The sequence below is a fragment of the Hylobates moloch genome, unplaced genomic scaffold, assembly GCF_009828535.3.
Source record: "Hylobates moloch isolate HMO894 unplaced genomic scaffold, HMol_V3 SCAFFOLD_5, whole genome shotgun sequence".
In the NCBI taxonomy this organism is placed as follows: domain Eukaryota; kingdom Metazoa; phylum Chordata; class Mammalia; order Primates; family Hylobatidae; genus Hylobates; species Hylobates moloch.
The window spans coordinates 142,000,050-142,072,138 of NW_026652280.1; the positions used below are offsets into that span (position 1 = coordinate 142,000,050).

Consider the following 72,089-nt stretch of genomic DNA (forward strand, 5'->3'; position numbering starts at 1 on the left):
TCTTTCTTCTCCCCACTGGTTGGAATTCAAATGATGATGGCAAAGAAGCAGCATCTATTTATGAAATGATTCTGGGAATGGATGTCATGCATGATGGAAAAAAACATAGGTGGAAACTGTGTACCTACCATCACGTAGGGCCACACCACCTCTGGCCCCCCTATCTGGACATTTACATGAGAGGGAAGTAGGTGTCTATCTAGTTTATTAATTGGTGGGGGTGGGAGAGACAATTTCCATCGCTCACAACCAAACCTATTCCAAACGACTACAGAAGGTATCAGGTGGGTGCACAAAAGTAGGGCTCAGAAATACCTCATACTATCCCTTTGAGGTAGAGACGGGTCAAACATCATCAGATTTTACAGCAGGACACTCCTTCACAGAGGTTTTCATCAAGATCCTCATTCCATCTTCCTTCTGCTTGATCCAGGAATCCCTTCTTTCCTACCCAGGTCTCCAGCAGCTGCAGTCGTCACCTTTTGTCTCCATCACTCCTCACAACACTTAACTATATATTTTGCCTTTTACTTGTGTTTTCTGTCTTAGGTAGACTGTGGGAACTTGGAGATTAAAAAAAGTGTCTCTTTTGTAACCACTTTTCCCACTTACAGTGAAAACAAAGCATTACTTAAATTTCAGATACTCCGTACGCTCTATAATTGAATTAATTTGGAATGCATTTTTAAACCCACCTACTATCTATACCACTTCCTGTGTTTTTTTCACTGTCATCTTCAGACTTTCTGTTCTTTCAAGAAATTATCTCCACAGGGGACTGAATTATGATATTCTCTAAAATAGGAACTCTTAACTTGAGGAGGAGGAAGAGGGAAATTATGAGTCCACCAACTCTCTGCAAGTTTTGTATGTGGAAATGTGAGCTTTTGTCTGCAGAGAAAGTCAGTAGCTTTTATTAGAATTTCAAAAAAATCATGACCCCCACTGGCCTACAGCAAACAAAAAAATCTTTGGATAAAATAATACCTAAAATTGGGGACGAGAGAAGAAACGAGATCTACTTGAATGATTCACTTTAAAAAGAAGATAAATCCACACATAGATTTGTATAATTTCTACCTCTAAAGTTTTTTCCCCAAAAAATGCTTAATTTTCTTTCCCTGGTTTCCAGGAGATCTTAATCCTTAATCCCAGCTGAAGAAGCAACCAAACAGAAAAGATCAAAGATACACTGGCAATAAACTGAAGCAATGCTTTATTGCAACCACAAAGCACCAATTCGACAAGGCGTTGACACACAGAGATTGAACAAATGTCTCTTTGAACAGAGATGTAGCAAGCCCACTTTTTCCAAGCTCTTAAAAACAAGTACTTAACCCAGGAACTGAACAAAGCATAGGACAATTTAAAAAAATTACACCATCATGAAGGAATATATATAAAAATATTCTGTACTAGTAACAAGGCTTTTTGACCTGTAACTCTCGGCAAATTTCTTCAAAAACAAATTATTATAAATAAAACCATGAAGTTAAAAAAAATCCTTTCTTCAGAAACAAAGAACCAATTTAAAAGAAAATCTATGCAGAAAATATCATTACCCCATTTGAAAGCTAGCTGAATATGGATGGGTATCCTCAGTACACAATGGCGCTTCTCTTTTCAGAGCTATGATTCTGCTCCTGAAGGGGCCATGATGCATGTTCATTTCAAACACTGCAGCATATCCCAATAAAACCTTAATAAGGTCAAGTGGAGAACCCTCTATAAAAAAGGGTGTCGGCAATTCCATCCAAGTAACACAAGCTCTAAGGAGCAGAGGAATTCAAGGGAGACAGCAATCCCTTTCTTCTTTCTCCCCCTCCCCAAATTTTCTTGTTTTTACTCATCTTAAGTCTGTAACCAAAAGACTGTCATTCAATTAAATTCTTTTTTAAAAGATTTTGGGAAAGCAATCTATAAAGAGATGAGGAAAATCCTTATGATTTCAAAGCCTTTGTGGGGAGGAGTGTCTAATCATGTCAAAGATCATTCTATTTGGCAAAATCCATGAGGAAAACCACCCTGTGCGCATCTTGTCCTTGCTCCTCCTGGCTGATTTCAGGTGAGCTGATGAATTGCCTAGTCTATCCAATAGGATAACGTTTCATTTGATTGAAATTCTTTACATATACACATGTATGTATTCTGTTTACAAAGTTTCATTACATGAAACTAAATTATGTCATTATGTATTTTTTGAGGTCGAACACCTCAATTTGACTGTACTATGAAGAGTTGTTCTTTAAATGCTTTGTCTGCAGAGGTTTTACATGATATTCGTAGATTTTCAGAGCAGGCCCCAATTTTAACTGAAGTCCTGTCAACACATCATTTCTTGTCATCAATAGCAGGGATTTTCCATCAATTTCCTATAATGGAAGCAGAAGGTAAAGCCAACATGTGAGTCCAAAAGCTTAAGGATAATGAAGAAAAAAGGAAGTTCAGATGTAAAAGTCACACCAATTGTGCCCAAGCTGAAAACATTACATTTGTAGTAGTGCCAAAATGGAAAAAATGCAATCCTCTATTTTTATCTTACATCTTTTAGCTACATTTTGGCATTAAATACAATCCATAGCTGATCTTGCTTTCAAGATCCTATCACAAACATCACATCTTAAAAAACAGGTAGCAAGCTTACTGCATGTACCTTAAGGATCAAAGATGTTGCTTCTGAAAAGCATAATGACACTTTCCATTTATAAAGTCTATTAAAGTTTATGCAGAATTTTCCACGAACTTAATTTCTAAAACAACTCTGTAAATTAGAATGGGCAGAAATGCTCATCTCTATTTTACAGGCAAGCCAAGGATCAAACAAGAAGTTGACCCTCTAAGATCAAGAAGTTAGGAAAGGGGTGCATAGAATTTGAACTCTCGTATACCTGCAGCCAAAGCCAATGTTCTTTTTATAATCCCCCTCTGCTTCTCTTGATACTTAAATATATGTTTTTTAGAGGTCCTATGGGACTAGAGTCGTAGGTTTCCTGGAGTCTTCACAATTGCAACATTCGGCATTAGAAAAATGACTCATCCTCTGGGAGACTTTCCTGCCCTTTAAAGGGGGAACCATCCTGCCTCAACCCAAAAATCAACCTCTCCAAGATGAGTTCCCCTACCACACTCCCTCTCAATGGATCCTCAAACTTCCAAATAAGGTAGTGAGGGGTAGGGCCTTGCCAGCTGAAAATCCCTTCCCTGTTCTGCTCAGAGTCCATTCCCTGCACCCTTAGGCACAGAGTCAGGTACACTGCACTCCAGGTATTCTGGAGAGACTACAAAGCTTTGGGGTGAAATAAAAACAGACTTCTCACAAAAGAGATGGGGATCCCAAATATACAAAGTGGTTTGAAACTTTTGGAAAGGAAGCACTGAGAAGAACACTGAATGCCACATTATTTTTGTAATTGTTTGCTATGGGGACCCTACGTCTCTTAAGAACCTGAGCTGGTTCCTAGGTGACTTGGATTCAAGAGTTAAACCAGCTGTGCATGGTCGGTGAGTCACGACATTTCTGTTCATGGTTATACCCACATACTTCTGTACCTACCTCCTCCACTGACCGACAGACATGGGGACACCGTGTGTAGCTGCAACTACGTAAAACGGACTCCCTCCCACACCATCCCCAGTGCGGCTCCTCCAACTCTCATGTGCCTTGCTTGCCAGGCTGGGAAGAAAATGTGCTTTGAGTTCCTGAGAGTGTGGGAGAAATAGCAGCAGGCTAGGCGGCTGAAGAAACACCCACTTTGTGACCTTAGGCAAGTCCCCTCTCTTCTCTTCCCTCCTTGGCGGGGTTTCTGACAAGATTCTATGAGAAACCGCTCTCGCAGATGCTCCCTGAGCTATGAGTTATACAATCACTTGTCATTATTATGCCTTCCATCATTCTCGACAGGACCAGGTCCTCATTTTACTTGTCAACCACCTAATATGAACCAGAGCAGAACAAGGAATTACTTCTACCTGGTCTATGGTGGTTTTGAGTTTGGGAAATCTTTATTCTGTCAGCTACCAGAACACAAAATGTCTCGCATTAATTTGTGAGAGACTATAACATTAAAAAGCAGCTGATTCATAGTACAAAGAGCAGAAATTCCTTAAGGACACAGGAATTGACTCAATAATCCTACAGTACTTTGCTTCCTATTTAGGCAAGTAGTAATCCTAGAGATTGCTGATGAGTGAAACCTGCATGTCTGAGAGTTGGGAGAGGAGCCTCTGGCCCCTGGAAACCACAGTAGCCGTGCTGAAGACACTGTGAGGTCAGAGACCAAATTAGATGTGACCTTAAAGCTCATGCTGTGTCTTGCACACTGGCTCGGAATGTTTTACTGAACGGTAAAGCCCTCCTACCCTCCATCTTTCCTCGGCTGTTGTGTGCTCACACTTCACTTACTACATGTTTTAAACAGGCATCAGGAAGAGATGACACTGCTTTCATTTCTATACACCAAGAAAACTTCCTCGACTAACTCAAAGTGAATTTTTAAAAAATCTTTGCTGGCAAAAAGTCCTTTGACAACTCAGCATTTCTGTCAAAAGCCAAGTATGCCTGTGAAAAATGCTGAAATTTGGATTTTACTTAAGACATAATAGAAAAATCATGTTTCATGCTTCAATCTGATTTTCCCTTTGTTCAGTAGACACACTGCAGTTCACCTCAGACCAGGGTTGGTAAAAGAAAGCTCCATCTGGAAATCCTCATTTTAGAAATGTTGAAATAAATATAGTTAATTCATACATACAACCAAACATTCCTCTTCAACCCTGACTAGAGCAGCTCAAAGGAATGAGAGTGGAATAGAGAATAATGGAAATGAAGCTTACGGTCAGGCAAACCGCAATCTGAATCCTGTCTCCACAGACTGCTATGTGACCCTGGGTAGGGGACTTAACTGCCCTGAGCCTCAGTTTCCTCACCTTAAGATGGAAATAAACCAGTAAAGGACTTTAGAGATTAGAAATGATGGATGCAAAGCACCGCACACGGTGCCTGACATGTAGGAGGTTCTCAATGACTACTAAGTGGAAATGGATAGGCTTTGAAAGAAATGGGATGTGTTCTGATTCCAAATCCACCTTCTGCTTCCTTTCTGCCAGTGTGCTCCCCTTTGCCAGGAAGATGTAGGCATATTCCTATTTAGGCTCAGAAAATTTACTGAGATTAAAAAGTTCAAAGACTACATAAAACATTTGTTTCATAAAAATTGTATACACAGGAAAGTTCCTTGATTAAGAAAGCTAATAATTTGATACATAATGTCCATGGGATGCAAGTGAAATCCAAATTCTACCAATAGTATGCTGTACTACAATGAGCTTGGGACTGGAAACTGGAAGACAGGTTCTAATGCAGACTTTATCAGTAACTTTCTGTAAGGAACAACTCCTCTGGATCCCAGTCTGTGGATTAATATAAATGAAGTGGTGGAGCATGACCAATTCCAGCCAAACAAAACCAAACCAAGATTTTGCATGTACATCATGATGAAGTCCAAAACAAAAAGATATTTCACATCTTGGGAATTGTGTGTTAACTGATAATCATTTGTTAGTGTCAGTAAAACTTTTACATTGATTGTGTCTTTATGTGAAAGTAACCTTCAAGTTCCCGTTGGGAAATAAAAAATGTTTACACACTTATTAAGTTCCAGCAAGTACTCATGCATGGAAGTAAAGTTCCAAGATGATAGGTTTAAACGTCCAATGAGGGCAAGAATCTAGATTTAAAAATAAATGAGTAGGATTCATAGATATTATAGCTCACTAGCTAAGACACTACTTTATTGCTTATTAGTGGGGCCTGGGGCACATTACTGAATTTTTCTAAGCCTCATTTTCTTATCTATGTGATGGGGGAAAGTAACTACTATGTTTCACTGCTGAAAGTATTATCGAGATAACTTTTGTGAAGTAGAATTCCTGACATGCACTGATCACTCAATAAATGCTAGTTATTGAAAAAAACATATAAAAGCTGGGTGTGGTGGTACATGCCTGTAGTCTCAGCTACTTCAGCGGCTGAGGTGGGAGGATTGCTTGAGCCCAGGAATTCAAGGCCAACCTGGGCAACATAGTGAGACCCTATCTCTAAAAAATTAAAATTAAAAAGTATGTATAAATTTTAAAAGCATATAAAGATCTCAACTCATTTACTTTTCACTCATTCTCTCTGCCAGCATTAATCTATACCTAGGTAACTCTGAATTGAAGCTATTTGTGATATGGTCCATGGGAAATGTATAGGAAGAAAGAATAGGTGGGAATAGAAGCAGCAAAGAGAAAAGAGCCTGGGAAGAGAAAAAGAGTAGCCATCAAGACAGGCAACTAGGCAATTGCAAGGTAGGGCAGGAAAAAAATATTGAAGAGAAGTCAATGGAATTTATGAAGGTAGGGCTCTGTGCTGACTGGGAAGGCCATATTTGTGGTGGTGGCCTCTACTGTTCCAGATGGTGCATAAGGGAAACGAGGCTTAATTTAGAATCAGAAGACGGGATGGATGCTCTAGTCTGCTACTTACTAGGTTCTTATGCAACATCTGGCACATTATTCCCCTCCTCTGTGAAATGAGAGGTTTGAACTAAGCTGACCTCTGTCCTTCCTAGTTGAACACATTCTAAATACCAATTCAGTCTTTCATAAGCATCAAAACACCGCAGCCTCATATGAAAATCTCCCTGTTAAAGAACACAGCGGCTGGCAACTTCTTACCAATGATGTGAAAGAATCTCATGAAACAGTCTTTCTTTTTCTGCTTCATTCTTCCCCCTCACATCTTACAGCACTTTCTTTGTAACAACTCTCTCGCCATTTACTGTCTGGCTACAAGTGGTGACCAGTCTGAAGTTTCTCATTCTGCTGCTTACAAAGGGTTCAAATATCTCAGAGGTAGAGGTACTTGCTCTGGAGCCCAGAGATACAAAAGTGGAAAATCCTGTATCCAACATGGGAGTCACATCAAAGATGGAGGAGTGCAATCTCCTGGCTTTACCCACAGGCCAATGGAAAAATCATCTCCTGAGAATCCCGAGAATGCATAGTTCCTCCTCCAAGTGTTTTTTGTCTCTGCCATCTCCTCTGTTTCCCTTTTGGTTTGGTTCCTTCTGGACTTGTCATACTCATTTCATTTCTCGGCATCAGACAAGACCTCACAGGCCTCTTGCTACTTGTTTGAATTTCTCCTCAGATGCCTCTTTGCTCCCTGGGTTCTTGTCTGGGTGTACCTGCAGAGCCAACTGGTGATAAGCCTTCTTACTGTCAGGGGAGGAAGCATTTTGAGGCGCACCTAGTACTTTGTAGTGATTCACGTTTCTTTAAACAGCCTTTCCCCACCAAGACAGGGTTTATTTTCGGAAGACTTTCCATGTAAGGTTGGAAAGGAAGATGGTGAACTATTCAAGTTTACACCAAGGCCTTTTGAATACTATCACAAGGCTCTTGGGATGAAGTGTCTTCTGGAGAGAAGTTCCTCTTTGTTGTATGGATCCTTCACATGCCTCCACCCCCGCCCCACCCCCTGTCAGCCGCTCCTTGTGGGTGGAGTGACTATGAGCTCAACATTCTCAGCCAATGACTCTCAGCTGATGGCTGTGCTTGCCTTGCCTTTCTATCGGTGGGAAATTTAGAGTGGATAATATACACTTTGGGGAGGCTTCACCTTATTTAAAAATCAACATTGAGCAGCTTATTCAGAGAGAAACTATTTGTGTGGCTCAAAAGTCTTTATTTCATTTGTTGAAGTAACAGTCACAAGCAAAATGGCTTTTGCACTTACATCGGACACAAAATCCATTTTGGCTCACTGTAAGGGCTAATGCTTTCAGTGACTTCATGAGTATTTCCTAGTGTTATTTAATATTTTCTGCTGGTACAAGGTAGGTGATAAAGGGTCTGTATTACAAAAAAAAAAAAAAAAAACAACAACAACAACAAAAAAACCTGAAACACACTTCTGATGAAGGAAAATAAGTAAGACCCATTTTATCAAATGAGAAAACTGGGTCATAGAGATGAAACTAGGCAGCCTTTTTAAAATAATAGATTTACAAAATATAACTAGAATTGAAGACTTCCCATATATTGTCAAATAAGTCTTCTTCAGTTGATTAAAATTTTTTTTAATTTAAATTTAAATTTTATTTTAAGTACGTGTGCAGGATGTACAGGTTTGTTACATAGGTAAATGTGTGCCATGGTGGTTTGTTGCACTATCAACCTATCACCTAGGTATTAAGCCCAGCATGCATTAGCTATTTTTCCTAATGCTCTCCCTCTCCCCCACCCCACCCCTGACAGGCCCCAGTGTGTGTTGTTCCCCTCCCTGTGTCCATGTGTTCTCATTCTTCAGCTCCCACTTACAAGTGAGAACATGCAGTGTTTGGTTTTCTATTCTTGCATTAGTTTGCTGAGGATAATGGCTTCCAGCTCCATCCATGTCCCTGCAAATGACATGGTCTCATTCCTTTTCAGGGCTTCACAGCATTCCATGATGTCTATGTACCACATTTTCTTTATCCAGTCTATCATTGATGGGCATTTGGGTTAATTCCATGTCTTTGCTACTGTGAATAGTGCTGCAATGAACAGATATGTGCATGTATCTTCGTGATAGAATGATTTATATTCCTTTGGGTATATACCCAGTAATGGGATTGCTGGATCAAATGGTATTTCTGACTCTAGATCTTTGAGGAATTGCCACACTGTCTTCCAAAATGGTTGAACTAATTTACATTCACACCAACAGTGTAAAAGCATTCTTATTTCTCCACAACCTTGCCAGCATCTGTTGTTTCTTGACTTTTTAATAATTGCCATTCTGTCTGGTATAAGATGGTATCTCATTGTGGTTTTGATTTGCATTTCTCTAATCATCTGTGATGTTGAGTTTTTTTTGTGTTTGTTGGCTGCACTAATGTCTTCTTTTGAGAAGTGTCTTTTCATGTCCTTTGCCCACTTTTTAATGGGGTTGTTTGTTTTCTTCTTGTAAATTTGTTTAAATTCCTTGTAGATTCTGGATATTAGACCTTTGTCAGATGGATAGATTGCAAAATTTTTCTCCCACTCTATAGGTTACCTGTTCACTCTGGTGATAGTTTCTTTTGCTGTGCAGAAGCTCTTTTGTTTAATTAGGTCCCACTTGTCAATTTTGGCTTTTGTTGCAATTGCTTTTGATGTTTTTGTCATGAAATGTTTGCCCATGCCTATGTCCTGAATAGTATTGCCTAGATTTTCTTCTAGGGTTTTTATAGTTTGGGGTTTTACATTTAAGGTTTTAATCCATCTTGAGTTAAGTTTGTATAAGGTGTAAGGAAGGGGTCTAGTTTCAGTTTTCTGCATGTGGCTAGCCAGTTCTCCCAGCACCATTTATTAACTGGAGAATCCTTTCCCCATTGCTTGTTTTTGTCAGGTTTGTCAAAGATCAGATGATTGTAGATGTGTGGTCTTATTTATGAGTTCTCCATTCTGTTTCATTGGTCTAGGTGTCTGTTTTTATACCAATACCACACTGTTTTGGTTACTGTGGCCTTATAGTATAGTTTTAAGTCTGGTAGCATGATGCCTCCAGCTTTGTTCTTTTTGCTTAGGATTGTCTTGGCTATATGAGCTTTTTTTGATGTTGTTGTTCCATCTGAATTTTAAAATAGTTTCTTGTAATTCTGTGAAGGATCTTTCAATGTTAGCCTTTTCAAAATTTATCTCTGGACTTAAGAACTAAACTGAGCAGCAGCATCAAAACAACAAATGCTTTTAAAAAGGGAGCTGCTGGTTGCCCTTTTTGCAGGACACACAACTACAGATTTCCCAGGCTTCTTTGAAACTTAGTGTGGTCATGTGACTAAGCTCTGGCCAATGAGATGGGAAGGGATGATGCATGCCTCTTTCAGGCCCATAAAACTACCTGTACAGGCTTCTTGCTCTTTTTCCTTATGCTAACTTACGTCAATGCCCAGATGATCTTGAAAGCTATTTAACTGATAACAAGGCCTCCTTCACCTGGGTCTTTGAATGACAGTGAAGCAGAAAATCCCCACCAGCTACCTTGGACTATCTGTATGAGCAAGAAATAAAATTCTACTATAATTAAGCCATTATATACTACTTGTCATATCTGTTGGTCTACTTTAATACACCAACCATTTCTACAATTTCCCCTTCACTTTTACAACCTCTTCTTATCACGTCATCAACCAAAAGAGTCCTATCTCTGCAACACTGAAAGCCCAATATCCTGTTCTGTCTCTCACTCCTCACTCTCATTAAACCCACTTTTTCATGTCAATTCACTTTCTCCAGGGTTATCAGTCCCTTTCTGACTCCTCTTTCGTACCAAGTCTGAACCCAATCATTGACCAGAGAGCCATTCTTTTATTAGCCCTCTAAAGTAGCCCTCTTAAGCCATTAGCTTTTTGCAGTGTCCATCCCACAAACCCCCCATCCAGGATGAGTCCAGCAATCCAGCTTCTCTAATTCCTCTACCTAGTGCAGCTGGGGAAAAAAATTCAAGAAACCATGAAGATGAAACACTACACATTTGCAGTGTACTAATCTCAGCTGGCCAGTAGAATACCTCAACTGTTCTTTTGTTACCCTTGGTCATCTCCCTCTTCCATTCCCCTTGGTGGCTGTTCTTAACCTTCACTGCTCTCCTCCAGTTCCTTATTAAATCTCTACCAATCCCCATCTACCCCAAGCAGAGGAGCTTGACTCTTGTTTACCTAAGGAAATAGAGGCTGTAAGGAACTCTGTTAATGTCCATGAAGACAAAGTGTATTAGTTAGGGTTCTCCAGAGAAACAGAACCAATGAGATACTGGTTGGATATGACCAACCTGCATGCTGGCAAAACAGGAAAGCTAATGGTATAATTCAGTCCAAGTCTGAAAGACTGAGAATGGGAGGGTGAGGTGGGGCTTATGATATAAGTCCAGTCAGAGTCTGAAGGCCTGAGAACCAGACGCTCTGATTTCCAAGGGCAGGAGACGATGGCTGTCTCAGGTCAAACAGAGTGATTTACCCTTTCTCCACATTTTTGTTCTATTAGGGCCATCATGGGATTAGGTGATGTTCACCCACATCAGTTAGGGCCATCTTCTTTATCCAGCCTACTGATTCAAATACTACTCTCCTTCACAAACACTCCCACAGACACACCCAGAAATAATGCTTTACCAGCCATCTGGGCATCTCTTCGCCCAGTCAAGATGACACATTAACCATCACATAAGGACAATCTTATTTATATCTGTACACAACTTCACCTATGTCACCAACTCAGAGGAGGAGAACTCTGTCTTGTTTGGTGCTAATTACTTAATATTTTTAAAAGTAAAATACTTGAATATTTTATTTACCAAATTGAATCATGACATATATTATGGCTGGTATTACATTTTAAAAACTTTATTGGGATAAAATTCTTGTAACACGAAATATGACATTTTAACCATTTTTAAGTATATAGTCACATTGATTACATTTATAGTGTTATGCAATTATTGCTGCTATCTATTTTAAAAACACTTCCAACATTTCAAAAAGAAATTATCCACCCATTACTTAATAACTCCCTACTCCCCCAAGCCTCTGGTAACCTCTAATCTCGTTGTATCTCTATGAATTTGCCTATTTTAGATATTTCATGTAAGTGGAATTATGCAATATTTGTCTGGCTTATTTCATTTAACATGTTTTCAAGGTTTATCCATGTTGTAGCACATATCAGAACTTCATTCCTTTTTATGGTTGAATAATATTCCATTATATGTATACAGCACATTTTAAAAATCAATTCATCTGTTCATGGACACTCGGGATGTTTCCACCTTTGGTTATTGTGAACAATGCTGTAATAACCACAGCAGAAGTACAAGTATCTGTTTAATTCCCTCTTTTCAATTCTTTTGGGTAGAATTGCTGGGTCCTAAAAGACCCAGCTTAAGTTTTTGAGAATCTACCAAATTATTTTCCACAACAGATGCACCATTTTATAGTTCTACCAGCAATGTACAAAGAAATTTCTCCACATCCTTGCTCCTCCATATTTTTTTGATCTCATCCCTTTCTATATCCTCAGGGAGTTTGCTTCACTTAACTTTCCTCAATTTATTTCAATTTTAATCTGTCCAATTCTTTTAGCTACTTTCCTGGATGTGAGTAAGTCTGGATGTCTCCTCTCTTAGAAGAGAACTCTCTTGCCTACATGACTCTCTAGTTGCTGCTTCTCCCTTACTGGCCTGCCTCCCACTCACTCCTCAACTTGGAGAGAAAGTTCCTCCCCAGCTGATGTGTGTGCACCCTGACATGCTGCTGTGGCTGCTGGCATGCACGAGCAAGCACAGATCCCGTTGCCACTGCCCCAATGAAACTCTGTGGCCAGCACCCCCCATCGGAGTGTGGTGGCCAGCAGATAGGGAATACCTCGACCCCTCCAGTAAAGCAGGTTGCTAACCACAAGAGGCCAGAGAACAAAGCTGTGGCCCAGTACCAACCCCCCAGAGTTACAGCGTGCAGCCCAGAAGTGCCAAGCTGAGCCTTGTCCCCCTAAAATCTTGCAGAAATGAAGCCAATCACCTTATACCACAATCAAAGCCTGAAGGGCATTAAAGAAGGGCAAAACAAACACATCCAAAGGACAGCAATTTCAAAGACTGAAGAAGAATGAGCCCACAGAGACAAAACACACACACACACACACACACACACACACACCAAAAAAAAAAAAAAACAAAAAAAAAACCTAGTGCAATAACTCTGGCAACTCAAAAAGTCAGAGTGTCTTCTTGTCTCCAAATGACTGTACTAGTTCCCCAATAATTGTTCTTAACCAGACTGAAATGGCCGAAATGACAGACATATAAGTCAGAATATAGATAGGCATGAAGATGATTGAGATTCAAGAGAAAGTTAAAACACAATCCAAGGAATCTAAGGTATATATGGGAGCTGAAAGATGAAATGGTCATTTTAATAAAGAATCAAACTGATCTGGCAGAGCTGAAAAACTTACTTCAAGAGTTTCAAAATACAATCTCAGCAGAATAGATCAAGCTGCGGAAAGATTCTCAGAGCTTGAAGACTGGCTGATGTGCTTTGGCTGTGATCCCACCCAAATCTCGTCTTGAATTCCCACATGTTGTGGGAGGGGCCCAGTGGGAGGTAATTTAATCCTGGGGGCAGGTCTTTCCCATGCTGTTCTCAGGATAGTGAATAAGTCTCAGGAGATCTAATGGTTTTAAAAAGAGGAGTTCCCAGCCAGGCACAGTGGCTCATGCCTGTAATCCCAGCACTTTGGGAGGCCAAGGCAGGTGGATCACCTGAGGTCAGGAGTTCGAGACCAGCCTGGCCAACATGGTGAAACCCTGTCTCTACTAAAAATACAAAAATTAGCTGGGTGTGATGGCAGGCACATGTAATCCTAGCTACTCGGGAAGCTGAGGCAGGAAAATCACTTGAACCCGGGAGGTGGAGGTTGGAGTGAGCTGAGATCATGCCATTGCACTCCAGCATGGGTGACAGAGTGAGCCTCTGTCTTAAAAAAAATAAAAAAGAGATGAGTTCCCCTGTACAAGCTCTCTCTCTTTCTGCCTGCTGCCATCCACATAAGATGTGACTTGCTCCTCCTTGCCTTCCTCCATGATTGTGAGGCCTCCCCAGCCATGTGGAACTGTAAGTCCAATTAAACCTCTTTTCTTTTGTACATTGCCCAGTCTTGGATATGTCTTTATTAGCAGTGTGAAATGGACTACTATAGTAAATTGGTACCAGTAGAGTGGGGCATTGCTGAAAAGATACACAAAAATGTGGAAGTGACTTTGGAACTGGGTAACAGGCAGAGGTTGGAACAGTTTGGAGGGCTCAGAAGAAGACAGGAAAATGTGGGAAAGTTTGGAACTTCCTAGAGACTTGTTGAATGACTTTGACAAAAATGCTGATAGTGATATGAACAATAAAGTATAGGCTGAGGTGGTCTCAGATGGAGATGAGGAACTTGTTGGGAACTAAAGCAAAGGTGACTCTTGTTATATTTTAGCAAAGAGACTGGTGGCATTTTGCCCCTGCCCTAGAGATCTGTGGAACTTTGAACTTGAGAGAGATGATTTAGGGTATCTGGTGAAAGAAATTTCTAAGTAGCAAAGCCTTCAAGAGGTGACTTGGGTGTTGTTAAAGGCATTCAGTTTTATAAGGGGAACAGAGCAAAAAAGTTCAGAAAATTTGCACCCTGACAATGTGATAGAAATGAAAATCCCATTTTCTGAGGACAGATTCAAGCTGGCTGCAGAAATCTGCATAAGTAATGAACAGCCAAATGTTAATCCCTAAGACAATGGGGAAAATGTCTCCAGGGCATGTTAGAGGTCTTCATGGCATCTCATGCCATCACAGGAGGGCCTAGGAGGAAAAGATGGTTTTGTGGGCCAGACCCAGGGTCCTCATGCTGTGTGCAGCATAGGGACTGGTGCCCTGTGTCCCAGCCACTCCAGCCATGGCTGAAAGAGACAAATGTAGAGCTTGGGCCGTGGCTTCAGAGGGTGCAAGCCCCAAGCTTTGGCAGCTTCCATGTGGTGTTGAACCTGCGAGTGCACAGAAGTCAAGAATTGAGGTTTGGGAATCTCTGCCTAGATTTCAGAAGATGTATGGAAATGCCTGGATGTCCAGGCAGAAGTTTGCTGCAAGGGCGGGGCTTTCATGGAGAACCTCTGCTAGGGCAGTGTGGAGGGAAATGTGGGGTGGGAGCTCCCATATAGAGTCCCTACTGAGGCACCGCCTAGTGGAGCTGTGAGATGAGGGCCACCATCCTCCAGAACCCAGAATGGTAGATCCACTGACAGCTTACACTGTGCACCCAGAAAAGCCACAGACACTCAATACCAGCCCATGAAAGCAGCCAGGAGGGAGGCTGCACCCTGCATAGCCACAGGGGCAGAGCTGTCCAAGACCATGGGAACCCACCTCTTGCATCAGCATGACCTGGATTTGAGACATGGAGTCAAAGGAGATCATTTTGGAGCTTAAAGATTTGACTGCCCTGCTGGATTTTGAACTTGCATGGCGGCCTGTAGCCCCTTTATTTTGGCCAATTTCTCCCATTTGGAATGGCTGTACTTATCTAATGCCTGTACCCCCACTGTATCTAGGAAGTAACTAAACTGCTTTTGATTTTACAGGCTCATAGGTAGAAGAGACTTGCCTTGTCTCGGATGAGACTTTGGACTGTGGACTTTTGAGTTAATGCTGAAATGAGTTAAGACTTTGGGGGACTGTTGGGAAGGCATGATTGGTTTTGAAATGTGAGGATGTGAGATTTGGGAGGGGCCAGGGGTGCAGTGATATGGTTTGGCTGTGTCCCCACCCAAATCTCATCTTGAATTCCCACATGTTGTTGGAGGGACCCAGTGGGAGGTAATTGAATTACGAGGGCAGGTCTTTCTCATGCTCTTCTCATGATAGTGAATAAGTCTCAGGAGATCCATGGTTTTAAAAAGAGGAGTTCCCCTCAAAAGCTCTCTCTCTTTTTGCCTGCTGCCATCCACGTAAGATGTGACTTGCTCCTGGTTGCCTTCCGCCATGATTGTGAGGCCTCCCTCCCCAGCCATGTGGGACTGTAAGTCCAATTAAAACTTTTCTTTTGTAAATTGCCCAGTCTCAGCAATTTACATGTCTTTATTAGCAGCATCAAAATGGACTAATACACTGGCTCTCTGAAATAACTCAGTCAGACAAAAATAAAGAAAAAAATTTAAAAAGAATGAACAAAACTGTTAAGAAATATGGGATTATGTAAAGAGACCAAATCTACAACTCACTGGTGTCCCTGAAAGAGAGGGCAAGAAAGCAAGCAACTTGGAAAATATATTTGAGGATACTGTCCATGAAAGTTTCCCCAACCTTGTTAGAGAGGGCAACAGTGAAATTCAGGAAATGCAGAGAGCCCTTGTGAGATACTATACAAGATGACCACCCCCTGGACACATAGTCATCAGATTCACCAAGGTTGAAATGAAATTAAAAATGTAAAAGGCAGATAAAGACAAGGGGCAAGTCACCTATAAATGGAACCCCATCAGGCTAACAGCAGACTTTTCAGCAGAAATCCTACAAGCCAGAAGATATTGGGGGCCTACATTCAGCATTGTTAAAGAAAAGAAATTACAACTAAGAATTTCATATCCAGCCAAACTAAGTTTCATAAATGAAGGAGAAATAAGATCCTTTTCAGACAAGCAAATGCTAAGGGAATTAGTTACCACCAGACCTGCCTTTCAAGAGGTCCTTAAGGCAGTGCTAAATAAGGAGAGGAAAGGCCATTACTGACTGCCACAAAAACACACTTAAGTACATAGACCCACTGACACTATAAGTCAACTACACAATCAAGTCTGCCTAATAACCCCCTAATAATACAATGACAGAATCAAATCCATACATATCAATAGTAACCTTGAATGGAAACATAGTAAATGTCTCAATTAAAAGGCACAGAGTGGCAAGTTGGATAAAGAAGCAAGACCCAACTGTGTGCTGTCCTCAAGAGGCCCATCTTACATGTAATGACACACACAGGCTCAAAGTAAAGGGATGATGAAAAATCTATCTAATAAATGGAAAACAGAAAAAAGCAGGGTTTGCTATTCTAATTTCAGACAAAACAGACTTTAAACCAATAATGATTTAAAAAAAAAAGACAAAGAAGCACATTACTTGATGGTAAAGGGCTCAATTCAACAAGAAGATGTAACTATCCTAAATATATATGCACCCAAAACAGGAGCACCCAGATTCATAAGATGAGTTCTTAGAGACCTAAGAAGTGACTTAGATGACTACAAAATAATAGTGGGAGACTTCAACATCCCACTGCCAGTTTAGACAGACCATCAAGGCAGACAACTAAGATATTCGGGACTTGAACTTAACACTTGACTAAATGGACCTAAAGGACATCTACAGAACTCTCCACCTCTAAAATGGCAGAATATATATTCTTCTCATCTGCACATGCGATATACTCTAAAACCGACCACACAATTAGCATAAAACAATTCTCAGCAAATTCAAAAAAAAGGGAAATTATACCAACTGTACTCTCAAACCACAGCACAATAAAAATATATATCAATAAGAAGAAGGTCACTCAAAACTGTACAGGAAATTAACCTGCTCCTGAATGAGTTTTGGGTAAACAAGGAGATTAAAGGAGAAATCAAAAAATTATCTGAAACTACTGAGAACAAAAATACAACATACCAGAATCCCTGGGACACAGCTAAAGCAGTGTTAAGAGGAAAGTTTATACTGCTAAGTGCCCACATCAAAAAGTTATAAAGATCTCAAATTAACAACCTAACATTACACATAGAGGAATTAGAAAAACAAGAGCAAACCAACCCCAAGGCTACCAGAAGACAAGAAATAACTAAAATCTGAGCTGAACCGAATGAAATTGAGACATGAAAAACCATATAAAAGATGAACAAATCGAGGGGTTGGTCCTTTGAAAGAATAAATGACATATATAGACCATTAGCTAGACTAATAAAGATGAAAAGAATGAATATCCAAATAAATACGATCTGAAATGACAAAGGGGACATTACCATCAACCCCATAGAAATATTTTTTAAAAAACCCTCAGAGACTATTACAAACACCTTTATGCATACACACTAGAAAACCTAGTTGAAATGGATAAATTCCTGGAAACACAACCTCCCAAGATTGAACAAGGAAGAAACTGAAGCCCTAAACAAACCAATAATGAGCTCTGAAATTGAATCAGGAATAAAAAGCCTACCAACCAGAAGCAGCCCAGGACCAGATGGATTTACAGCTGAATTCCACCAGATGTATAAAGAAGAGCTGGTACCATTCCTACTGAAGCTATTCCCAAAAATTTAGGAGGAGGGACTCCTCCTTAACTCATTCTATGAGGCCAGAATCATTTTGATACCAGAACCTGGCAGAGATACAACAAAAAAAGAAAACTTCAGGCCAATATCCTTGATGAACATAGATGCAAAAATCCTCAACAAAATACTAGCAAACTGAATCCAGCAGCATATCAAAAAGCTAATCCACCACAATCAAGTAGGCTTTATCCTTGGGAAGCAAGGTTGGTTCAACATATGCAAATCAATACATGTGATTCATCACATAAACGGACCCAAAACCCCAAACCACAAGATCATCTCAATAGATGCAGAGAAGGCTTTCAATAAAATCCAACATCCCTTCATGTTAAAAATCCTTAACAAACTAGGCATCAAAGGTAAATACCTCAAAATAATAAGTGCCATCTTATTATTGATGTGACAAACCCACAGTCAGCATCATACTGAATGGGCAAAAACTGGAAGCATTCCCCTTGAGAACCAGAAGAAGACAAGGATGCCTACTCTCACTACTCCTGTTCTACATAGTACTGGAAGTCCTAACCAGTGCAATTGGGCAAAAGAAAAAATAAAAGGCATCCAAATAAGAAGAAAGGAAGTCAAACTATTCTTGTTTGCAGATGATATGATTCTATACCTAGAAAACCCCATAGTCTCTGACCAGAAGCTGCTTGAGCTGATAAGCAACTTCAACAAAGTTTCAGTATACAAAATCAATGTGCAAAAATCAGTAGCATTCCTAACAACACCCATACACTGACAGCACCTAAGCTGACAGCCAAGTCAGGAATGCAATCCCATTTACAATTGCCACAAAAAGAATAAAATACCTAGAGATACAGCTAACTGGGGAGGTGAAAGATCTTTACAATGAGAATTACAAAACACTACTCAAAGAAATCAGAGATGACACAAACAAATGGAACAACATTCCATGCTCTTGGATAAAAAGAATCAATATCATTAAAATGGCCATACTGCCCAAAACAATTTACAGATTCAATGCTATTTCTATCAAACCACCAATGACATTCTTCACAGAACTAGAGAAAACTATTCTAATGTTCATATGGAACCGAAAAAGAGCCCAAATAGCCAAGGGAATCCTAAGCAAAAAGAAGCTGGAGGAATCACATTGCCTGACTTCAAACTGTACTACAAGGCTACAGTAACCAAAATAGCATGGTACATATAGACCAATGTAACAGACTAGAGAGTACAGAAATAAAGCTGTACATCTATAACCATCTGAGCTTTGACAAAGTCGACAAAAACAAGCGATAGGGAAAGGACTTCCTATTCAACAAATGGTGCTGGGATAACTGGCTAGCCATATGCAGAAGATTGAAACTGGACCCATTACTTACACCATATATAAAAATCAATTCAAGATGGTTTAGATACTTAAATGTAAAGCCTAAAAGTATAAAAATCCTGGAAGATAAACTAGGAAATACCATTCTGGACATAGGCCCTGGCAAAGATTTCATGATAAAGATGCCAAAAGCAATTGCAACAAAAACAAAAATTGACAGGACCTAATTAAACTAAAGAATTTCTGCATAGCAAAGTAATTATCAACAGGGCAAACAGACAACCTACAAAATGGGAGAAAATATTTGTAAACTGTGAGTCCAACAAAGGCTTAATATTCAGAATCTATAAGAAACTTAAATTAACAAGCCAAAAACAAACAACCCATTATATATTGGGCAAAGGACATGAACAGACACGTCTCAAAAGAAGTCATAAATATGTTGAATAAGCATATGAAAAAATGCTCAACGTCGTTAATCATTAGAGAAATACAAATCAAAACAACGAGACACCATCTTGCACTAGTTAGAATGGCTATTATTAAAAAATAATAAAAACAGATGCTGGTGAGGTTGCTTAGAAAAGGGAATATTTACATGGCAGTAGTGGTGGGAATGTAAATTAGTTCAGCCATTGTGGAGAGAAGTTTGGTGATTTCTCAAAGAACTTAAAACAGAACTACCATTCAACCTGGCAATCCCATTACTGGGTATATTCCCCAAAGAATGTAAGTTGTTCTACCATAAAGACACATGCACCTGTGTGTTCACTGCAGCACTATTTACAATAGGAAAGATGTGAAATTAACCTAAGTGCCTATCAACAGTAGACTGGATAAAGAAAATGTGGCACATATACACCATGGAATACTTCATTTCTATGTCTTTTTTCTGTTTGACTCACATACTTAGAATATATAAGAAGAAGATGGAAGACAGATCTGCCATTCAATCAATGTCATATAGTTCATATTTTTCAGATTTCTCAATTAAAAAAATTTCTAAATTAAAAAAAGAATAAGATCATGTCCTGTGCAGCAACATGGATGGAGCTGGAGGTCATTATCCTATGCGAACTAATGCAGGAACAGAAAACCAAATACCTTATGTTCTCGTAAGTGGGAGCTAAACATTGAGCACATATGGACATGAAGAAAGGAACAATAGACACTGGGGCCTACTTGAGGGTGGAGGGTGGGAGGAGGGTAGACTGAAAAACTGCCTATTGGATACTATGCTTATTACTTAGGTGATGAAATAATCTGTACACCAAACCCCCGTGACACAAAATTTATCTATATAACAAATCTCCACATGTATGCATGAATCTAAAATAAAAGTTTAAAAACTTCAACAAGTTTTTTCCTTATCAGTTTTCAATTTTCTTGGCTGCTTTCTTATTGGTAGCATTACCCACTTATTTGTGATTTCACCTCTTTTCTAAATTTTCATGGGTTGAAAGGACACACCAGCAGAGACTGAGTTGCCACTTCCCCTGTTCATTATGCTACAAAATATTTCAAGCATTTCAGTAACCTTCAATTGTTAAAAATTATCAGGCACCAAAGCACCTCAAATATTTTCAGTACTTGGTATTATTAGATGCTGATGAAGTAAATCAAGTTATTCTCAATTTGTGAGGTTTTAATTGGTCTAATTCAAAGCCAGATTTGCCATGAAAGCTAATGATGTTTAAGTTTCACCTTACAAGTTTCTATCCATAATTTTGTAATTTTTTTTTTTTTTTTTACCAAAGAGGGCTGTTAGAATTGCATAAACTTTAGGCTTCACAAAACCTGGATTTGTCTCTGTTCTAATTAGAAATCTCCATCTAGAATCACTACAAGTGAATTCAATTTGGCCATGATGAGAACACTATGCTCAGGGTTGCTCTGATTGGCCTCCCCACCCTACATTTCCATTTTGAGGTAGTTAGTATTACTTGGCAATATGTAGCCATAAGAAATTTTATTTATTTTTTATTAAGCCAGTGACTTCAGAAACTTATCAAAAGTTAGCAATAAGCTATCTGTAAAGAGATGTCAATCTTTGCATTTCAAATGAATGACTTAAGCAACCAGTTGGGCATTTCAGAGTAAAGATACTATTCTTTTTTTTTTTTTTTTTTTTTTGAGAAGGAGTCTTGCTGTTTTTTCCCCCGGGGGGGGGGGGGGGGGGGCGATCTCGGCTCACTGCAAGCTCTTTTTTTTTTTTTTTTTTTTTTTTTTTTTGAGACGGAGTCTGGCTCTGTCACCCAGGCTGGAGTGCGGTGGCGCGATCTCGGCTCACTGCAAGCTCCGCCTCCCGGGTTCACGCCATTCTCCTGCCTCAGCCTCTCCGAGTAGCTGGGACTACAGGCGCCCGCCGCCACGCCCGGCTAATTTTTTTGTATTTTTAGTAGAGACGGGGTTTCACCGTGGTCTCGATCTCCTGACCTCGTGATCCGCCCGCCTCGGCCTCCCAAAGTGCTGGGATTACAAGCGTGAGCCACCGCGCCCGGCCAAAGATACTATTCTTATTCATGTGGTTTGAGAAAAATGAAGAGATAAGAGAGTAAAATTAATTTGTCACCTTGAGTTGCATATTATTTTGTCATGATTATCTCAGAGATACATATTGTTCTAGAAATAAAATCATGAATGTTGCTTGTAAGTTTGAGAAATCTGAAAAATATGAACTATATGACATTGATTGAATGGCAGATCTGTCTTCCATCTTCTTCTTATATATTCTAAGTATGTGAGTCAAACAGAAAAAAGACATAGAAATGAAGTGACTGCACCACAACAGGCAGAGCTATCTTTGTGACTTGCAATTAGGGTCCAATTTGAGTGGTGAAGTTACTGTACTAGATTGCCAGAGTTCCTTAAATGGCAACTAAAAGCACTGCCCATAGTTGGCTTTACAACAGAGAATGCTGCTTATTTAGCCTTCAGAGTCTGACAAAGCAAACTCTATCCTAAATATTCTCTGTGAGGAAGGGAAGGATGCTTTTGAACAAGATTAGTCAAAATGGTGTCTTAAAAACCAAAGCTCTTATCAAAGTAGAATTCTTGAGGTACCTTTGACTCTTGAAAGCTAAGCAGCCCATACCCATGGACAAGTGCCATTAAAAACAAAAAAATCTATTCACAAAAATTCAACTGTGTCTCAAGTGGTTTTGTGCCCTGTGTTGTGCACTGAAAGCATACTTCTTGAAGACCAGCTTTAGGATTACATATTTTGACTCTTAAAGCAGGAGCTTGAGCAGTATTCTGTTTGTTTAACTCTCTATTAACTTTATAGAAATCTGACTCCTAGAAAGGCAAATTCTCCAGGACCATCCACTAACCATGAGTAAACTGGAAGAAAACATATCAGAAGTCATGACTTTCACTCCTTCCCTTCACCACAGCCTAAAATGTTTGTCTGCCAAAAGGCGCTTGGGAAAATAGCCCTCACGTCACAGTGTCTGTGGGAAAGAGAGATGGTACTGACAAGGCTGTAATCACTACCTTCTCCAGGGTTCCCACAGCCTCCTGCTCTCATAGGCCAGTGAACCCTTTGGAGTGCTAGCTGAATGAGTCCAGTAGGCCGACTCCCTACATGGTGAGCAACTGCAACCCTGATGTCACAGACCATATGCCAACCCAAGGAGTAGCAACATCACTGTCCAAAACATACATGCGATTGACACTCGGTTATTCGTGATGGGCTAGGCAGGGACTTAGGCCTTCATTCTTGATGATTCTTTTGACTTGTAATTGCGACTAACACAGAAGACTCAAAAGAGGATTGCCAGAAGAAAATCTGATGAAGATGACTGCAGCAGAGGAAAACTTAATGGAGATCATTGTTCTGTGGCAGTGGGGTGCCTGCACAGTTGGGAAAGGAGGTTAGGCAAAGACCACCACATTAATCCAGCTGCTTCTCCATACCACAGGAAAACAGGACAAATCTTTTTTTTTCTTTTTTTTAAATTTTATTATTATTATACTTTAAGTTTTAGGGTACGTGTGCACAATGTGCAGGTTTGTTACATATGTATACATGTGCCACGTTGGTGTGCTGCACCCATTAACTCGTCATTTAGCATTAGGTATATATCCTAATGCTATCCCTCCCTGCTCCCCCCACCCTACAACAGTCCTGAGAGTGTGATGCTCCCCTTCCTATGTCCATGTGTTCTCATTGCTCAATTCCCACCTATGAGTGAGAACATGCGGTGTTTGGTTTTTTGTCCTTGCGATAGTTAGCTGAGAATGATAGATTCCAGTTTCATCCATGTCCCTACAAAGGACACGAACTCATCATTTTTTATGCCTGCATAGTATTCCATGGTGTATATGTGCCACATTTTCTTAATCCAGTCTATCGTTGTTGGACATCTGGGTTGGTTCCAAGTCTTTGCTATTGTGAATAGTGCTGCGATAAACATATGTGTGCATGTGTCTTTATAGCAGCATGATTTATAATCCTTTGGGTATATACCCAGTAATGGGATGGCTGGGTCAAATGGTATTTCTAGTTCTAGATCCCTGAGGAATTGCCACACTGACTTCCACAATGGTTGAACTAGTTTACAGTCCCACCAACAGTGTAAAAGTGTTCCTATTTCTCCACATCCTCTCCAGCACCTATTGTTTCCTGCCTTTTTAATGATCGCCATTCTAACTGGTGTGAGATGGTATCTCATTGTGGTTTTGATTTGCATTTCTCTGATGGCCAGTGATGATGAGCATTTTTTCATGTGTTTTTTGGCTCCATAAATGTCTTCTTTTGAGAAGTGTCTGTTCATATCCTTCGCCCACTTTTTGATGGGGTTGTTTTTTTCTTGTAAATTTGTTTGAGTTCATTGTAGATTCTGGATATTAGCCCTTTGTCAGATGAGCAGGTTGCGAAAATTTTCTCCCATTTTGTAGGTTGCCTGTTCACGCTGATGGTAGTTTCTTTTGCTGTGCAGAAGCTCTTGAGTTTAAATAGATCCAATTTGCCAGTTTTGGCTTTTGTTGCCATTGCTTTTGGTGTTTTAGACGTGAAGTCCTTGCCAATCCCTGTGTCCTGAATGGTATTGCCTAGGTTTTCTTCCAGGGTTTTTATGGTTTTAGGTCTAACATGTAAGTCTTTAATCCAACTTGAATTAATTTTTGTATAAGGTGTAAGGAAGGTATCCAGTTTCAGCTTTCTACATATGGCTAGCCAGTTTTCCCAGCACCATTTATTAAATAGGGAATCCTTTCCCCATTGCTTGTTTTTGTCAGGTTTGTCAAAGATTAAATGGTTGTAGATATGTGGCATTATTTCTGAGGGCTCTGTTCTGTTCCATTGATCTATGTCTCTGTTGTGGTACCAGTACCATGCTGTTTTGGTTGCTGCAGCCTTGTAGTATAGTTTGAAGTCAGGTAGCATGATGCCTCCAGCTTTGTTCTTTTGGCTTAGGATTGACTTGGCGATGCGGGCTCTTTTTTGGTTCCATATGAACTTTAAAGTAGTTTTTTCCAATTCTGTGAAGAAAGTCATTGGTAGCTTGATGGGGATGGCATTGAATCTATAAATTACCTTGGGCAGTATGGCCATTTTCACGATATTGATTCTTCCAACCCATGAGCATGGAATGTTCTTCCATGTGTTTGTATCCTCTTTTATTTCATTGAGCATTGGTTTGTAGTTCTCCTTGAAGAGGTCCTTCACGTCCCTTGTAAGTTGGATTCCTAGGTATTTTATTCTCTCTGAAGCAATTGTGAATGGGAATTCACTCATGATTTGGCTCTCTGTTTGTCTGTGATTGGTGTACAAGAATGCTTGTAATTTTTGTACATTGATTTTGTATCCTGAGACTTTGCTGAAGTTGCTTATCAGCTTAAGGAGATTTTGGACTGAGACAATGGGGTTTTCTAGATATACAATCATGTCATCTGCAAACAGGGACAATTTGACTTCTTCTTTTCCTAATTGAATACCCTTTATTTCCTTCTCCTGCCTAATTGCCCTGGCCAGAACTTCCAACAATATGTTGAATAGGAGTGGTGAGAGAGGGCATCACTGTCTTGTGCCAGTTTTCAAAGGGAATGCTTCCAGTTTTTGCCCATTCAGTATGATATGGGCTGTGGGTTTGTCATAGATAGCTCTTATTATTTTGAGATACATCCCATCAATACCTAATTTATTGAGAGTTTTTAGCATGAAGGGTTGTTGAATTTTGCAAAGGCCTTTTCCGCATCTATTGAGATAATCATGTGGTTTTTGTCTTTGGTTCTGTTTATATGCTGGATTACATTTATTGATTTGCATATGTTAAACCAGCCTTGCATCCCAGGGATGAAGCCCACTTGATCATGGTGGATAAGCTTTTTGATGTGCTGCTGGATTCGTTTGCCAGTATTTTATTGAGGATTTTTGCATCAATGTTCATCAAGGATATTGGTGTAAAATTTTCTTTTTTGGTTGTGTCTCTGCCAGGCTTTGGTATCAGGATGATGCTGGCCTCATAAAATGAGTTAGGGAGGATTCCCTCTTTTTCTATTGATTGGAATAGTTTCAGAAGGAATGGTACCAGTTCCTCCTTGTACCTCTGGTAGAATTCGGCTGTGAATCCATCAGGTCCTGGACTTTTTTTGGTTGGTAAGCTGTTAATTATTGCCACAATTTCAGAGCCTGTTATTGGTCTATTCAGAGATTCAACTTCTTCCTGGTTTAGTCTTGGGAGGGTGTATGTGTCGAGGAATTTATCCATTTCTTCTAGAGTTTCTAGTTTATTTGCGTCGAGATGTTTGTAGTATTCTCTGATGGTAGTTTGTATTTCTGTGGGATCGGTGGTGATATCCCCTTTATCATTTTTTTATTGAGTCTATTTGATTCTTCTCTCTTTTCTTCTTTATTAGTCTTGCTAGTGGTCTATCAGTTTTATTGATCTTTTCAAAAACCCAGCTCCTGGATTCATTAATTTTTTGAAGAGTTTTTTGTGTCTCTATTTCCTTCAGTTCTGCTCTGATTTTAGTTATTTCTTGCCTTCTGCTAGCTTTTGAATGTGTTTGCTCTTGCTTTTCTAGTTCTTTTAATTGTGATGTTAGGGTGTCAATTTTGGATCTTTCCTGCTTTCTCTTGTGGGCATTTAGTGCTATAAATTTCCCTCTACACACTGCTTTGAATGTGTCCCAGAGATTCTGGTATGTTGTGTCTTTGTTCTCGCTGGTTTCAAAGAACATCTTTATTTCTGCCTTCATTTTGTAACGTACCCAGTAGTCACTCAGGAGCAGGTTGTTCAGTTTCCATGTAGTTGAGCAGTTTTGAGTGAGTTTCTTAATCCTGAGTTCTAGTTTGATTGCACTGTGGTCTGAGAGACAGTTTGTTAAAATTTCTGTTCTTTTACATTTGCTGAGGAGTGTTTTACTTCCAACTATGTGGTCAATTTTGGAATAGGTGTGGTGTGGTGCTGAAAAAAAATGTATATTCTGTTGATTTGGGGTGGAGAATTCTATAGATGTCTATTAGGTCCGCTTGGTGCAGAGCTGAGTTCAATTCCTGGGTTAACTGAGTTCAATTCTTTGTTAACTTTCTGTCTCGTCGATCTATCTAATGTTGACAGTGGGGTGTTAAAGTCTCCCATTATTATTGTGTGGGAGTCTAAGTCTCTTTGTAGGTCACTAAGGACTTGCTTTATGAATCTGGGTGCTCCTGTATTGGGTGCATATATATTTAGGATAGTTAGCTCTTCTTGTTGAATTGATCTCTTTACCATTATATAATGGCCTTCTTTGTCTCTTTTGATCTTTGTTGGTTTAAAAGTCTGTTTTATCAGAGACTAGGATTGCAACCCCTGCCTTTGTTTTCCATTTGCTTGGTAGATCTTCCTCCATCCCTTTATTTTGAGTCTATGTGTGTCTCTGCACATGAGATGGGTTTCCTGAATACAGCACACTGATGGGTCTTGACTCTTTATCCAGTTTGCCAGTCTGTGTCTTTTAATTGGAGCAGTTATCCCATTTACCTTTAAAGTTAATATTGTTATGTATGAATTTGGTCCTGTCATTATGATGTTAGCTGGTTATTTTGCTCGTTAGTTGATGCAGTTTCTTCCTAGCCTTGATGGTCTTTACATTTGGCATGTTTTTTCAGTGGCTGGTACCGGTTGTTCCTTTCCATGTTTAGTGCTTCCTTCAGGAGCTCTTTTAGGGCAGGCCTGGTGGTGACAACATCTCTCAGCATTTGCTTGTCTGTAAAGTATTTTATTCCTCCTTCACTTATGAAGCTTAGTTTGGCTGGATATGAAATTCTGGGTTGAAAATTCTTTAAGAATGTTGAATATCGGCCCCCACTCTCTTCTGGCTTGTAGAGTTTCTGCCGAGAGATCCGCTGTTAGTCTGATGGGCTTCCCTTTGTGGGTAACCCGACCTTTCTCTCTGGCTGCTCTTAACATTTTTTCCTTCATTTCAACTTTGGTGAATCTGATAATTATGTGTCTTGGAGTTGCTCTTCTCGAGGAGTATCTTTGTGGCATTCTCTGTATTTCCTGAATCTGAATGTTGGCCTGCCTTGCTAGATTGGGGAAGTTCTCCTGGATAATATCCTGCAGAGTGTTTTCCAACTTGGTTCCATTCTCCCCGTCACTTTCAGGTACACCAATCAAACGTAGGTTTGGTCTTTTCACATAGTCCCATATTTCTTGGAGGCTTTGTTCGTTTCTTTTTATTCTTTTTTCTCTAGACTTCCCTTCTCGCTTCATTTCATTCATTTCATCTTCCATCGCTGATACCCTTTCTTCCAGTTGATTGCATCAGCTCCTGAGGCTTCTGCATTCTTCATGTAGTTCTCGAGCCATGGCTTTCAGCTCCATCAGCTCCTTTAAGGACTTCTCTGCATTTGTTATTCTGGTTATCCGTTTATCTAATTTTTTTTTCAAAGTTTTTAACTCCTTTGCCATTGGTTTGAATTTCCTCCTGTAGCTCGGAGTAGTTTGATTGTCTGAAGCCTTCTTCTCTCGACTCGTCAACGTCATTCTCCATCCAGCTTTGTTCCAGTGCTGGTGAGGAGCTGCGTTCCTTTGGAGGAGGAGAGGCGCTCTGATTTTTAGAGTTTCCAGTTTTTCTGCTCTGCTTTTTCCCCATCTTTGTGGTTTTATCTACTTTTGGTCTTTGATGATGGTGATGTACAGATGGGTTTTTGGTGTGGATGTCCTTTCTGTTTGTTAGTTTTCCTTCTAACAGACAGGACCCTCAGCTACAGGTCTGTTGGAGTTTGCTAGAGGTCCACTCCAGACCCTGTTTGCCTGGGTATCAGCAGCGGTGGCTGTAGAACAGCGGATATTGGTGACCTGCAAATGCTGCTGCCTGATCGTTCCTCTGGAAGTTTTGTCTCAGAGGAGTACCTGGCCGTGTGAGGTGTCAGTCTGCCCCTACTTGGGGGTGCCTCCCAGTTAGGCTGCTCGGGGGTCAGGGACCCACTTGAGGAGGCAGTCTGCCCGTTCTCAGATCTCCAGCTGCGTGCTGGGAGAACCACTACTCTCTTCAAAGCTGTCAGACAGGGACATTTAAGTCTGCAGAGGTTACTGCTGTCTTTTTGTTTGTCTGTGCCCTGTCCCCAGAGGTGGAGCCTACAGAGGCAGGCAGGCCTCCTTGAGCTGTGGTGGGCTCCACCCAGTTCGAGCTTCCTGGCTGCTTTGTTTACCTAATCAAGCCTGGGCAATGGCAGGCACCCCTCCCCCAGCCTCACTGCCGCCTTGCATTTTGATCTCAGACTGCTGTGCTAGCAATCAGCGAGACTCCGTGTGCATAGGACCCTCCGAGCCAGGTGTGGGATATAATCTCCTGGTGTGCCGTTTTTTAAGCCCATTGGAAAAGCGCAGTATTAGGGTGGGAGTGACCCAATTTTCCAGGTGCTGTCTGCCACCCCTTTCTTTGGCTAAGAAAGGGAACTCCCTGACCCCTTGTGCTTCCCGAGTGAGGCAACGCCTTGCCCTGCTTCGGCTCACGCACAGTGCACTGCACCCACTGTCCTGCACCCACTGTCTGGCACTCCCTAGTGAGATGAACCCGGTACCTCAGATGGAAATGCAGAAATCATCCGTCTTCTGCGTCGCTCACGCTGGGAGCTGTAGACCGGAGCTGTTCCTATTCGGCCATCTTGGCTCCACCCCCGACAGGACAAATCTTGCCCTCTGATAAATCTTGCTCAATGGCCTGACATCTTCCAAGAGGTCATGCTGCTAGAAAGCACATCCGAGTCTAGTTGCCACAGCCATACAGTTTCCAATACTGTGCTATGAGACCATACCACAAAGATAGATACTGTCCTGGAAGTCAGGCCATCTGATGGCAGACATGTTTGCCATCAATACCAGTATTTTAGTCAGTTCAGGCTGCTAGGACAAGATACTGTAGATTGGGCAGCATAAACAACAGATATTTCTCACAGTTCTGGAAGCTGGAGGTCCAAGACCAGGGTGCCAGCATGGTTGGGTTCTTGGTGAGGGCTCTCTTCCTGGCTTGTAGAAGGCTGTCTTCTTGCTGTATCCTTACACTGAGAGTAAGCTCTCTGGTGTCTTGGTCTCTTCTTGTAAGAGCATTGATCTCATCGTGGGTGTTCCATCCTCATGACCTCATCTAAACCTAATTACCTCCCAAAGATCCCACCTCCTAATATCCTCACTGTGGGTTAGGTTTTCAACCTAAGAGTTTTGGGGGGACATAAACATTCAGGTCATAATAGTCAGCCATGAAACAACAAGCTCCCCACATCACTGGCAACCGTGCTGCCCTTTCTGGACTTGCCCTTTTCAAAAGTGGTTTAGGGGATGCTCTTCATCCCTGCCCTGCTTCTGTCAAGTGGAAGGGCAAAGCTTTCCTGAGGAGAGTTTAAGGAGGCAGCTGTTCTAATTGTTTCTCAGCTGCTGTGACCTTGCATGTACCTGCATGTACCTTGGAAGGGCCATGTGCTTGGGCTGGAGATGGCCTGCATTTTCCCATCAGGATGATGAATGGGTGCTAACCAACTAGGTTCATTGCCAGGAAGACTCCAGAGGTAAAATGCTGATGGCCTCTGTAGTGTGATGACGGAAGAGGCAGGTTAACATGGTAGAGGATCCAGTCCTCAGTCCTCATGAATATCGCAGCAGCGACTTATCTTACCATCCTAAGCCTGGCCAGTGATTCCCTCCCTGCCCTCCACTCCTTTATTGGGAAAAGGAGAAAAGATATTTGAATCACTGCCAGAGACAAATTCAAGGCAGACTCTTCCCTAACCCAATCACCTTTCCATGAGAATGAAGAAACTCAAGCTTCTGGACCATGCTTGCAAAACTCTGATCCTTTGAGAATTCATCTCTCAGGCTTCCGAGTTGGGAGGTTGAACATAGTAGCAAGACGATGCTCACTTCTCCCTTGAAGGATTTCTGAATGAAATGCTTTAGAAGAGTTTATTCCCGTTATGGTTCCCAGTGTCCATGGGGACAGAATGAGATCATCCATGGGAGAAAGTGCCTGCTTGCGGGCCAGGCTTAGAACTGTCCGTCCCATTTCTGAGGCAAATCACAGAACCTGGAAGATCCAGAGAGCATCATGTGCCCCCAGTCTGGGATGTCTGCCTCCAAGGAGTCTGAGCAAAAGCTCAACCTGCAAAGGGCTTTTGGTCAGCTGGGAATCTGGCCAAGAGACCTTTTAGCTAAGTATTTTTTTGTTAACCATTTACAATACTACTTAAATTTAATTTTAGAAGAGTGCTATTCAATTGCAGTGACACAAATGGACATTGTACCAGTGAAAAACAAAATAAAATATGTTCCAGCTGATCAGCGGCCTTCCACTTTCCAACTTGAGCAGTTTTTTTCCATCATAATTCATAAAAGTTTTTCAAACCTAAAGAAAACTCATCAGAGTTTTATAGTAAATACCCATATTCTGAACACCTAGATGCTACAATTTACATTTTCTGTACTTGCTTTACCACATATATGTCCACATGGTCACCCTTCTATTTAATTGCCAATGCATATTTTTGATGCATTTTAAATTGAGTTGTATATATCAGTATACTTTCCCCTAAACATTTCTGTTTTTATACCACTGTTTAGGTGTTTTTCATAGTTCTTTTCTTTTTGAAGTAAAATTTATATGTTCTGTAATGCACAAGCCTGAATCATTTGCATATGCCTGTGTATAAGCAAGCAGTGACCCATGCATACCTGTTACCCAAGCCTGTTTCAAGATACAGAATGTTACCATCACCCAGAAATTTCCCTCATACTCCTTCCCAGTCATTTGCACACCCACCCAGCCAGAGGCAACCACTGTTCTGATTGTTTTTTACCACTGATTCATTTTCCTGTTCTGAAACCTTATCTAAATGGAACCATTTAGTATGAACTCAGTTATGTAAGGTTTCTCTCAATCAGTAATATGTTTTAGAGACTCATGCAAATGGTTGCACATAACAGTATTTCATTCCTTTTTATTACTGTGGAGTATTCCACTGTATGAATATATCACAGTTTGTGTATTCATTCCCCTACTGATATACACCTAGGCTTCAAATTTTTGACCATTGTGATAAAGCTAGTAAGAACAATTTTGTACAAATCTTTTTACAGACATGTGTTTTCATTTCCCTTGGGTAAATATCCAGGAGTAAAACTGCTGCATCATGGGGTAGATGTCTGAATGTTGATTTCACAGTCTCACCAACAACGAAAGAGTTCCAGTTGCTCCACATCCTCGTGAACATTTAATGTTATCAACCTTTCTCATTTTAGCTCTTCTGGTGGGTATGAAGTAATTTAAGCTGCTATTTTAGCAAGTTTTCCAAATTAGGAAAAAAATACTTATGTACAAAGATCAAGTCTGAAGTAAATATGGGTTGAAGGAAATCTAGAAATTGGCGTGTGCAATTTTAGAAAAGTTTACCTTATCCAAACTCAGGCCATACAGCTAATAGTTTCAGAGAATGAACAATGGCTGAAGGAATGTGGAACAAGCAGCCAGACACATTTTTCAGTTTTTAATTCTCCCTACAATATTATGATATTAGAAAAGAAAATTTAATGCTTAGAAAACTGCAGCCTTCATTGATAGAGAAATAGGAACTCTGTGCTTACCCACAGAACTGGCCTGGTGTGAACCACACTGTGTTGCCCCCACTTGCCTCCGCAGGTCAAAGCCCCTTGAAGACCAACAATGCAGACCTAGCGCAGCTTGCAACATGGAGCTATGAATCACCTAGACAATTGGGACGGACTCCTGCCCCTTCCTCCCTCTTTCTGATACCATCCCTGGACCTGAGGGAAAGGAAATCCCATTTTTTGAGCATCAACGCTATGCCAGAACCTGTCCTAGGCACTGTGCATGTATTGTCCACTAATCCTCACAACAACATCCCTATAAAGTTATTGACAGTCTGATGTTATAGATATGAAACCAAGACTCAGAGAGACATAGTAACGTGCCTAGGGTCACATAGATATAGAAGAACCAGGATTCGACTATCAATCCTGTGCTTTTTCCACTCTACCTTGCTAAGCACCCAGAAAGCAAACTGCAAAGGGCTTAATAGTTCATTGGGTGCCGAGGCCAGTAGTAGAAGGTGGTATATGTCTCTCGGTCAGGTCTGTCCCTGCTTTTCCTTTCTTTTCTGTTTCCTGCTTTCTAGTGTGTTTTCATTGAAGGTAGGGCTGATTCACTCCACCCCTGAGTATGATCAGTCTTTCAGAGGACACAGATGTAAATGAGCTTTAGCCTTCTTCTCCACAGCTGCCACTGTCTCTGGCTTTGAGTTTTCCCCTTGCACAAAGGGATAATTCACCTGGTACATCCATTCTCCTTCCCCTCAGTTTCTCAGAGCCTCACTGATTCCTCCCTGCTCTTTGGTCCTCTTCCTCCTCACTCCCTTCTGCCCACCGTTGGGAAGGGAGGTAACTGTGGGTTCATCACATGTTCCTCACATGTTTCTCTAGACCAAGTTACCTGTTCCTGGAAAGCACTAGCTTGCTCCTCAAATCCCACGGTTCGGAAATAATTGACAACATCCATCACGGCCCAGTCTGCAGGATCAGGTGGTCTCCCATTTTCCATGGAACTGCAAAACACAAATCCAGACAGTTGTCATGGCAGTGCCTGCACAAGGGTGTGGCCAGGCTCACAACTGGGTCTTCCAGGGCAGGCCTCTCATGTTTTTTGGGTTCAGATGATGATTACTCTCACTGGCTTAGTCACTGCTAATAAACCATTTGACATTTAATGTAAATTATTTCCTCTGGTTTTTAATCCAGAGATATTGAGAGTGGTCCAGTGACTGCTGGCAGCCCAGAGTATGATATTCATACTTCTGAGTTCAGAACACCTGGCCTTTTACGATATGACCTCAACATACCTCTCTCTCTTCCTGTCTTACTAACACCTTCCCTAGCCCCATCTCCACACATCTAGGGATAAAGCCCTTCCACAATAGGCCAAGTCCTTTCATAGATCTGAGCCTCTGCACAGTCTGTCCCAGCCACTTACAATGCCCCCACACCTGTCTCTATTTGACAAAATTCTACCATTTCTACCAATACAAAAACTACCTCCTCTTTGAACCATTTTTCGGGCTCTTCCAAGGGCGTGTTTTAGTCATAACCTCCTTTGACTTCTAGAACTTCACTAAACTCCCATTGTAGCACCTTCCACACTGAATTATACCCTCTGTTTATTGAACAGTCTCTCCCACTAGAGTGGGAGATGCAGGCTGGAGATATGCATTTGAGCCAGGACCACTTCTCAGTTTATTATTCCTAGTATCAAGTGTGTACTGAGGAACCTAACCCACATTGTTCAAATAAATAAACAGATGACAATCAAACATTTGTCTGAGAGGGTCTATGGGTAACGCTCCTCATTGGATTCAGAGAGGAGGGAAAGAAGAAGTAGAATAAAGAAAGAATGGTAATGACCTGCAGTTATTGGGACTCTGCCTCATTTCTGCGTTGGGAGTATTTGTCTGGCTTTCTCTATACCCCATCCAAGATGATTTTCCCAGCGTGTACATCGAATCACATAGGCTAACTTTGCTTTGGAGGTCCCTCAGGACAAAGCCTCTCCTCTCCCCAACTAGGAATACACTGGAGAGCAAAACAGACACCACCCTTATTCTTATGGGCCTTACAGTCCTGTGGGGAGTGGACATTGATCAATAATCATACAAGTAAATGTACAGCGGCAAGTTATGCTAAATGCTAAGAAGGACAAGCATCATTTACTATGGTAGTCTAAGGGATAGGGGAAGTTTTCCCATGGGAGTTTGTTTTCAGGTACGATCTAAAAAGCAGCCAGAAATTAACTGTATGAAGAAGTCACATGAAGAATATTCCAGGCTCTGTGGCAGAAACACATACGGCCAAGGGAGCCATGCAGGTCTTGGAGGCCACACTGAGGATTCTGGATTTTTGCTAAGAGCAATGAGGAGCTGTTGAATGGTCCTATGTAAAGGGGGCAACCTGATCAGATTCACATTTTGAAAAAGAGGATGCTGGAGAGGAGCCAGTGGGGAAGAAGCCAGTGAGAAGTCTATTGCAGTCATGCAAGCCAGAGATCATGTGTAGACTAGGGTGGTGGCTGTGAAAAACGAGAGGAGTGTGTGGATTTAAAAGATAGTTAATGAATAAAATCAGTGTAACTTAGTGCTAGACCAGACATAGAGAATGGAGGGAGTAGAAGTGTCATGGAATTGGATGGATGGTGGTAACATCCACCCAGCTGAATATGCTAAATTTGGTGTACTGTCTATATTTAAGTGGAGATTTAACGTGGGCTATAAGTCTAGAGCACAAAGCAGAAGAGTGGGCTAGGTACACCTGTGGGAGACAGAGGCATTTAGACAGTAACTGAAATCTTGAGAGAGGAGGAGAAAAGAGCTGGGCCTAGAACTAAGCTTGAGAGGTTCAATATTTAGTGGAAGTTGAAAAGATCCAGGTTACTTTTAATGGAAACAAAATTGGCTAGATTTGGGGAGATTCCTGAAGATCTTTAAAGGTCTAAGAGTCAAGGATCCAGCCACCTCATTCCCCAGCATAATGTTTTGCCCATAGCAGGAACCTAAAATATTTGATTTAAGAAAACCAAACCAACTTCTGTACTAGTTAAAGGGAGTCACTGATGGATGGCACATGTGATCATTCATTTCTCAACAGCACCTAATTTAAAAACATTTAAAGCCAATACTCTAAATGTCTTCTCTTTTGGGCTTAAAGATGGTGAATCTATAACCACTGTATGCCTGTATACACACATACCCATATGCACACATGCACACGCACAATCTTCCTACCATTTAACAGGCAATATACATTGGGAAGAAAACTATTTTTCACCCTAACATTACTAAACATTAACTATGTGTTTTTAAATGAATAGTAAATTTAAAAAATAATTATCTATGTGCTGGAATTTTCCATACACTAGCAACATAAGCAATCAGCAACTGGCACTGAGGACCCTCTTCAAGGTACCATTTTCCTTCCCTCTCTCTTAAGGTGTCCTTGAAGAATGTTCGGAAAGGAGTTCATTGTTCCAACAAATCTTTTCAGTTTTCTAATTAGCTCACTTCTGGTAGTGAACACAGAGTCCCATCGAACACACTTTTAAGTGCCCCCAGAAAACATCTGAATTCACTCTCCCTGTGGTTGACTTCAGTTAGTTGCCTTTCCTCACCAAGAATAGTTATCAGACCTTCACATGTACCCCCAAACCTAAAATAAAACATTTTAAAAAGAATATTCAATTGTAATAACAAAATATGCTACGTTGTAATTTTAAGATGGGAGGCTTTCCTGATTTTTATTCTGGTGGGATATAACATCATGACTTCCATAATTTTGAAATATTCTTGAGTATAGCAATGCCACAGAGAAGAAAGACTTGTAAGACTGCTGGCAGTGTACTGTGAATAGGGGCAATGTGGAATGGAGCACTCTTTCATACAGAGGGTAAGGGAATTCACCCAGAAGAAACAAGGGGTTAGAAACCAACCAATACATTTAATGATTGATCTACCTAAGTTTAAAAGCCTGATAGCCCCCCAAAGCCAAAATAACCTGGAAAAAATTCACATTAGACTATTGATATCCTGAGAAGAAAAACCTGTCTTCATCTTTGTAGCACCATCACCTAGCACAGTGTGACTGGTGCACAGTTGATACACAGCAAAGTATTACAATGGACTAACAACCAGAGAGCACTTACAACTTAAAATCTGTTTTTCACACGTTACTCAGTATCAGCCTCCCACCTCTTTGTGAACTGGCTACCGTAACCTGCTTTTGGGAAACGAAGGCTCAGAAAGGTTAAGAAACACACCCCAAATCGCATGGTAGATAAAGCTAGGATTGGATTCCGGATATGCTTGACTCCAAGTCTCTGCTTTTTTTCCACTATACTTATTCATTGACACAACAGATATTTATTAAAAGCCTGTCTTCTCAGTATTGTGCTAGATGCAGGGTTACAAGGACAGGGAATGCATAGTCCCTGCCCTCAAGGAGCCGGCAATCTGGTGAGGGAAAGCAGATGTGGAAACAGCTAGCTCTGAGGAATATTCGAATTGAGGGGTGAACAAGATGCTGTTGAGGACGTATTTATGTTAAGGGAGGGCTGGTTAGTTCAGCCTGCCTAGAACACTTGAAGATTTTCAATGGCAGTTTAAAAGGCATTTATTGCCCTCAACACTCTCTGAGTGGGGCCCCAGAGTGGGGACGGCTTGCAGAGGTACGTCTCCACAGGCACACACTATCACCTCTAGGTTGCTGGTGTTAATGCACGATGGATGATTTCACTGGGCTCTTCCAGTGGTTTCAGCAACAGTTTTAAGGAGAAAGTTGGTGATGATCCAAAATAACATAACAAAGGTAGTCCAAGTGGAAGGGTGTGTGTGGCAGGAGCCAGAGTGCCAAAGCCAGATAACATTTGACACGGGGAGATACTGGAGGATGGATTTAAGGGGCACCATTCTCTGCTAGGAATACAATATATCTCCCCAAGGACTGATATGTTGTCCAAATTGAGACACTTAGCTTTAGTTATTTCCTTATAAATGGTCTATTCTCGCCACATCTTTTCTTATGACCTATGCATGTCAAATTCCAGAGGGAATTTAAATGTCACTGTTTAAAATACCTGCCAGGTGGTGGTTCCATTGTGGCTGCTAATTTTGCACTGATAAAATGAAATGGCAGATACAAAAGTGCCATTTTCATTTGATATTATTCACTATCGTCATAGCAAAATGTTTCTTAGAATATAATACGTGTTAATATGATAAACTTATGAGTATTTTCAAGGCACAGAATCTTTAATATATATATTTATATATAGCTTTATTATTAAAAATTAGCAAGAAATCTCAGCACTTAATCAAATTATCAATGTTTCCATTTAGCCCAGTCACCTTTTAGTCCTTGTGCATATGATTAGGTACATCAAGTATTGATAAAAATTATATCATGCGTGAATAATTCACACTAGGAAATGATTCTACCCTAATTAAACAATCACCTGATTTTTAATGAGAGTTAGAGAGACACAACCGAGGGAACAGAAATGCAATAATAACAAATTTGGCAGATATATGCAGATCAATTGAGTCTTTATGATGAGGTTTTCATGTTGGCACATCATAATTTTAAGTTCTGGCAGCAAAAGTCTCCATTTCCCCTTGTAAGAAAGCAGGAAGAAAATAGTTGAAACTGTTTTCTAAATCTAGCATCTGTACATTTTATGGTATTTATGATATTATGGATGCTGAGAGTTGGTCAGGCCAAAAGGATACACTGGGTAAATGCAATCCACATGTAATATCACAACTCCATTATATTCATCAATTGTATCTCCACTTCAAAGTTCAGAGCAAGTTACTTTAGACACTGGTTAACATATTATGATGATATATTTGTCACATTACTTTTTTTATAAAGCTAATTCTGAATGTTACTTATTTTTACACTCAGCAGTGCACTCTAACTTTGTGCTGCCTAGATATTTATAACTTATTTTCAAAATGAAATTAACCTATTCTTTGCTCATGTCTTAAGACAGCCTCTGGCTAAAAGCGATTTAATTCTGATCCTAATAAGTTAATATTGATCTTTTTGCCTATGACAAACCTAAGGATGAAGCAACTAAATGAGCATTAGCGTTATTTCCATTCCTTTCTCCCTCTCCCTTCATGCTAACAAGCAGGGATCTGGCTAGATGGCAGGCTCAAAAAGAGAAAGGATGGTTCAGATTCTGGACAGAACATTTTTCATTTTTAAATATTCAGATAAATAAGGGTTGACTGACTTAGCTTCAGCACATCAAAATGATGAAAGCATTGAAAAGGCAAATAATTCATCAAACCTTCTGTATGTTCCAAATTCTTTAGCTTAGACGTTAGATGCTTGATTCAAACCTAACTGGGCAACATCCTAGACTTTCCCATACCCGTGGCTTTGCTTATGTCAGTCAAACCCTTTCTGTTCAACTTCCAGGGATTAGTCCTGCTCATTATAAAGAAACCAGTTTAATTTCTCCTTAATTAATTTTAACCTGTCTACTATGAGCCAGGCACTTAATAAGCATTGGAAACTCATAGTCTAATGAAGAGGATAATCTCGGGTCAGTTGTGGGATGAAGAAGGTCATGATGTTTGTTTCCTGCTCTATTCCAAAAAGTGGTTAAGACACAGGGGAAATAGACGGTTGAAAGAAGAATGGAAAGTCAACATGGCAATGTGAGTCAGGCTGTGCTAGGTGTGAGGATGAAAGGCTTTGGAGCCCTGGGTCACCAGTAAGACTAGGAGCAGGCACTCCAGACAGATGGAGCATCTTCCTGCACAATTTCTTTCCTCTGTGTAGGTATCTTCCCTCAGGCTAATGGCTTTCCTCTGAAATCATACAGCATTCTGTCCTTGGCATACCTCTGCCTGGAATGTCTTCCCAACCCATCTTTCTGAAAACAAAGGATCTTATAAACAGCCTCCTTTCCTTTTCCTCTTTTTATTTGTACATTCTAGTACAAATAAAATCCTCTAGTGTAAATAACAATGCTCCTTTATTTTTTTCCTGTTACCCAGGCTGGAGTGAAGTGGCGGGATCTCAGCTCATTGCAACCTCTGCCTCCGGGTTCAAGCAATTCTCCTGCCTCAGCCTCCCGAGTAGCTGGGACTACAGGTGCATGCCACCACACCTGGCTAATTTTTTGTATTTTTAGTAGAGATGGGGTTTCACCATGTTGGCCAGGATGGTCTTGATCTGACCTCAGATCCACCCGCCTTGGCCTCCCAAAGTTCTGGGATTACAGGTGTGAGCCACAGCGCCCGGCCAAGAACACTCCTTTCAAGCAGACTCAATGAAATACTTTTTGTTTACTATCAGATATAATTCATGCCAAACACAAACATAAACATTTCATATCCTAATCATTAATACTAAACACAACAGTCTAAAGACTACCTGAAGAAATTTTCCTCCCTGCCCTGAGCCACAGCACAATGGTCTCTGTTCCAAAGGATTTGGGTGTGGCTTCACTGCTTAGACAAACTTGGTTTTCCTTCTGTAGGGATCCCAGTAGCAAGAAAGAAACTATATAAGAAACAGCAGTCCTTGAGGGTCAACAATGTATAAAAGATATATAGTCAACGTCTGTGAATTCTGCTGGCATTGATTGAAACTCCTTTTGTTTTCATATTTAAAATATGATGTCTTAATATGTTTAACTGACTCTATAGTTTTATGCACTTTACTCTTTTGAAATGTACACTTCAAGGCAGTTATTTGCAATGGAAAAAATAGTGTAATTCAAAATAATAAACAGACTCAATTCTTAACCCATTATCATTTAATTGAAGGGAATAATCAAAGACTTATTTATCATGAGACCATATACCAGAATGAACAGATAACTATAACATATCAAGGAATGAATTTTAGCTTCAGTAAGAAAAATAAAATAGTGCCATTTACAAGTATCACTATTAATTCCCATATATTATCAATATTCAAGAAACCATTCAACAAAGAAACAGTGAACTTGAACAACACTGTAGACCAAGTGAACCTAACAGACATATAAAGAACATTCAACCCAACAACTGCAGAATATACATTTCTTTTCAAGCATACATGGAACATTATCCATGATAGATCACATATTAGGTTACAAAACAATTTTTAACAAATATAAAAATGATGAAATCATACCACATATCTTTTTGATTGCAATGGAATGAAACTAGAAATCAATGGCAGAAGGAAATCTGAAAAATTCACAAATACATGGAAATTAAACAACACACTTTTGAATAACCAATAGGTCAAATAAATCAAAAGTGAAATTGGAAAGTATCTTGAGACAAATAAAAACAAAAACACAACATATCAAAACTTATGAAATGAAACAGAAGCAGTATTGAGAAGTTTATAGTCACAAATACCTACATTAAAAAAAGAAAGATATAAAACAACCTAACTTTCTACCTTAAGAAATTGGACAAAGAAATATAAAATAGAGAATAGAAAAACAGTAAGAAAAAATCAACTCAGACCTGGGCTTTTGAAAAGATAAACAAAACTGACAAACCTTTAGCTAGGCTAAGAGAAAAGAGAGTGAAGACTCAAATAAATAAAACCAGAAATGAAAAAGACATTACAACTGATGCTACAGAAGTGAAAAAGGTCATACAGACTACCATAAATAGTTATAGGTCTACCAACTGGATAGTCTAGAAGAAATAGATCCCTAGAAGCATACAACCCACCAGACTGAATCATGAACAGAAAATCCAAGCAGACCTATCTAGTAAGGAGATTAAATCAGTAGTATAAAACCTTCCATAAAAGAAAAGCCCAGGATTAGATGGCTTCATTGGAGAATTTTACCAAACATTTAAGGAAGAATTAATGCCAATCCTCAAACTTTTCCAAATAATTGAAGAGGAGGGAACATTTCTGAACTTTTTTTATGAGGTCAAGATTACCCTCATACCAAGCCAGATAAAGACACACAAGAAAAGAAAATTATAGGCCAATATCCCTGATTGAACATAGATGTAAAAATCTTCAACAAAATACCAGCAAACAGAATTCAACAGTATGTTAAAAAGATCATTCACCATGACCTAGTGGGATTTATTCCTAGGACGGTTCAACATACAAAAATCAATTAATGTGACATCACATTTACAGAATGAAGGATAAAAATCACACGATCGTCTAAGATAAAAAAAAAGTGTTTGATAAAATTCAAAATCCTTTCATGATAAAAAAAATCTCAACAAAGTAGGGATAGAGGGAAATTACCTTAAGCTAATAAAGGCTATCTATGAAAAGGCTATAGCTAACATCATACTCAAAGGTGAAAAACTGAAAACTTTCCCATTAAGATCAGGAATGAGGCAAGGATGCCCATTCTTGCCACTTATATTCAACATAGGACTGGAAATCCTAGCCAGAGCAATTAGGCAAGACAAAGAAATACATAGCCTCCAAATTGAAAAGGAAGAAGTAAAACTGTCCTTATATTTACAGATGATATGCTCTTATATAGAGAAAACCCTAAAGATTCCACAAAAATCCTGTGAGAATGAATAAACAAATTCAGCAAAGTTCCAGGATACAAAAGTCAACATACAAAAATCAGTTGCATTTCTATACAATGATAACGAACTATCTGCAAAGGAAATTAGGAAAACAATCCCATTTACAATAACGTCATAGTTAGGAATAGTCTTAACTAAGGAAGTGAAAGACATACATACTAAAAACTATGAAACATTGATGAAAGTAATTAAAGAAGACACAAATGCAAAGACATCTCAAGTTCATGGATGGAAGATTTAATATTGTTATAATTTCCATATGACCCAAAGCAATCCACAGATTCAATGCAATCCCCATCAAAATCCTAATGATATTTTTATAGAAATAGAAAAAAATTTCTAATATTCATATCGAACCAGAAAAGATCTTGAATAGCCAAAACAATTTGAAAAAGAACAAGGTTGGAGGCAACACACTTCCTGATTTCAAAATATATTACAAAGCAACAGTAATTTAAACAGTATGGCAATGGCATAAAGACTGACATACAGATCAACGGAACAGAACAGAGTGCCCAGAAATACATCCATGGATATATGGTCAAATGATCTTTGACTGGAATGCCAAGAACACAAAATGGGGAAAGATGAGTCTCTTCAACTAATGGTGTTGGGAAAACTGGATATCCACATGCAAAAGAATAAAACTGGATTATCTTTTACCATACACAAAATATCAACTCAAGATGGATTAAAGACTTGAAACTGTAAAATTTCTAGAAGAAATCACAGAGGGAAAGCTTCAAGACATTAGTTTTGGCAATAGTTTCATGGATATGACATCAAAAGCATAGGCAACAAAAGCAAAAATAAACAAGAAGGGCTAAATAAAACTAAAAAGCTTCTATACAGCCAGGAAAATAATCAATAGAGTAAAAAGGAAACCAATGGAATGAGAGGAAATACTTGCAAACTATGTATCTGATAAGAGGTTACTTTCTAAAATATATAAGGAATTCTTACAATGGTATAGCAAGAAAACTAATAACCCAATTGAAAAAATGGTCGAAGGACATAACAGATATCTATCAAAAGAAGACACACAAATAGCCAATATGTATATATATGAAAAGAGGTTCAAAATCACCAATGATCAAGGAAATGCAAATCAATGCCACAATGAGATATCATCTCATACCTCTTAGGGTACTATTATCAAAACAACAATGACAAATGTTGGCAAGGATGTGAATAAATCATAACCTTTGTATACTGTTGGTAGAAATGGTAGAAATGCAGAATGGGGAAGCTGCTACGGAACTGCAGATTCCTCAAGAAATTAAAGATAGAACTACTATGTGATCTAGCAATCCCACTTCAGAGTATTTATCCAAAGGAATTGAAATCAGGAACTCAAAGAGATATTAGCACTCCCATATTCACTGCAATGCTATTCACCAAGATATGGAAACTACTGAAATGTCCATTGACAGATTAATGAATTTTTAAAATACAGTGTAATAGCTGGGCTCGGTGGCTCATGCCAATAATTCCAACTACTTGGGAGGCTGAAATGGGAGGATCCCTTGAACCAGGAATTTGAGACCAGCCTGGTCTCAAATTCCTCAAAAAAGAAATGCTGTATATATATACAATGGCATATTATTTCACCTTAAAAAAGAAGGAAATCATTACATTGTCAACAAAATGAATGAACCTTGAGAACATTATGCTAAGTGAAATTACCAAGTCAAAGAAAGACAAATATTGCATGATTCCACTTATATGAGGTATCTAAAATAAACTCATAGAAGCAAAGAATAGAATGGTTGTTGGCAGAGGCTAAAGGAAGGGGGAAGGGGGAGTTGATAATCAACAGGTATAAAATTTCTGCCTGGAAGATGGATGCGTTCTAGAGATGTGCTGTACAACATTGTGCCTACAGATAATAATACTGTATCGTACACTTAAAAAATCTGTTGAGTGTAGAACCCATAGTAAATGTTCTTACCACATTAAAACAGAAAGAGAAAAAAAAGAAGGAAGGAAGGAAGGAAAGAAGAAAGAAAGAAAGAAAGAAAGAAAGAAAGAAAGAAAGAAAGAAAGAAAGAAAGAAAGAAAGAAAGAAAGGGAGAGAAAGAGAGAGAGACAGGGAAGGAGGGAGGGAGGGAAGGAAGGAAGGAAGGAAGGAAGGAAGGAAGGAAGGAAGGAAGGAAGGAAGAAGGAAGGAAGGAAGGAAGGAAGGAAGGAAGGAAGGAAGGAAGGAAAAAAAGAACCATAGCACACTCTAACTTATCTTATCATACGTATCTGGAAAACGGTTTACAACATCAGTTCCTAGCTAGAAAGGTCACTTTTCAGGTTTGAATTATTGGCTCAGTTTGTTTCTTTCTTTTCATTTTCTGACAGACTGTTAAGAGATATTTAATAGTTAGCCACTTACAATGTCTTGGGAGTTAATACTTTCCCTGGCTTTTAGGATACAACATCTTACCGTCATGATCACTGCCGCGCCCCCTCCCACCCCTTTCCACATTGCTGTTTTTTTGGGAAGAAGAGCTTTCCAGGAACCATCACATACATCACTGCATTCAGGTAGGGTCAGGGCAGTGAGGTTGTGGGGGCTGGGAAGAGTGGACAGAACAGACAAGACTGGGCCTGATGGAGAGATCACCCAGTAACTACCTAGCAAGCTAAATAAAATCCCCTCATTGCTTTCAAAGAAGATACATCTGAGGCTTGATAATTATTTATGCTCTATACTACAAGAGGACAGGCTTAAGAGTAAATAAACAAATGCTGAAGTCAGAGTGATCAGGCACATAGTTACTTCAATCGGTTTCCCATTCCTTTTTTCATGAGAAGCCAGACCAGGCTTCCAGGCAAACAATCAAGTACCGTGAGGTTTTTTATTCATTTCTAGATGTGACTGCTTCCCAAGTAGATGGAGACCTGACTGATCTGTAGATTGCTGTACATGTATGCACGGTTGGACTTCTTTTTAATGAGCTAAGTAATAGTAGCCATTGTTTTATTATTGTTATATGAAAAGTTCTCTTTTCTACAACGTTTTATACAAGTTCTTTTAATTCTACAACGAAGTCAGAGTTTTGAAACTCTAGCAATACCATAATAATTTCTAAGTCTACTTTAATATTTTACTTCTGTCATTCACTTTCTAATCCTCTAATTCACATGAGCAAAAATGGTAATTTCTTTAACATAATACATAGTTTAACAAGTGTACAGTTAGGTTTCAGAGAGGGCTATTTCAAAAGTAATTATTTTAGTTAGTTCAAAACCTTACAACATTCATTACCAAGAAAAAAAAGCATCACATTACTAATTATGACAGGAATGTTAGTTCCAAAATTTTTTTAATGCCTTTGTTTCAAAATGAAACAACACACTGAACACAAAGGCAGAGGAATATGGTGAAGACTACGTGTGCAAGAAAAGAAGTGGCATTAAGAAGAAATGGCTTGCTTTGAAAGTCCTTGCTAAGCTTCATCACTGGGAACTTTCTACTGCAGTAGGTCTTCTCCACTGAGGGGCATGGTGGTGGTAGGGAAATAAACTGCTTCCTGTTGAAAAGGAACTTACTACATGCATCTGTCATGTGGGAACATCGGTTCCTTCTCCCATCCCAGGATAAAATGAAAAAGGGGGAAAAATACATTTTTCATCTGAAAAAGGGAGTGAGAAAAACTAAGCAAATGGGAAAAAAAATGAATTTTCATGATTTGAACAGATATGCACATACATGTTAAATACATGGATTTAAAAAAATTTAGTCAAAATTCTAACATGAATCTAACATGGTCAAACACAGATCAATGATAAGAGTGTGTCATGTACCAAAGTTTATAATTCATCCCAAATCTGTGCATCTGAAATCCACAAAAAAGAGAATACTATGATCCCATTTGTTCAATAAAAGCTTATTTGTGTTTTGAATATATGTATACATTTTTGTGTATGCTCCCATATATGTGTACATTCTTTAGTGCATGTGAATATATGTATATATTCTTGTGTTATTATGTATACATGTGGATACACAGAGTATGTGTACAAAAACTGTCAAAAAGGATATCTCAACTATTCAGATGGCTCCATCTTAGTTATTTACGTAGCTATTTTTAATAATGAAATAAATACTCATGAACCTACTAGGCAAAATAAAATCTGGAATCTTAATAATAATCATGTCTATCTATATGAGTCAGAGCTCCCCATTCATACTCTCCCCACCTGAGTTAATCATCACCCTCAATCTCATGTTCATATAACCTTTCCCCTGATGCAAGAATTTGTTTTGGGTTTATACCTGTGCTTTTCAATATGGTAGAGCAGCTAGTGCCATGTGGCTACTGAGCATTTAAAGTTTGATTGAGGAACTAAGTTTTAAATTTAATTTGTTTTAAATTTAATTTAGTTTAAATGTAAAAACTTGAAGTGGTACAAAATATGTTTATGTTAAACACAATTCCATTGTTTTGTTTTGTCTACATTTTACTTAAACTGTTCCATCCTATAGGGTACTATTGTTGAAGTTCTCATGGCAGGTGCATGTGTCCTCTCTGGTAGTACATCCCCTGTTTAACTGGTGTCAGAGATTGATTCAGTTCAAATTAATTTTTTCCTATTCACCCAGGTAACACTGTAATGTGTTTGTTGAATGCTTATGGACAGCAGGAGTTATGAGGATCCCTTTGTATATTGTAATTGGTAATTAAATTGACATTTTTGTTATTATCTTAATTATTATTTAATTAAATATTTTTAGTTAAAAATAAGCACGGAAAATTTTAAAATCTAAAAAGAAAGCAGAATTGAGAGGAGATGCAGAAACTAGTAACACACAATAAAGAAAAAAGGGACCGAAAGAAGGTATGTTGGAAATTTCATGATGAATAGAAATTGCAATTTGTTAGAACATAGCGAGAGAAAAAAATGCTGTTTGCTGTGTAAAAAAAGGTAAAGATAACATGATTTAAAACAGAATCTGAGCTTATAACTTTGTTTAGCTATAAATGGCTTGGATCTTTACACAGACAAAAAACCAATTTTTCAATGGACATATGGTTATTTCAGTTATAGAAGTTTTGCTAGAATATTATCAGAAAAGACTAGAGAGGTATGTGACAAAAAGTAAAAGATTTTCCTATCAAGCCACCAAACAATTGCCTGAAGAATACAAGGTCTTTCTAACAAAACCTAAGACCAACTGATTCAAAATGTAAAAAGCCATTAAAACTTTAGTTTTAGATGAAAGTACAACATAAAGACACTGCCTAATTAATACTTGAGGTATGCTGTATCTCAAAAGACTTCCTATTTTATAAAGAAATGTCTATTTACAACTTGAAAAACTAAATTCATGGTTTAAATATTTTCGAATCTTTTATCTCTGTCAAAGAATTTTAGCTAGATATACAAAAATTAAATTCTATCCAGATGGATGGTGCTTCAGCAATGCTAGTTTTTAAAAAGATCTGAATTTTAAGAATTGGAATTTATTGTAATTTTAAAACAAAGACCAGTGTTTTCTTACTGCTTCATTCCACTGTATGGTATCTATGTTCCATTTTCTGAAGCAGACTCTTGAAAAGTGTTACAGATACTACTGTTGAATTGTTCAGCATATATTTGCAAATGCTATGGATCAATCCCAGTTAATGGAACTGTTAAAAGAAATAGAAGACAATGAATGTAATAATCTGTGTTCTTTGCCAATGCTTGTTGATTAAGTAATGGAAAAGATTTACAAAGATTTGCTGTACTGTTCAATTCAAGATTTTACTGAAACAGAAGGAATGCTTGTCAAATATTAATTTTTTTCTTTTTCTTTTCTTTTCTTTTTTTTTTTTTTAGACAGTCTCACTCTGTTGCCCAGGCTGGAGTGCAGTGGCACGATCTCAGCTCAACGTAACCTCTGCCTCCTGGGTTCAAGCGATTCTCCTGCCTCAGCCTCCCAAGTAGCTGGGATTGCAGGTGCCCACCACCATGCCTGGCTAATTTTTGTATCTTTAGTAGAGATGGGATTTCACCATGTTGGTCAGGCTGGTCTCGAACTCCTGACCTCAAATGATCTGCCTGCCTCAGCCTCCCATAGTGCTGGGATTACAGGCATGGGCCACTGTGCCTGGCCAAATATTCAAAAATTAAAGACAAAAACGACTGAGTAACTTTGATATCACACTGCATATGAAACAGCTAAATTTGAAGTTCCAAGGAAATGAAAAGCTGACTTGTGACCTAGCTAAAGAGGAACAAAATTTTAGGCTAAAATTGCAACTTTTCAGAGTGCAATACAATGTACAATAATAATTTCATACATTTTCTAACATGAATAAACTTCAAGAAAATTTGCAGATTTATTGAAATTGATAAGCTTATTGTTGCTTATCAATTCATGCAAAACCCCTTTGAATTCAATGTTGGTAATATTGACATGTGTTAGTAAATTGATTTAACTTGAACAGACATAGTTTTGAAATCAATATGCTTTTGCTTCCAAGTCAAATCAATACAAATCAGTTGTGTCAATGTGGATGTAAATATTACAAGAAAATAATTTCTTACATAATTCAGTTATTGGAAAACTTTTAAATATGTTTGGAATTATTTGGGTATGTGATCCTACCTTTTGAACTGTAGATTTTAGGAAATACAAATGCAGATTAAATATGTCCAATGAAAATTTTATGTCCAAAATGAGAGATCCTATAAGTCAAGTTTTCCAACCTGTGGTCCACGGGTTCCATGCAGCCCAGGATGGCTTTGACTGTGGCCCAACACAAATTTGCAAACTTTCTTAAAACATTATGAGATTTTTTTTTTTTCTCATCAGCTATTGTTAGTGGTAGTGTATTTCATCTGTGGCCAAAGACAATTCTTCCAATGTGGCCCAGAGAAGCCAAAAGTTTGAACCCCCCTACTATAAATGTAAAGTACACAACAGATTCAGGAAATTTAGTACAAAAATGTAAAATATTTCATTGATAATGCCATGTTGATTACATGTTAAAGTGATATGAGTTAAATAAAATATATTATTAAAATTTATTTTACCTATTTAAATATGACCACTAGAAAACTGAAAATTACATATGCAGCTCAGATTTTATTTCTGTTGGACAGCACTGACTGACACATATATCCAGAAATTGAATTGTTAATTTATAAAATATTTGATTGTTTAACACTAGAAAAAATATCAAACTCTTCTGCAAAGCTGTCCTGTCAGTTAATATTCCTAATAGCATTGTATCCTATCCATATCTTCACTAATGATTAGAATTGCTGCGTTTTAAAATTTTTGCCAAGTGAATGGGTACGTCATTATAATCTTAATTTGCATTTTCTTGGTCACTAATGGTACTAAACATCTCTTCATATGTTAATTGGCCATATATATTTCCTCTTCTGTGAAATGTTTGCTCATGTTTTGGCCATTTTCCTTTGGTATTTTTCTGTTTGTGCTTTTCTTATTTATTGGTTATTACTATTGAAGACCCTGAATATAAAATTAAATATAAGATTCACTTACTCTTCTACTTCAGAATGTGTTCAAGTAGAATCTAGGCCTTGGTGATTGTCATGCCAAAATCATATTGACTCATAATATACAGAATAACAGAGATCTGAACAAGGGCCCACATTAGAGATCCAAGAATTTTGTGGGTCGACGCTGGGAGACTTTAGCAGGAATAAATGAATTTGAGGAGAGGAGTCCAGCATGATGTTTGTTTAAAATTCTCAAGGTAGCATTTATCACAGTCATTTAGGTCAACAAGTTTGAAATGAGAAGACCTGACATATGCATCTCAATTACCCTTTTCCTCCTCTTGCAGCAATGACACAAGAACCAGGATCCAGCCTTGGAATAAGCCTGCCTCAAGACTCCCTAAAACCAAACCCATTCCAGTTTATGGGACTGAGTGAGGATGGTTATAAAACAAAAATTGTATGAAGAAAAAAGAGTTATCTTGGAGTCAGAAGAGCCGGGTTCAAACTTTAGGTTTGCCATTTTCTCACGTCATTTTTAAATATTCACTTCTCTGAGCTTCTGTTTACTTACTTGAAAAAAAGTTTGCAATATATAAAGTTTATCACTACTGTATCACTCTGCAATTTATAACCGTTTCCTTTTGATTCCTCACAACAACTCTCTATTTCTGTTTTATATTCAAGAGAACTGAGGCAGAGAGAAATTAAGTGATTTATTTATTGAATATTATTCTACTATTTAAGAAACAAAAGCAAGGTCAAACCCAAGTGTTCTAAACTTGAGACTTGCCATTGCAATGTCATGCTTAATTCCCCCCCGTCTCCAAATTTGGGTTAGGAGTGTTGCTTCTTTCCTAAAGGAAGAAAAATTTTCTTTCTCAACTAATAAACTGGCTTTTTTTTTAGTTAAAAAAATTTCAGATTTACAGAAAAGTTGCAAGAATAGTACAAAAATCCCGTATGCTTTTTGCCCAGATTCTCCAAAATGTTAATATTTTACCTCTCTTCTTCTCTGCCCTTCTCTTCTATGATATATAAAGAAAGAAAGCAGAAGCTTCAAATTGGAATATTTAAAATTCCATGATCTTTAAAGAGTTTTAAGCAGAAATAACCAGTACAAATATGTAAACTTCTTTCTGATGCCCAGAAGCAACCCTGTCACACATTACTCAGGTGAGAGTTAGCCTGTGGTTCTCAACTGAGGAAAATTTTTCCCCTCAGGGAAGATTTGGCAATGTCTGGAGACATTTTTGATTGTCAAGGCTGGAGAGGGGTAATGCTGGCATATCATTGGTAGAAGCTGGGGATGCTGAGAAACATCCTACAATGTATAGGGCAGCCCCCTCCACAACATAGCCTTAAGACTACATGTTATCCCTTTCTGGAGTCTGCATTATAATCTAACTCTGCCCTGTCCAGTGCTAGCAACTAGGAACCTGTGGCTATATAAATTAAATGGAACTTCTACTTCCAGTCAAGGTGGAGTAATGGGGGCCATATTTACTCTTCTAACTAAAACAATAATTAAAAAAACAGATGAAATATATGAGGCAATGGTACACAAGACATTGGTCATTGGGACGGTAATCCTTGAGAGATGGGTAAGCCATTCCACTCACTGCCTGAAGAAGGTTTTTAGGCTGTGCAAAGGTCAGTCCTGAAGAGGAGAGAGCTACAAAAAAAGAGAAATCTGGAGGTCTGCAGAGGGCTCCCTTCAAGTGTTTGGCAGAGTCCTGATCAACACCTGCATATGAGGAAACTACCTGAGGCAGGGGAACAAACCTTGAAGGTTTAGAGGGAATGAGTCTTGGAGATGATGCAGGGATGGATATAGTGCCTCTTTCACCTGCCAGAGATGAAAATCTCAATTCAGGAGCATAAAAAAGGGTCTTAAAATATAAAAAAAGGGTCTTATCACAGTAAAAGGGGAAAAAATACCCTCAGTCTAAATGTGGCTGTGTTCCTAATAAAACTTAAAGGCAAGACTTAAAAGGATCAAACTATTTCTAGTGACTTAATAGCATCCCAGGACAAAGATCAAGCATATTTACAGAAATACAAAAACAGCCAGCACCCAACAAGGTAAAATTCACAATGGCTAGCATTCAATCAAAAATTACCAGGCATGCAAAGATGCAGAAAAATATGACCCCCCAAGAAAATTCAGTTAATTGAAACTGACTGAGAAATAATACAAATAATGTGGGACAAGGAGATTGAGAGAGTTATTAAGGCCATATTCTATATGTTCAAGAAGCTAGAGGAAGGACTGGATATGTTAAGTCATGCCATGGAAGATATTCTTAAAAAGATCCACATTGAACTGCTAGAGATGAAAGCTACATTGTCTGAAATGAAAAATGCATTGGTGGAATTGACAGCAGATTAAACATTTTAGAAGAAAAGATTAGTAAACATGAATGCAAAGCAATAGAAGCTATCAAAAATGAAACACAGAGAAAATACTTTTAAAATGAACCAATCATCAATGAATTATGGGACAATATCAAGTGGTCAAATCCACATAAAATTGGAGTCCCCAAAGACAAAGAGAGAGAGAGACCAAAAGTATTTGAAAACGAATGGTTGACAATTTTCCAAACTTGATGAAAACTAGGCCCAGGCACCGATCTTAGAAACCAAACAAACACAAAGCACAAGAAACATGAAGGAAACCACACCAAGTCTCATAACCAAATTGCTTAAGACACCAATGATAAACAGAATATCTTAAAAGCATACAGAAAAAAAAACACATACAGAATAACATAGATATGAAAAAGATGAGGAACAAAAGGATGCCTGTTTTCACTTTTTTCTTTACTTTTTCTTATTTTATTTTATTATTATTATTATTATTTTGAGACGGAGTCTCACTCTGTCACCCAGGCTGGAGTGCAGCAGCACAATCTTGGCTCATTTCAACCTCTGCTTCCCCAGTTCAAGGGATTCTCCTGCCTCAGCCTCCTGAGTAGCTGGGATTACAGGCATGTACCACCACACCTGGCTAATTTTTCTCTCTCTCTCTCTCTCTCTTTTTTTTTTTTTTTGGTATTTTTAGTAGAGATGGGGTTTCACATGTTGGCCAGACTGGTCTCGAACTCCTGATCTCAAGTGATCTGCCCACTTTGGCCTCCCAAAGTACTGGGATTACAGGTGTGAGCCACCATACCCAGCTCACCACTTTTTTCAACTTTTCACTGAAGGTTCTACTCAGCGTAATACAGAAGGAGAAATAAATACAAGGCATTCAGATTGGGAAGGAAGAAGTAAAACTGTCTTTATTCACAAGACATAATTGTCTATGTTACAAAATGTAGTGTAATCTACTAAAAAGCTACTAGAAGTAATAAGTGAGTTTAGCAAGGTTGTGGCATATAAGACCAATATAAAAAATCAATTATATTTGTATATGTTAAGATAATTGAAAATTCAAATTAAAAAAGCAATACCACTTAAAATAGCATCAAAAACATGAAATGTTAGGGATGCAACTGGCAAAAAGGTGCAAGATCTTCACAGTGAAAACTACATGACATTGCTGAGAGAAATTAAAGAAGACCTAAGCAAATGGAGGAAAATACTGTGTTCATTTGTTGGACGACACAACATTGTTAAAATACCAACTCTCTTCAAATTGATATATAATTCAATGCAATGCCAATCAAAATGTCAACAGATTTTCAAAAAAAATTTGGTGGAAACCGACAAGCTAATTCTAAAATTCATACGGAAATGTACAGAGGCAAAACCACCTTGAAAAAAACAAAGTTGGATTGCTAACACTACCTGATTTCAAGTTAGATTTATCAAAACAGTGTTGTACTGGCATAAATATATGCAAAAAGATCAATGGAATAGAATAGAGAGTCCAGAAATAAGCCTGCACATATATGATCAATTATTTTTCAGCAAAGTTGCAGAAGTGCCTGAACAGAGGTGGAAAGATTGGATATCCATAGCACCACTACCACCACCACACAAAGCGCTTCAACCCTTCAAACCCTTATCTCACACCACAAACAAAAATTAACTCAAAAACCATAGTCCTAAACCCTGAAACCTAAAATTGTGAAACTTCTAAAAGAAAACATAGGAGAAAATAATTGTAACCTTGCATTAGGCCAAGATTTCTTAAATATGACACCAAAAGCACCATCCATAAAAGAAAAAAATTGATAAACTAGACTTCATTAAAATTTAAAAACTTTGATACTTTGAAAGATGCTATGGAGAGAATGAAATGATAGGTCACACACTTAAAGAAAATATTTTCAAATAATATATATGATAAAGGACACATTCACAATATATAAAAACTCTCTATACAATAAATATGAAAAAACTAACCCAATACAAATATGGGCAAAAGATTTGAACAATACTTCAGCTAGGAAGATACATGAATGGCAAATAAGCCAGGAGAAGATGCTCAACATCATTAGTCATTAGGGAAATAAAAATTAAAACATAAAACACCTGATCTAATGTCTAATATGAAAGTGATTGATCACAGTAAGCTCATGGGCATGTGGAACAACTGGAACACGCCACACACTGCTAGTGAGAAGGAAAAGGGGACAACCAGTTTAGAAAACAGTTTGGCAGTTTCTTATCAAGTTAAACAGACACCCACCATAGAGCCCAGCCAATTCCATTCCTAAGTAATTATGAAAGAGAAATGAAAGCGTATGTCCACACAGAGACCTGTACACAACCGATCAAAGCAGCTTTATTTACAATACCTAAGAAATACAAACAATTCAAATGTCTATCATCATTTGGATGGTAGTAAACAAATTATTGTAGATCCAAACAACGAAATATTACTCAGTAATTAAAAAGTAATGATGTATTGATATACACAATAACATGGATAAATCCCAAATTAATTACGCTGAGTGACAGAAACTGTATGTGTGTGTGTGGGGGGGGGATGTATACACATTCATTTATATAAAATTCTAGAAGAAGCAAACTAATTTATAATGACAGCATAACAGTGGTTGCCAGGGGATATGGGGGCAGAAAAGGACAGGAGGGAGAGATTACAAAAGGTCGTAAGGAAATTTTGGAAGTGATGGAAATATTCATTATCTTAATTGTGGCAGTAGTTTCAAAAGGGGATAAAAATATCAAAACTTACTTTACACACATGCAATTTATTATGCAAGTATTATACTTCAGTAAAGCTGCTAATTTTAAAACTAATTACAATTAAGTAAAATTAAAAGTTCAGTTTCTTACTTATACTAGTCATATTTCATATTCTTAGTAGCCACATGTGGCTAGTGGCTACCATTTTAGACAGCACAAATACAGAACATTTCCATCATTGTTGAAAGTACTGTTGGATAACACTGATCTAACTCACACATAAAACAGCATCTGTTTCTTTCACTTCTCCTCCACCTACCTACCCCAAACTTTAGGGATGGTAACAAGCATGGCAGTATGGCACTGATATATAAATTACCCGAGAACTTTAAAAAACAGATTTTATTAAGTTAGTTTTAATGTAACTGCTGTGAAGCAAAATATACCTTCTATTCATAAACATATAGCACACTGTTTCCTCATTTAGATATCACAGCTTCTATGGATTATATTTAATTAGTTTCCTCCAAAGCTCAAGTTGACGGCAATTTTAAACTAAATGATATGGAAAGAAATGAAACAGATAACTCCCTCTTGGAACTTACTTTCTTCTTGTAATCAAAGTACTTATTGCTTTGCTATAACTCCTAAGTGAGAATATACATTTTTTCATATACTCATAAATATCAAAATATTATGTTATATACGCAATTGAATTTTCCCATTTAAAAGAATCAAGTATATAACTCTTACACAACACATATAAACGCAAGTTTCAAATGTGAGAACAGACATTAAAATAAACACCATGTATGCACTGAAATGTTTCACATTCATTAAACAGTTCATAAAATTAGGACGGAGGAGTTGTTAAACTATATTCTTACTGAAGCTTTTTCCCTTCCTGCACTATAGCTCTTAGTTTTCAGCGTTAGAGGTGATTGTATTTAAAAAAAAAAATTCGAACTCTATTTTCTGCCCCCATTCTGTGTTGTCTATGGAAGAGTCTCTGCTTGGAGTTTTTGTTTCAATATACAGAATGCAGGGCTGAAATCCTCAACCTTCCTTGTTCCAAAGCCTGATACACAAACCTTTCATATATATTTTGATGTCTGAGTCATCTCTGTCTTAGAAATGGAATACAGAAAAAGGTAACTGGGGTAGGGGGGAGAAGGGAGGCTGCTGGCCAGTGTAGACAAACCAAGGCGACCCCCAAACTGTGTATTGTAGTAGATAAGCAAGAAGTACGAAAATAGAAACCAAGTCCCTCTGTTGTTTGCAGAAGCAGAACTCAGAAGCCAGCTTCACTTACTTTTTTACACCGACAGAGCCATTTTCCTTGTTTTCCATGTCAACAGATAGCATGGGAAGGCTGCAGGGTTCCTTTACTTCAGCAACTAATCAATAAGGGAGAAAAGCTTGTGTTTAATTCTTAGAAAGTGAGAGAAGAATATATATTCTGAATCGGAAACATAATGGTCCCTTTTACAGCTTCACACCAGTTCACGTATGTTTGTTTAAATCTCCAGTTCCCTCGGCGATTGGAGAGATGTGATTAAACCTAAAGAACTGGAGGAGACGGATTGGGGTGCTTTCATCTGTACTGGCACTCCCTGCCTTGACAATAAGCATTTGCAAATGAAATTGAATCCTCGTTGAAAACAAGTGCTGTGTGAACTGGCACAGCTTCTTCTGGGTGCCTAGCTCTCACTTAAGACACTGCAACTCATAAATGAGTCAAAGTAGAGAAAAACAATCCCCCTTTTCCTGCCCCCCTCCCATTATGGGCTGTGATTTGTTTTTTCTTATTGTATTTTTTTTTTTTTGTCCACTCCCCCTTGCTCCTAGATTTTTTCATTGCAATGCAGAAGGACACTTAAAGCTTTTGTCAGCAAGTATTCCCCTACCTCACATTCTCAACGAAAGCCTCAAAAACCCGTCTGTGAGATGGCCATGCTGTGGTAAAGCAGGAAGCTCACAAAAAATGCCAGATAGCCCTTAGCACAGAAAGGTGGTGCTGGGGTGTGTGTGTGTGTGTGTGTGTGTGTGTGTGTGTGTGTGTGTAAGAAGAGTAGGCAGTAGGCAGCTCATTAGATTTATGAAAAATCATCAAAACATTTAAGGAGATATTGTAGCATCCATCACTCTGTCTTTTTGTTTAGTAGGACGAGGGCTGTGAAAAATTAAAAGCCTTCCCAATTAATATGCAATTAGCAAAATGAAAAAGCTACGAACAAAACTGCTTTAAGAAAAAAAAAAAAAAAGGAAGAAACAGTCCCGAAACGTGTTTGCTCTTATTCAGCTGAAGCCATAAATTAAATACATTTCCACTCAAATCACTTTATACTTCGGCACTCCTTCTCTAGGGATTACTCTGACATGGCAAGTGCATCATTTAGTATATTCGCAAGATTTTATCACTGTTAGAGAAGTAGATGATTAACAAATAACACTGTAAGTGTGGGATAATTTTCACTCCTGAAACACACACATACACACAAACTTCCAGCTGCAAACCACTTAGATCATTGATAGAGAAATCCAACATTTAATATATAGAGATAGATATTAGCATACATTCACACACCGTTGGAGAGTAGACAGGAAGATAGTGCTGCTGCTCCATGCTAACAGAATATGATTTCACTTCAGTTGGAAATTGTTACACATTCACCATTTTCTAAGCATCTCAGAAAACAAAACAAAACAAAACAAAACACTCACAATGATACTCTGCAACACCACACTACATTGTCTTATTATTATTACTATTATTTTCTTTCTTGTGGAAGAGTAAAAAGAAAACCTACCTATAAGCAACTAAAAAATATCATTTTTTATAGGCTTATCAAGAACAGCCAAAGAAACCCCAATGTTTTCTTTCACAAAGTAGGCTGGCAAAGGAATTCAATAAGGAGGTACAATTTGACACAGTGAAATAAAACCAGGCTGGCTCTCAGCCAACATGACGTTAGGAATCACACACAAGCTGCACCAACTGCCTTCTGGTTCATGGCTGACTTTTTAAAGCTACAGTGTGCCTGTTCACTTTTGCTAACTACCTTCAGCACAATTAGTGCAAGAAATGAGTCAGGAGTCCAAAACCTGCAGAATTCTCCCTGCACCTGTCTTGTACAAAGAAAAACAAGCTGTCTCAATAGCTTCTTATTTTCTCCCTCCCCTTCATTGTTGCTGCATGATAGGTCTCAGCTGTTGTTCTGAGCATGAATGTCATGTTTCAAACTATTTCTTTTTCTCCCCAGAGGGAAAAATAAGAGTGAGAACCCAGTGCTTATGGGCTACAACCAGAGAACACTCGGAAGCTGCAGTCCCATGTTACTCTTTTTTTCCTAATAGAGATTCATGGACAAAGTTCCCAGGGTTGGCTTTTAAGTAATCTCTTTGTGAGAATAAGGAAAGCACTGCCCAGCAGCAAATCCTTTTACTTCATTATGCAGGAAGGAACATAATTCGGAGAGGATGAAAAATAGATGACCAGATCTCCTGAAAACGCCCACATTCTTTTATTTTGGCATTTATCCTGCCAAATGAAGCCAGCAAAAATTCAAACTGAAACAAACAAAACCTTATTCTACAAAACGAAAACAATTAGTTCTGGGAGGTTTAATTTTAACTGTTTATCCCAGTTGCACAAAAAGCATAATTCAAGAAATTTAACCAACACTTACAATCTATGAGTACCCGGTACTATATTAGTTACATATGAATAGAAAGACATTATGCCCACCCCAAAATTCATAGTGTCTCCCGCCATCATCCTAAATACCAAATCAGAAAACTGGGAGGTGGAGCAGAGATGCGGGGCAAGATCTTCTGTTTAAGTTACCCTGGTCATTCTCACAGTTCCCTTGCTTGGCTTAAACCACTTTTCCAGGAGAATAATCTCATCCCAAAAATGTTCTGCACATACACAGAAAACATACATGGTTGCCTCTTCATTAAAATAAACATCAATCAACATTTGGACACTTTTAGGTCAAGATGGTCAACAAAACCACTCAAGATAGGGCACAGAACACAGGTTCCCCAGAAAGATCCTGGAAAAAATTATCTGTTGCTGTAATATCCTGTAGAATTCAGGTAGAATCCAAGGAGAAAGCTGCCTGCCTCCCTTTTTAAAAATAATCTTTTAGGACATTAGGAGATCAACTTTGATCTAAATTTGGAACCTGAATTTCAAGGTCAAAAAATTTGTCCTTTACTTATTACGGGAATTATATTAGAAATTTTCGACTTCCTTGAAGATCACTGCCAAGAAAGATTTCAAATATTTGCCATTGCTTCTTTGAAAAGGCAAACAATAGTAATCTAGGAGCCAATTAAATATTTTTGAGCACTATTTTTTGAGCATGGGTCAGGCATGTGGATCTTTCGCCAGTGCTGATCTCAAAATGATAGACTCTTACAGAGATAAAGAGCTCTTTCAGTAACAGATTCCATAATGCTTTTGGACTTGATCTGAAATTCCTGAACTATTCTCCCAGTAAATGCAAATTGGAAGCGAGTTGGACTGGGAGTTCTGTGTCCTGGGGAGCTGGGGTTGTCCTGACAGTGCTGCTCAGAACAAAAGCATGTTCAGCTCTCCACTCTTGAGGGCGAAAAGGCAAAGAAACTGTAGTTACACCCAGCTCTTCCTTAGACACAGCCACAGGAGAAAGGATTCTGTGAAGTTTTTCCAAGCATCTCTTCCTACATATACAAAGAGACATCCCCTCCCATCTGGCCTGCTGTGATCAAAAGTTTGCCTGTTACACAAGAGTAAAGTTTCAGAAAGTGTTGTAGGAAGTTAATCCCGTTTTATAAAAAGTGAGCCACAAAGACACTCTAAATTATGACAACAGGAGGTTTCACTTACCAGCTAGTTTCTAACTTTGGTAGTAAACTGACACTTGTGAATATAAATATATATATATATATACACACACACACACACACTAGTACTCACACACTCCCTCCAACAAACTGTTTGACATCAATCCTCTGCTGATAAAAAGTTCTCTGTGTAGTGTGTAGCATAAAGTATGTGTGTGTGATGTGTGCACTATGTGGTGTACTTTGTATGTGGGTGTGGTACGTATGTGGGGGTGTGTGTGTATGTGGTGTATGGGAGTGAGGGAGAGAGGCAACCAAACAAGACCTTCCGATCCAGCACATTATGGGATATGCTGAAATAACTGGAGATCCTGAAATCTCCAAATTATATGCTGAAATAACTCTGGTGTCAGTATTCTGGAGCAGAACTGTCGACCCACTTGGGAATGGGCTCAGATAGGGAGAGGGGAGGCGGTTAGGAAGGGCGGGAAGCTGTTGACTTTGATAGGCTTCTTTTCTAGATCAGCACTCATCCTCCAGGCAGAAAGGACTCGCCTAGGGAGCCAGCGCCGTCCCAAAGGAGCCGCCGGCCCTGCCTCCGGGGATCCGACCCCCGGTGCGGCCAGCCTGAAGTCGCCCGAGGGCAGGGCCGACCTCACCGCGCCGGGAATGGCGTCTCAGGGGCAAGTGAGAACTGGCCTGGAGAGGGGATGGTAGGGGCAGAAGACGCCAGGCTGCCTCTTGGACCAGCAGCGCCGGCCCAGAGTCACACGACTCTCTGTGGCACTGGCGACAGAGCGGGGAAAGTTTCTGGCTAAGACTTTCACGGAGAGACGGTTCGCTGGCGTTTAGTGTGGGGGCTCCCCGGGGAAGCGGGTCTTTGGAAAGTGGAGGGTGGAGGTGTGGCGCTCGCGGGATACCCCGCCGAGTCGTGCCACCACCCCATCCCGCTCCCCGAGCACTGCCAGCAGCCCCAGGCGAGCCCAGGCTCTCCGTGGGGCAGGGCACGCTTCTGCCCCCACTACACTCCACGGTGAGAGCCCACGTCCGTGGGTGCAACGAGATGCAGGAGCACTGGACACACGGCCAAGAATGTGTTTTGGGGAGGGCGGAGCGGTTTTCACTGCGGCATTCTTCGTTTCCTTTCATCCTGGAGAGAGGAGAGGGCGGGCGCCTTCCCGCGCCCTGGCCGCACAGGATTATCACTTACCTCCCCGCATGGCCGCGCCGGGAGGTTTGCCCCGCGCGGAGCTCGGCGGCCGCCACGCGCAAGCCCCGGTGCAGCCGGCCGGACGCGCGCGGCACGCCGGGAGTTGTAGTCCACCGCGGGTCGGCGGGGGTCGGAGGGGCGGGGCGGAGGTCGGAGGGGCGGGGCGGGGGCGGAGCCCCCCAGGAATGGGGAAGGCCAGGACTAAAAGGGACAAGACCTGGGCAGGACAAGGGAGGATGTTTGCAAAAACTTAAAACTTCCAGGGAGCTGGGGGGAGGGGAACCCTCCTAGAGAGATTTTTAAAGTGAGGTTTCTTTAGGTTAATACAATTTTCTTCCTGTCTTACTCACTTATGACAACCCCAATGAAGTTTTAAGCCGGACTCTGGCAGTAATGTTAAGTAGAGATTTTCCCGGCCAACTTCATATTATTTAGGGTTCTATTCTTCCTTCACCTTGAACACAGATGTACCATTCTCTGCTTGGATGCACACAGAATATTCTTGCTCACAGAATAACTCAGTTGAAGCCCTGAGCATGTAACAGGAGGGTGAGTAGTTAGTTGCACCTTACACATGCAGGGTGCTTTATAGCTCTCTTTACAAAGCACTTTGTACTTGATTGATTCATTATATAAGAACCGTAAAGCAACTCTGAGAGTTAGTCAGAGAAAAGCTAAAGATGTAGGGAGTTTTTTGTTTGTTTGTTTGTTTTTTGAGACGGGGTCTTGCTCTGTTGCCCAGGCTGGAGTGCAGTAGCGCGATCTCAGCTCAGTGCAGGGAGTTTTGTGTATCTGCATCTGCAGAGGTTGGAGCCATCCTGTCTATTCATTTCTTTCTCCAGCCTCTCTTAGCAGCTGGGAAGAGAGAGGGGAGAGAAAGCGGGCTCAGGACAGATGTGGACACAGTAGAAGAAGAGGAGCCTGCTGTGACAGATTTCCTTGAAATGACTAACAAGTAAATCTTTAAGGAAATAAGTGAAACCAAAAGAAGGACTCATGGGTTGGAAGAACAGAAGGAGAAGGAAAAGGCAGATGGGATAGGGATAGACATTGAAGATTGCAAACAGGCCAGTAGCAAAGAAAGCAAAACAAACAGGGTTTTTAGAAGCCAGATAAACCTTGGATTCCTGGTGTTGTCACTTCTGAGCTATCTCTGTGACCTTAGGTAAGTTCTTTAACCTCCCCAAATCTCTTTTGCCTCATCTGTAAAATTAAAAAAAAAAAAAAGTTCTGACTTTATCATGTGTCTGTGCCTATTAAAAAGACACAGGAAGCACATAGTATAGTGCTGGGCATATGATAGGCAATTAATGTTATCTACTATTATTATCTGCAGAAATTCTCTTTGTGTTGGTATCAAAAAATAAATTGGAGTGGAAGTACCAGTTAGGAGGCTGTGACAATACTCTAAGCTACTGGCAATGACAGCTTGAACTACACTGACAGAAAGGCAACTATGTTGCCATATGAGATAGGGAAAACAGAGTACAATCAATTGGATGTGGGGAAGAAGAAGAATCAAATTGGTTGTTATTTCTAGATTAAGTAGATGATGTTGTCATTCTCATAAATAGATACAACTGATGGAAAAACAGGTTTTGGAGGAGGATGACCACTGGCTTTCCTCATTTTATTGTGCTTTGCTTTATTGCAGTTCACAGACAATGTATTTTTGTTGTTGTTGTTTATTTTACAAATTGACAGTTTTTGGCAACCCTGTGTTGAACAAGTCTATTAGTGCAATTTTTCCAGCAGTATGTGCTCACTTCATGTCTCTGTGTCACATTTTGGGCATTCTCATAATATTTTAAAGTTTTTCATTTTTATTGTATCTGGTGTGGTGATCTGTGATCATTGATCTTTGATGTTACGATTGTAATTGTTTTAGGGTGCCACAGACCATGCCCATTAATCTATAAATGTTGTGTGTGTTCTGACTGCTCCACCTACCAGCTGTTCCCCTCCTCTCTCCCTCTCCTGGTCCTCCCTATTCCCTGAGACACAACAATATTGAAATTCGGCCAATTAATATCCTTACAATGGCCTCTAAGTGTTCAAGTGAAAGGAAGAGTCATACTTCTCTCACTTCAAATCAAAAGCTAGAAATGATAAACTTAGTGAAGAAGACATGTCAGAAATCCAGATAAGCCAAAGTAAGGCGTCTTGTGCCAAACAGCCAAATTGTGAATGCAAACAAAAAGTTCTTGAAATTAAAAGTGCTATTCTAGTGCATACCTGAATGATAAGAAAGTGAAACAGTCTTATTCCTGATATGGAGAAAGTTTTAGCGGTCTGCATAGAGGATCAAACCAGCCCCAACATTCCTTTAAGCCAAAGCCTAATCCAGAGCAAGGCCCTAACTCAAGGGTGGAGAGGTAAGGAAACTGTAGAAAAGTTTGAAGCTAGCAGAGTTTGGTTTCTTAAAGGAGGCTGAAGAGAAGAAGCATAACAATGAAGTACAAAGTGAAGAAGCAAGTGCTGATGGAGAAGGTGTAACACGTTATCCAGAAGATCTAGCAAAGGTAGATGGAGGTGGCTACAATAATCAGCAGTTTATCAATGTAGACTTAATAGCCTTCTATTGGAAGAAGATGCCATGTAAGACTTTTCTAGCCAGAGAAAAGTCAAAGCCTGACTTCAAAGCTTCAAAGGACAGGCTTATTAGGGGCTAATGCACCCAGTGATCTTAAGTTGAAGCCAATTTTCATTCACCATTATGAAAATTCTAGGGCCCTCAAGAATTATGCTAAATTGACTTTACTTGTGCTTTATAGATGAGACAAAAAGGCCTGGGTGACAGCATATCTGTTTACAACATGATTTTCTGAAAATTTTAAGCCTACTGTTGAGAACTACTACTCACAAAAAAAGATTCCTTTCAAAATATTAGTGCTCATTGACAATGCACCTGTTCAGCCAAGAAGTCTGATGGAGATGTATAAGAAGATGAATGTTGTTTTCATGCCAGCTAGTAAAACATCCATTCTGCAGCCCATGGATCAAGCAGCAAATCTGACTCTCAATTCTTATTATTTAAGAAATCCTTTTTATAAGGCTATAGCTTCCACAGATAGTGATTCCTCTGATGGAGCTGGGCATCGTAATTGAAAGCCTTCTGGAAAGGATTCATCTTTTTATATACCATTAAGAACATTCATGATTCATGAGAGGAGGTCAAAATATAACATTAACATGAGTCTGGAAGAAGCTGATTGCAAGCCTCATGGATAACTTTGAGGGGTTCAAGACTTCAATGGATGAAGTCCCTGCAGATGTGACAGAAATAGCAAGAGAAATAGAATTGGAAGTGGTGCATGAAGATATGACTGAATTGCTGCAATCTCATGATCAAACTTGAATGGATGAGGAGGTGTTTCTTATGACTGAGCAAATAAAGTGGTTTCTTGAGATGGAAACTATTCCTGGTGAACATGCTGTGAACATTGTTCAAGTGACGACAAAGAATTTAGAATATTTCATAAACATAGCTGATAAAGCAGCATCAGGGTTTTAGAGGATTGACTGCAATTCTGAAAGAAGTTGTACTGTGGTTAAAATGCTGTTCAATAGTACCACATGCTACAGGGAAATCTTTCATTAAGGGAAGAGTCAATTGATGTCGCAAACTTTACTGTTATCTTAAGAAATTGCCACAGCCATGCCAACCATCAGCAACCGACTACCCTGATTAGTCACCAGCCATCAACATTGAAGCAAGACCCTCCACCAGCAAACAGATTACAACTTGCTAAAAGCTTTAAGACCATTAGCATTATTTAAGGAATAAAGTATTTTTAAATTAAGATATGCACTTTTTAAAAGATATAATGCTATTGCATACTGAATATACTACAATATAGTGTAAACATTTATATGCACTGGGAAACAAAAAAATGTGTGTGACTTGCTTTATTGCAGTAGTCTAGAACTGAGCCCACAATGTTCCCAAGGGGCCCGCAGTTTGATTCTGGACATGCATAACTTAAGGGTTTATCTGTGTGAATGACCAAGTGGAAGTTGGAAATGTGGATTTGGATTTTTCATGTAGAAATGGGACTTTGAGAGTCAATTACTTAGGAGAGGAAGTTGAAGAGCATGTGGAGAGGAAAAAGGAAGGACAGCAGGCGTGGGCATGGGGAGGTGGGAAGTCAGATAATAATACCAGGCAGGAATTGGTTAAGGAGGAAAGGAAAGCTGCAGGGGTGTAGTGACATGGGATGCAAGGGAGGATGGAGAGATGAGGAGCTGCTTCTTAACAGGTCAAATGCTCTAGAGAGGTAGCCAATGACAACAGAAAAGAGGCCTCTGGATTTATAGATCAAGAAACTATTGGGATTGAACTGCTTCCAGGGTTTTTTTTTTTTTTTTTTTTGAAATTTACCTGAGTGATTTTGCTTGTCCCAGTGATTGGGGAGTGTATCAGTGCGTTTTCACAGTGTTATAAAGAAATACCCAAGACTGAGTAATTTATAAAAAGGTTTAATTGACTCACCGTTCCACATGGCTGGGGAGGCCCCCGGAAACTTACAATCATGGAGGTAGGGGAAGCAGGCACTTTCTTCACAAGGTGGCAGGAAGGAGAGAAGTGCTGTGAAGGAGGAACTTCCAAGCAGTTATAAAACCGTAAGATCTCGTGAGAACTCACTCACTATCATGAGAAGAGCCTGGGGAAAACTGCCTGCATGATCCAATCACCTGCCTCCCTTGACACATGGAGATTACAGTTTGAGATGAGATTTGGGTGGAGACACAGAGCCAAACCATATGAGGGAGCGGGGCACTACTGGAATATAGTTGGTGGGGTCAAAGATTCTAGACATCTTCCATTGACCAGGACAGTTGTGCAGAGCAAAGAATTGTCCTGCATCCTGTGTGACTTAGTTGTCCCACTGCTCAGCTCATTTATGTAGGTGAAAAATCTGTTTATAATTATCTGAGCCTAGAATCTATTTTATATATAAACTGTTTTCCACACAGTTTTAAGTTATATCAGATTTTCCTGGAATGTTGTAAATTGGATGGCAATGTCATTTACAGAATTTGAATCACCAATACAGTTCATTTTGTGGCTGTCTCATGGTGATTCTGCATATGGTACAAGTATCTGACTACTTCATTGTGTCTTTTAGCTTAGGGATGCTTGAGCAGTTGCATGTTGGATCATGCAGTTTTATTATTATTATTTATTTATTTATTTATTTTTTGAGATGAAGTCTCGCTCTTGTCGTCCAGGCTGGAGTGCAATAGCGCTATCTCAGCTCACTGCAACCTCTGCGTTTTTAGTAGAGAGGGTTTTTTTTTTTTTTTTTTTTTTTTTTTTAAAAGGTCTGGTCTGTCGCCAGGTGAGTGCATTGACAATCTCTCCTGGGTTCATGCCATTCTCCTGCCTCAGCCTCTCCGAGTAGCTGGGACTACAGGTGCCCGCCACCACGCCCGGCTAATTTTTTGTATTTTGAGTAGAGACGGGGTTTCACCGTGGTCTCGATCTCCTGACCTCGTGATCCGCCCACCTCGGCCTCCCAAAGTGCTGGGATTACAAGCGTGACACCGCGCCCGGCCGAGACGGGGTTTCACCATGTTGGCCAAGCTGGTCTTGAACTCCTGACCTCAGGCAAACCACCTGCCTCGGCCTCCCAAAGTGCTGGGATTACAGGTGTGAGCCACCAGCGGATCATGCAGTATTTTATTCGTAAATTACTTTATTTTGTACTTTATATTATAGTTAAGGTATTGGTTTAATTTTAGAAAATTACATAGGTAGGTAGCTTATGGCTTCTACTTCACAATGGTAAAAAGCATATTGTTTCATATTTGTTATGAAAAGGGATCATTAAGATTGACAGGATGGAGAACTATTTATTCCTTCAGTCAATAAATATCTCTGGAGTCCCTACTCATTCTGGGTACTTGAGATACATCAATATATGAAACAGAAAAAGTTTATTGCCCTTTTGGAGTTAATATCATAATGTGGGAGAGGCAGATGATAAATAATAAGCATAAACAAAATAAGTAAATTCTCTACTATATTAGAAAGTTATAAATCCTGTGAAAAATAAAAGGAGGACAAAGGCAGTTGGGAGTGCAGGAGAGGCTGTGGGTTGAAATGTTAAATATAGTGATCAGGGTAAACTTCATTGAGAAGGTGATAATCAAGGAAAGATCTGGAGTTGGTAAGAGAATGGCCTTGTGGATTTCTGAGAAAAGAAATAGCAAAGACGCCAGCGTGGTTGGATATGGGCAGGGGTCAAGTAGAAGGAGGATAGGAAAACCCCTGGGCTGGAAACAGATAATGTAGGGCCTGTGGGCATTGCAAGAAATTTCAGCTTTCACTCTGAATGAAATGGGCAGCTGTTGGAGAGTTCAGAGTGAAAGAGTGACGTGGTCAGGCATAGATTTAAAGGATTATTCTGGCTGCTCTATCAAGGATAAATCTTAAGAGGCAATGGTGGAAGCAGACTAGGCAAGATGCTATTGTAGTAATCCAGGCAAGAAATACTAGTGGCTTGAACTAGAGCGGTAGTAGTGAAAAGTAATGGTGTGGATGTGGAAAAGAAATCAAGAATTCTATAGGGCATGTTGGAAGAGTTTCAGGGGTTAGGGAGGGACAGAAGACGGAGCTACATTAAAGTATGTTCAAGGCCTTATAGGAATGGGACTTGGGGGATGACCTAGTAGTCTGGGACTTCTTGTGGTGACTCATATAAACAGGGATAAAGGGTATAATGAAATCAGTCCCAGAGAATGCAAGAAATAAAATGGTGAAGAGGTTGTGAGTGTGGGGGGTTTTGATGAATGTTTGAGTTCCCTGACTCTGTAGATGGGGCTGAAGAGGTCTGAGAATCAGGTGGACTCTTGATCCATGTTGATGAAATGTTGAAGGCCTGGGGAGAGGAGGACTCAGTTCCTAGGCCAATGCTTATTCATCACTCCTGCCGGGAGCAGGCTGACTTGTTCAGAGTGCGCAGTCCTCTCTATCTCTGCTCTTGACCTTTTTGATGGACTTAGCCTTTTTGATGCAGTTGAGGATTGGGGCAAGCTGGTAATTACTCTAAGCATAAAGGCCCAGAAACAATGATGATTCAATAAAGTATATTCTAGAACACAGACTGAGGTAGATTTAAAATTCTGGAAATGGACAAATTTTGAGAAATTTGGCAAATGGGGAATTTTGGCAAAGAAGGGCAGGAGAAAGTTTGGTCCTTAATGTGAAAGGATGCTCTAGGATTGGGGATAGGAGACAACTATGTTTGTACAGTGAAGTGAAGAAGCCACTAGATGCAGAAATGTGAAAATTCAGAACAAAGGGTATAACTGATGTAATATTTTCCTAGAGAAGAAGGATCTATTGATTGTTGATCTTTGGAAGAAAAGTGGTACAGTTTCTTCCCATAAGAAAAGAAAGAGGCCAGGCGCGGTGGCTCATGCCTGTAATCCCAGTACTTTAGGAGACTGAGGCAGGCAGATCACTTGAGGCCAGGAGTTCTAGAACAGCCTGGCCAACATGGTGAAACCCTGTCTCTACTAAAATACAAAAATTAGCCGGGCGTGGTGGCAGGCACCTGTAATCCCAGTACTCAGGAGGCTGAGGCAGGAGAATTGCTTGAACCCGGGAGGTAGAGGTTACAGTGAGCTGGGATCACGCCATTGCACTCCAGCCTGGGCGACAGAGCGAGACTCCATCTCAAAAAAATAAAAAAGTCAACAATGTTTTATAAATGTTAGCTCTCTCAATCAAGATTTGGTATGTGTTGGACAGTAGAAAGTTTGATAAGTGACTAAAGTAGGTTTTATATGCTGATATTGAGGATAGATGCATATGCTTTAAATTTTAAACCTGCAAATATTGCTAAGGTTGACATCCTTGATAACATTGGGACACCTGAGGTTCACACTTGGGCTGTTACTCGTCACACTACATGTGGGGAAGGGCCAAGTATATACTTTAAAACAAGTTCAGGGTTATTTCTCTTCTTCTTCTTCTTCTTCTTCTTCTTCTTCTTCTTCTTCTTCTTCCTCTTCTTCTTCTTTTCTTCTTCTTCTTCCTCTTCTTTCTTCTTTTCTTCTTCTTCTTTCTTCTTCTTCCTCTTCCTCCCCCTCCCTCCTCCTCTTCTTCTTCTTCTTCTTCTTCTTCTTCTTCTTCTCCTCCTCCTCCTTCTTCTTCTCTGACTTCTCCTTCTTCTCCTTCCCCTCCTTCCTCTCCTTCTTCTTCTTCCTCTTCTTCTTCTTCCTTTTCTTCTTCCTCAGTGTGGGATCTGTTTTATCATATGTAATAAATGAACATTACTGAAATGATTTAGTCTAGAAAGTTTACAAAATGGGTGATACCTATACTTATTATAAGAATTGGAGCGACATATATTATTAGCTATAAATCGGTTAGAAATGCACGATAATTTTAGGTAGTTGATATGCCAAGATTTATAGCAACGTATGGATAAGGAAACCGAATTCTCTGTGGAAACCACCGCTAGTCATTGAAAAGTCATCACCGGAATACAGGATATGTCCTGTATTCCATGTCCTCTTACTGGGAAGGATGCATTTACAGATTTTTCCAAAAGTTGTCTTCTTTTCTTCCTTCCTTTATTTCTTCCTATCTAGAGGTTTTTATTCCTAGGCGGATGGTATTAAGAAGCAAAAGTTTGTACAGCCTCATCCCTTTATCCAAAGGTCAAACTTCTGGACGTTCTCCAAAATACAGCAGCAGTCTAGAAATATGGAAAGAGGGGCAGGTCTCTGAGCATTAGAAAGAATCAGCTATCTCAGCTCACTGCAACCTCTGCCTCCTGGGTTCAGCAGTTGTCCTGCCTCAGCCTCCTGAGTAGCTGGGATTATGGGTGCCTGCCACCATGCCCACCTAAATTTTGTATTTTGAGTAGAGACGGGGTTTCTTTTTTTTTTTTTTGAGACGGAGTCTCGCTCTGTCGCCCAGGCTGGAGTGCAGTTGCACAATCTCGGCTCACTGCAAGCTCGGCCTCCTGGGTTCATGCCATTCTCCTGCCTCAGCCTCCCGAGTAGCTGGGACTACATTTATCCAGGTCTAACTTTAGAAAATCAAATGAATACAATTCGCTAAATTACAGGTTAATAGAGAACAAACACATGCTAATATGAAGGGTTGCAGATAAATTATTCTATACAACTTATTTTTTATCCATGTTAAAACTAGCAAACAAAAACTCTTAGGCAACTATGTAAATTAAAGCAAAGGAAGGATAAACACATAATTTAGCTGGATGATTTGCCCGAGGAGGCAGGCTATACAGATTGGTGTGGGGCATACATAGGAAGCCTTTGTGGCACTGGCATTTACTTACCACACAAGGCTCTTCATGTTCTGGCCCCTCATCATCCCTCTAGCGTCACATCCATCCAAACCTTTAAGCCCATTCTTTACTTCCATCTTTATGGATCTTCCAAAACCACACATAATGGCACTTCACACTTCCATGCCTTGGTACACGTTGCTTTCTCTTGGCCAGAAATGCTCTTCCTCCCTTCTCCATTTAGCCAACTCCTACTCATCCTTCAAATTCTGGAACTTCATTGTACACCTTTTCTCAATATTGATTTAGAAACCTTCCCTTCTTCTGCAACATCCCATGCTTTCTTATGTCATAGCACTAATTGCACTACACCAAAACCTTCAGTTAGGTCTCCTCCTCTAGTAGTCTTTCGTAATAGTAATGTGTTACTAATTGAGCATTCCAAGGAATTTACTTACGTTATTTCTAATCACCAATAAAACTGCCAAAAGTACCTATCTTCAGCTACAATTTTAAGCTGAGGAAACTGAGGCTTAGAAAGTGAAGCAATAAGTCCATGGCCCTATAATTATAATGGCAGCATTACACTCGCATCTGGTTTTATAATGTCTTATTGACTCTGTCTCTCCACCACCAGGCACAGTGCCTGAGAGTTTCCTGGTTAGATGGATGTGGATGGATGCATGGTCTGGGTTGAAATAAATCCTAGTTTAGAAGACAAAAAAAGAGCCAAATTTGAAGTCAGATTAAGAAGACTTGTGCTCGAGTTCTGCCTCTACCTCTAGCTGCTAGGATAGGAGAGTTTCCAAACAGCTGAGCATGTTCAGATGTGATTAGTATGGCAAGTGGGCTTTCTGGGTTGGGGACGAATTTGGCACTACAGTCTGCAGATCAACAGAGAGGATGGAAAGAGAGCCTGAACTCAGAGGCAAGGCGCCTATTGGTACAAGTTTTCTTTGCGGAAGAGCTATGTTGTGATGCAATATTTATCTTAGATCCTTAGATGATAAGGTGATGATTTGCTATCTCTGTGTGCAGCTGTTACTAGAGAGATTGATGTGGGACTTGGTCTCAGTGCCGATTGCATACACATTGCCTGCCCTTTGATTTGTGTCCAAGGCTGCTGTTTTCTGAAAATAGTACCTGATTCTGCCTCTGACTCAGTCCCTTTCTCCTCATGTTCTCTCTGGTACATTAGTTCTAAGAAAATCAACTCATCTCTGATTGTTTGCTACATGCCTTTTTTTGTGTGTGAAATTTGTGAGTTATTACCAAGATATTTAAACTTTCTTTTATTAATTCCTGGAAGTGGTGTCATGTGAATCAGTGGAAAGATACACACTTTCTCGTTGCTTCTCTAATGATTTACAGAGTCCTAGGGCGTCCTTTACTCTGAATCTTTAAATAATGTAACAGAATTCATCAAAACCATCTCCTTGGAATCCATTCCATTTTTGGGGTGGGCTTCTGCCTCTGGATTAGCTTTCTTTCTTTTTTTTTTTTTTGAGATGGCATTTACTGGCATTTACTTACCACACAAGGCTCTTCATGTTCTGGCCCCTCATCATCCCTCTAGTGTCACATCCATCCAAACCTTTAAGCCCATTCTTTATTTCCATCTTTATGGATCTTCTACAACAGAATACCCAAGACTAGGTAATTTATAAAGAACAGAAATTTATTTCTTACAGTTCTGGAGGCTGAGAAGTCCAAGGTTGAGGGGCTTACATCTGGTGAGGTCCTTCCTGTTGTGTCATCCCATGGTTGAAGGCAGAAGGGCAAGAGAGCATGTATATAGAAGGAAAAGGAAGGGGAGGGCAGGGGGGAGGGAAAGAGGAGGGAGGGGAGGGAAAGGGAGGGGAGGGGAGGCAAATTCATCCTTTTATTAGGAACCCTCTCCCACAATAAGCATGAATGCATTCATTAGAACAGAGCCCTTCATGTCCTAATCACCTCTTATAGGTCCCACCTCTCAGCACTGTTGCATTGGGGATTAAATTTCTCTTCATGATATATTCAATCCATGGCAACAAGCAATGAACAAATGAAATTTGAAATAAAAAAAAAACAGTATTTCCCCAAAATAAAATAGGTATAAATCTACCAAAATATATACAAGATCCATGTGAGAAACACTGAAAAACTTTAATGAAAGGTATCAAAGAGGAACTAAACAAATGGAAAAATACTACATGTTCGTGGATGGGAAGATTCAATATTTTCAAGATGTCAGCTCTTGCCAACTTGATCCATAGATTCAATGTAATCAAAATTAAAATCCCAGCGAGCCATTTTGTGGAAATTAACAGGTTGATTCTAAAGTTCATCTGCAGAGACAAAAGACCCAGAAGTGCCAACACAACACTGAAGAAGAATAAAGTTGGAGGACTGACACTATCTGACTTCAATAATTAATATAAAGCTACAGTCATCTAGACAGTGTG

General features: G+C 39.5%; 1 protein-coding gene across 3 annotated transcripts; it reads right to left on the reverse strand.

Moving 5' to 3' along the window:
- Positions 1-1,199: 1,199 nt before the first annotated feature.
- SAMD13 (sterile alpha motif domain containing 13) lies at positions 1,200-60,439 on the reverse strand. Of its 3 annotated transcripts, none has more exons than XM_032155492.1 (4): positions 60,377-60,439; positions 55,646-55,730; positions 33,141-33,252; positions 1,200-2,372 (listed from the first exon to the last, which is right to left on the reverse strand). In XM_032155492.1, exons 1-4 carry the CDS (start codon positions 60,384-60,386, stop codon positions 2,229-2,231), a joined length of 351 nt encoding a protein of 116 aa, XP_032011383.1. In that variant the 5' UTR covers positions 60,387-60,439; the 3' UTR covers positions 1,200-2,228. The 3 variants fall into 3 exon arrangements, with proteins under 3 accessions (XP_032011383.1, XP_032011385.1, XP_032011384.1); XM_032155494.2 differs by lacking the exon at positions 60,377-60,439 and adding an exon at positions 57,144-57,264 and having other exon boundaries at positions 1,256-2,372; XM_032155493.2 differs by lacking the exon at positions 60,377-60,439 and adding an exon at positions 56,241-56,337 and having other exon boundaries at positions 1,256-2,372.
- Between the last annotated feature and the right edge of the window lie 11,650 nt (positions 60,440-72,089).

Coding starts and splice junctions, on each gene's coding strand:
- SAMD13 (XM_032155492.1), bottom strand. Junction 33,253..55,645: donor GGCTCTGTCGGTGTAAAAAA/GTAAGTGAAGCT, acceptor TGTGTTTTGCAG/TTCCATGGAAAATGGGAGAC. Junction 2,373..33,140: donor CTAGTGCTTTCCAGGAACAG/GTAACTTGGTCT, acceptor CTTCCATTATAG/GAAATTGATGGAAAATCCCT.